Source organism: Opisthorchis viverrini (genome assembly GCF_000715545.1).
Source record: "Opisthorchis viverrini unplaced genomic scaffold opera_v5_17, whole genome shotgun sequence".
NCBI lineage: Eukaryota > Metazoa > Platyhelminthes > Trematoda > Opisthorchiida > Opisthorchiidae > Opisthorchis > Opisthorchis viverrini.
Genome location: NW_008751673.1, coordinates 1,546,201 through 1,607,474, shown reverse-complemented (window position 1 = coordinate 1,607,474; position 61,274 = coordinate 1,546,201). Strand labels below are relative to the sequence as shown.

General features: G+C 45.1%; 2 protein-coding genes across 2 annotated transcripts; both read left to right on the top strand.

Annotated features, from left to right (window-relative positions):
- Positions 1-21,282: 21,282 nt before the first annotated feature.
- Positions 21,283-42,659, top strand: T265_12818 (hypothetical protein; the record flags this gene model as incomplete). The annotated part of the gene is made up of 13 exons (XM_009165679.1): positions 21,283-21,373; positions 23,171-23,266; positions 27,991-28,269; positions 28,307-28,448; positions 28,484-28,570; positions 30,118-30,162; positions 32,648-32,692; positions 33,850-33,907; positions 33,946-34,080; positions 38,836-38,985; positions 39,182-39,264; positions 41,785-41,900; positions 42,365-42,659. Coding segments are annotated over 13 exons (1,620 nt in total), but the record flags the coding sequence as incomplete, so codon positions are not given.
- Positions 42,660-47,972: 5,313 nt separating this feature from the next.
- On the top strand, positions 47,973-48,455 carry T265_01575 (hypothetical protein; the record flags this gene model as incomplete). The annotated part of the gene is made up of 2 exons (XM_009165634.1): positions 47,973-48,116; positions 48,243-48,455. 2 exons carry the CDS (start codon positions 47,973-47,975, stop codon positions 48,453-48,455), a joined length of 357 nt encoding a protein of 118 aa, XP_009163898.1.
- Positions 48,456-61,274: the final 12,819 nt, after the last annotated feature.

Here is a 61,274-nt window from a genome sequence, read left to right as displayed (position 1 = left end):
TTCATCGTTTTGCTCCGCGGAGGAGGTATGCCCTGAGTCAAGGGCATCCTGCTGAGCACTCAGTGCATCCGGAAAAGTTTCTAGAACATTTTTAACTGAAAATGAACTTACTGCACTGCCGATACACTTCGCACGTGCACGACTTGAGTGGACAGTTCGGTAAAGTACCCTTCAGTAAGTTGGCATAAAGAGTGCTGGTTGTGCACGAGGGCCAAAGTACTGAATCGGGCGGTACGAACCACGATTCATGCACTATGCCAACAGAGTTGTCCGCAAATATGAGCACAGCGTACATGACTGAAAAACAACTTCCAAATACGACATTTAACAGCAGAATATCCACATGCAAACGGAAGCTTTGATGGAATAACATAACACCAACACAAATATGTATATATATTTTACGAACTAATGAGTAAAATAAGCAATGAATGCATACATGCGTTGAGCGACAGTGGTGAGATTACTGACTAATCGATGAGGGTATGCAAAATGGAGAAGTATATACGAGTGTCTGTACGGGAAAAACCTAAGCGTTTACAAGATATTTGGTCGACCGATGCAAACAGCCGAGTGTGTTGCAAGTCGAAGCGTTGAAAAACTAAAACGTCCGTCGAAATCAATATGTGAGTGTAAAACGGGAGAACAGTTTTGAATTTCTGGTACGCAATAGTATCTTTAGAAAAGTCTACAATGACAGCTGGCTGACCATCAAGCAAAATGCAGTTGTCGGAAAAGTTTTTCGAAAAAACGACATCTCTATGAATAAACCTGCGACATCCGGCGGTGGCAAACCAACATCATCCAAAAATACCTTCCTTTCGACAGCATCCACTCCCACACCCTCGGACAGTCGGCGGTAAAGTTGAACGGTCGGTGGTTTTGGACCATGTTTGTAATGCTTCAAATGACCCAGCTCCGATTCATAGGGAAAACAGGAAAAACGATCCAAGCAACGAAACATATGTTTCGTCTATCATTCAACGTCGTTTCCACTACTTGGAAGAGAGTTATTGTCTAAAAAACCAGTGAACGATAAACGTCCGGCGGCTACAGGTCTATCATTATCACTAGCGTAACGTGCAAGTTGATGGAACGCATTTCAAAGCGGGCCATCCCAAATCATAGCAACAACAACAACTTGATATCCAACAACACAAATTCGAACCAAGCTCTTCTTGCATAAAGAACATGCTCATACTGATAGGCAACTCAACATAAGCTAAGGATGAAGGACTTAACAAATCCCGCGTTTTTCGATTTCTCAAAGGTATTCGGTCGAATCCCATATGTCCCGCTGTTCCACAGACTCCAGTCCTACTGGATTCACGGGAGAACTTTAGGTTTGACTAAGACGCTTTTTTCAGATACAACATTCGGTGTGAGGTTGATCCGGCCTACACCTCTTCGTCACCGGTCTCCATTGGAGTTCCTCAGGGCTTCGTTTCGGAACCACCTCTGTTTCTGATCTGCGTCAACAACCTTCCAGATGTTCTTTCAGGTCCACGACTACTTTTTACAGACGAGCTGAAATCCCAGGGTTCAAATGCCATGGCCTTCCAAGTGTGATGCTACACAGCAGTGGTGGTTGGGCTGGCACCTACCTCCGGGTGTCGAGGATGCGTCCATGTGTCATTGGGAGAAGACTCCGCGACCGCCTTTACAGTGCATGGTGGGAATGGACCAGTTGTTACGAGGACGGATACCATAAAGGGTTAAGGTTTCTAGCTCCATCCAAACAAGTCCTTATCATTGCATCATGAAAAGTTTGCTTCAAAGGTATTTGCCATCCTACGGACGATTCGGCGAGCCATCCATCGTATTACCTACACTGAATTCCTTACACTCTATGGGACCTACGTCATACCGCTTCTTGATTACGTCAGCTTAGTTGACTACCCAGGACGCCAGTAGGACGTAACCCTCGTTGAGAGCGTTTAAAGACCTGTTACGACAATGGTTGTTGGCCTTAGATTCGTCGATTATGAAATGCGTCTCGCAGTGCTTAATCTATTTCCCCTGGAGTATCGTCGCTTCTGAGGTGACCTAATACCTACATATGCCCTGGTTGAACCGGGTGTGGCCCACAGGTTTTCCTCCGTTGACCTAACCAACACGCGGCGGGTACATAATAAGACGATTTTGAAGCTCAGGACGCATACTTTTATTAGGCGATAGTCTCTCACCTCGAGGAGTTGGTGTGTGGGATAAACTTCCCCTGGCAGTTTATCACGCTGTACGCAGTTCAACTCAATTCTGGAAGCCTTTTATTTGATTCCTGGCCAGATAACCGCCGCGTGCTGAGACACTTACACAAGTGGCTGGCGTGCGAAACGTAGACTAGAAGGCTGAATTCCATCGCGCTTTGTGTAACGTGGTCAAGCTCTCCCAAACTTACAAGTAACTTCATGGAAGCGAGAGCCCAGGCCATGCAAACCGCTATAAAGTGTGATTGGGTATAAGTGCACGCAGGAGGAGGAGGGGATTTTTGTCCTTCTTGGGGGATTGAGAACTATGGCGCAATGTTCCGCTCAAACATTGCAAAATAACCATTCGAACGGTCTCTGTAAGAGGACATTCTTTCGACCGTTTTGTGTCCAGGAGCGAGAAAGTGCAGTCCTAAAACTGTTGTCAAAAAAAGGAAAATAGGGGGAAGCTTGTTTTGCACGTCCCCTTAGAGGTGTCCTTACGTGTCGATGTTGAAGGTGTCCTTGATTTTGCTTCTCTTTTACTCATTCTTTTGCCGTCGCTATGATGATACGCAAGTCGGCTCAAATTACTGTGTACGAAAATGGACCCAGCCAAGATAATATCGGATGGGAATAACCTAGCTGGAGTTTCTCGGGCAGCTTCAAGCATTGTGGAATTCGCTCGGGAAGCGGAAATGCCCTCCGGATCGGGTATTATGAAGTGCCAGGATAACGGCAGGCGCGTTGTGGATGGTCACTGGTTTTAAGCAACCGCTCTATTTTGCATTACAATGATGTTCATTTCCTGCTGGTTGGTGGCTGTGATAATCATGATTGATGCTCTATTCATTATCCACTTGTTCTAATATTGTAAGTGCTTTACACATACATCAACTTGAACACTGCTTGTTATTCTGTGCTGAGTTCTGAATTTCTAGCTCGTTTGGTTATACCGATATATGAGCTGAACTCAATTACTTCATTGACACCTTAAGAATCCGCAACCCCAAATGCGGTGACATGGCTCATCCTGGATGCCGCCAATCGGCCGGTGACTCTAGTAGTTATACCTTTTTCTGGACCAACTTTGAGCGCGACTCAGCTGCCTGGGTAGACCTCTTTCTGGGCAATGAATGCATTGTACTAGTTGAAACGGCCTTCCTTCAATTCATCTTCTTTTACCTTTGTTTCTTGTGATTGATGAAGTATGTCTTGCTGCTCATGCAAGTCGCATAACAGTCCTTTATTCACGGATATACACAATTTAACACATCGGAGGAATTCTGTTCGAAATATCAAAATTAAAAGTGGTGCCTAGTGTGCGTCAGCATTGTTTCAGGTTTTTAAATAGAATACCTGAATTCAGCGTGCCAGAGAGCCTTCCAGACTATCTAACACGCAAATTAATCCTCGTCTTCTCCCCCAAATCTCAAAAATTTGCTGCAGCTTTTGCAGCGCAGGTCTACTGAACCCATGTATTTTCCTCGGCTCTCCTAAACTAAGCCCATCAATAGTACAGAGGAGTTACAGACCAGTACGCAAAAGCAGCAGCAACCCAACATATTGGCCTTCCGGAAGAAACCAAGACAGACCCCAAGAAGCCGCCGTCCTCCAACAGTTGTTTCTAAAATAATCTCTAAGTTCTTGATTAAGCTGACTTCATATGCTTACTCGGACTAACTTGGAACGCGAAAACACTAGATGACCTGCATGACCAATCTATCAAATTAGGTAGCTGGACACAATCCCGTCCAGCACAGCAGTCCAAAAACTTCCTAATCCACCATTTCCAAACCTCGTGAGATGGAGCTATGAATGTAATTCGACAAAATGTTTGTTCGGAGCGGACGATGATAATATGTACATTCAGAAAATAGACTTCATGTTTAAAAAGTCGCAGCTGCGTAACCCGATTTATGTGGGCATCTTTGCTGTGGGTGCTGTTAGGTGCTGTGGCCGGGCGAAGTTTAAGTAAGGTAGGATTCGCAACTCGGTCAACTTTTCCACTCCACATTTTGTGAATCGCTGCGAAAATACGACCCTCCCATTCGGAGTGTGCAGATTGTGCGAATGATCCACGCAACTTTTGACTGCAAATCGCCCGACGGATACAGGAGTTCTACGCTCATCCTGGCTGCTTGTTCCCCATGTAATTCTTCGCCGCTGGCTATTTGCACACCCAAATTTAGTCCGTCTAAACTACAGGGTTTTCAAAGTTGTGGCTTTAATGTGTAGTTAGTCTAATAAATTTGCACCTTCCAGTGACATTTTGCACGTAGCATTTTGTTTAAGTAGGCGAAATTTCAGGGTCATACACCACCGCCGATTTGCATTTCTTGGCCAGTTTACGCGACATACACCACGGAATCGCACTTTAGCATATTTTGGCGTTCTTCGGTGTTTCGGAAGAATAAAATAGCATCCAGAGAGTAGTTAATGCAAATTCCACCGTAGAAGATTGATCGTAGACGTTTGATTGCCTTATACTCCTCAGATTTAGCAAATGGGATGATTTTGTTCAGCGAACCTGCTCACAACACATTTTCCTCATGGATCTCATATTACGTTAAGTGCAATAAAGTTAGACAACAACATGAACTGCGCAGTGGTAGTGTGAGGGCCATTTGCTGATGACCCCTTTTCCAGACGTGCATAACTAGCTTGTCGATAATACAGCGTCACGAGATAGCTCCGGGCGTCATTCCCATTATGACTATGCCGTTCTATAGGTGGTGACTACTATAAAGAGGTCGTCATGATGATGGTAGCCCTTGTCACTCACATGGACTACTTATCATAAATGCTGTGTCCGTGTCTATGTGCGACGCCGATTATGGGGCCCTTCTTATGCGCAGCACCCCAATCCAGTGAGCAACGACGAGCCCTTGTACTCGTATCTCTATTCGTTTCACTCATCTCGAATACTTGTTGATTCCGCCTGCGAATCAACGGTGACCAGCGGTAACTTTCCTTGTTTTCTGACTACTCATGAGTAACGTGACTTGCATCTGTTTATTATGACACCGTTTCGTTTCTTTGCTCGTTTTCCCCCTGTTTCGTCCCGGCTTAGGGTCTGCTTATGCCTCAGTAACTGATGTCAATACTTAATTTGCCCGTCCGTCATTGCTTGCAAGTTCGTCTGGATTGCACCTATTCACGAGCGTCCACTCCGACCGAAAAGCGCGCCGACCGGGTATCGAACCCAGAGTCTGCGGACAGCAGGCGAACGCGTCACCGACTACACCAACCGGACGTCCAACATGGCTGTTTATTTTGTATTACCTATTTATCGCACCTGGCAGATAGCCCTTGCTGAGCTTTGTTTTAAACGGACGAAACCGCGCAATCTGACCTGTCACAAGACACGAGCGGCTGCGTCGACGCCGACCGAAAGACAGTCCTTCGCATCCCGAACCCACTGACTCTTGCGCCGTTACGGCCAACTCACACCGTCAGACTGCCCCGATACAAATCCGTGCTGTGACAGTGACTGCTTCCCGCTCCTGCAGATTGCGTCATTGTTGATTGTACGTTTTCTTAATTCATGATGCTTACTAATCCGTTTTTCTGTAGAACCAGTTCCTGTCAGTCTTCAATATATCATCTAATGCCCCACGTCTGTCTGCTGCTATAGACTACTGACTACGAACTGCGTATAATGTAATAGTCGCAATCGTCCTGTGAGATCCTTAACCGTCCGGATCTTACACGTGTTGTGACTGCTAGGCCCGCGTCTATGTGCAACGTTGATAACGAGAATGCACCTATGCAGAGTAAAATAATCCGGTGGCCAGTGACGGTCTTTCATACCCTTAACTATACGGGAAGGCCCTTATCTTTGCTACCTACAGTAAACATCGGTCCAATATATATGCCAACCGGTAAAAGCAAGGACCCAACCATGTGTGATAGCCTCATCTAACAGTCTGTTATACTGACAACTGTACTCAAGGTCACCTAACTTGGCTGTTGATCTTTTCTATTGAGTCTGTGTCCTTGTGCATACGTAACTAATCTAATGGCGAACGACTAACCTCATACACACAACTGTAATAATAATAATAATATTTATTCTCAACTAGTGGGTAGCATACCGTCGGGCATGATCATAGTATTACAGTCAGAATAAAGGCATGACTGGTGGGGTTTGTGATTAGTGGGAAAAGGGAAAGTGACGTAAACAGTAAACATTAATGGATTAGAGTTTATCACACCTGAGGTGGCATGGGTAGGAATCCAAATTTACAAGGTCTCTTTATGTCCTATGGAGAGCATATCAGATGGCACGAGATCTGAACGTTGAGGTTTAAAAGTGGCGGGCAAAGAAAACAATACAAGTGAGGGCATACCAAAGAACTTCCTGACTGAAACGTGACAGAAACAGAAAAACCTTCAAACGAAAGGAGGTGTACGGCCGGAATAATGGATATGGAGAGGCAGCAGGGCTGCCACGACATGGCAGGCCGGTTTGAACTAAAGTCCGGAACCGTCACTAGGGCTTCATGTCCTTGGATTATGGCGGATGGCCACGGAAAGTTATGTGGGGGCGGTGTAGTGGGGTAAAAACGTATTACGGACAAACGGTAGCAGGAAACGCAGAATTACAGTGTGCATTGAAGCGACTCACTAGTGTTGCAGATGAAGCAGGGTCGAGTGTAAAAGTTTCTTGGGAAACGAGTTCACGCAATTGAGCAATAATTGACCCATTTGGTGAGGAGTACGAGTAAAAGCCGTCGAGATTTTACATCTGGCAGAAGGTTCTGCAGACTGAAATGAACGCCTTCCGGTGGTGGTCGGGGACAAATGAAGGTTTATTGTGGTTGTCGGTATTGGAACCAGTGAGCGAGAGGGTCTGGATAAAGTAAGAGGGGAACAATTGCGGGTATGCTATCAAACCGGGTATTCCTGCGCCGTACCATCACTGCACTGAATTACCTCGGTTTCTGGACAGCCCCGTGATGGACGTCGTGAATTAGGTTGTTAGGCTGAGATGTGCAGTCTTGTTGTTGTTGTTTTCCATTTTATTTTCAAGTCGGGATCCCTCCCTTCGTGATGCACAAATCGGGTGGAGTTGATAACAGCCAAACAGTCCATAGCGCGCATTACCACGGGTCGAAGCTTGGGGAGAAGATGAAATGAGATGAGATCAATAAGGCCTGGAGAGTTATAGGGGTTATCAGACAGGGTATAGTCCTTTATTAGGGAAAAAATGAACGTCTACCACAGTTATGGAAGGACATCAGGTGAATGAACAAGACAGGATAAGGATGAATCTGTACTCAGTAGTGTAGTCATCAGAGTCAAGCTAAGATTGCCAATATAACTATACTACCTGAAACAGTGTTCAACACCGACCTTTACTGCCCTGCCTGCCTGCTACCTAAACACCAAGCTAGTATCTATGCGGGCCTATAGAAGCCAAGTTCCAACTATGCGTGACATCTTAATTTAACGACCAACGGTGGCCAGTCATACTCGTAACTGCAGTCGATATCGCCATCCTTGGCAGATTATCGTAATTGCAAGTCCTGTGTTTATGTGCAACGCTGAGTATAAAGCTTCAACTAGGCCCAGTAGCCCAGTTTAACGGCCAACGACGACCCGTCATACTAATGACTATACTCGATGTCACCTACCGAGGCTACTTATAGTAACTGCCAGGCCCATACATATCCCTGAATTTGACTATAATGTCCCAAGTATATATAATGGACTAATCCAACGACCAACGGCGGTCCTTCATATCCATACGTCGTTCACATGCCAACACCCCATGCCTGAAAATTACACAACCACCATTAAAAGATCATGTCTATCTTTATTGGTTGCATCGGTACAAACGTAATGTGTGCTCAATCCAGTTCTCAGTTTTCCACTTGATAGTGTTTCTGAAAAAAATATGTAATCGACTACGACTCGTACACATCTTCCGCGATATCGTTTAAAACATAATTAAACAAAGTTATAGATAAATCCTCTTGTCCAAAATTGCCAGTCGGTGTCCGCGCTGAGCCTGGAGACTCGCTTTCATAAAGGTAAACTCACTATTTGCTCAATCAGTCCAGTTAGTGATAACGAGGGAGCCTTGCGTACATTGATGATTCAATAACGGGATTCGGTGATCATACGAGGGAAGCTCTAGTGAGTGAGCAGCGACCTGGTGTCAAATCCGTTCGTCTAGGGCACTAAATCTCAAATTCACTCTATTTCAGCTCATCAATACCAATAAAATGCAGTTTAATAAAATCGTCATCCCGGTCTTCCCCACCGAAACTCGCAATCACCACTTACTCAAATTAGCAAACGCGACCCGAGCAATACAGGTTCGCGCACTGACCTCATCTGTCGCACCACAATCGGAACCAATACAACTTCACATATATGTAGAACACTGCACCACGCTGCCTCTCCAACCGGATCAGAAAAATACCTGCGATTTACATAAGCTTTGTGACAGAAACAGAAAAACCTTCAAACGAAAGGAGGTGTACGGCCGGAATAATGGATATGGAGAGGCAGCAGGGCTGCCACGACATGGCAGGCCGGTTTGAACTAAAGTCCGGAACCGTCACTAGGGCTTCATGTCCTTGGATTATGGCGGATGGCCACGGAAAGTTATGTGGGGGCGGTGTAGTGGGGTAAAAACGTATTACGGACAAACGGTAGCAGGAAACGCAGAATTACAGTGTGCATTGAAGCGACTCACTAGTGTTGCAGATGAAGCAGGGTCGAGTGTAAAAGTTTCTTGGGAAACGAGTTCACGCAATTGAGCAATAATTGACCCATTTGGTGAGGAGTACGAGTAAAAGCCGTCGAGATTTTACATCTGGCAGAAGGTTCTGCAGACTGAAATGAACGCCTTCCGGTGGTGGTCGGGGACAAATGAAGGTTTATTGTGGTTGTCGGTATTGGAACCAGTGAGCGAGAGGGTCTGGATAAAGTAAGAGGGGAACAATTGCGGGTATGCTATCAAACCGGGTATTCCTGCGCCGTACCATCACTGCACTGAATTACCTCGGTTTCTGGACAGCCCCGTGATGGACGTCGTGAATTAGGTTGTTAGGCTGAGATGTGCAGTCTTGTTGTTGTTGTTTTCCATTTTATTTTCAAGTCGGGATCCCTCCCTTCGTGATGCACAAATCGGGTGGAGTTGATAACAGCCAAACAGTCCATAGCGCGCATTACCACGGGTCGAAGCTTGGGGAGAAGATGAAATGAGATGAGATCAATAAGGCCTGGAGAGTTATAGGGGTTATCAGACAGGGTATAGTCCTTTATTAGGGAAAAAATGAACGTCTACCACAGTTATGGAAGGACATCAGGTGAATGAACAAGACAGGATAAGGATGAATCTGTACTCAGTAGTGTAGTCATCAGAGTCAAGCTAAGATTGCCAATATAACTATACTACCTGAAACAGTGTTCAACACCGACCTTTACTGCCCTGCCTGCCTGCTACCTAAACACCAAGCTAGTATCTATGCGGGCCTATAGAAGCCAAGTTCCAACTATGCGTGACATCTTAATTTAACGACCAACGGTGGCCAGTCATACTCGTAACTGCAGTCGATATCGCCATCCTTGGCAGATTATCGTAATTGCAAGACCTGTGTTTATGTGCAACGCTGAGTATAAAGCTTCAACTAGGCCCAGTAGCCCAGTTTAACGGCCAACGACGACCCGTCATACTAATGACTATACTCGATGTCACCTACCGAGGCTACTTATAGTAACTGCCAGGCCCATACATATCCCTGAATTTGACTATAATGTCCCAAGTATATATAATGGACTAATCCAACGACCAACGGCGGTCCTTCATATCCATACGTCGTTCACATGCCAACACCCCATGCCTGAAAATTACACAACCACCATTAAAAGATCATGTCTATCTTTATTGGTTGCATCGGTACAAACGTAATGTGTGCTCAATCCAGTTCTCAGTTTTCCACTTGATAGTGTTTCTGAAAAAAATATGTAATCGACTACGACTCGTACACATCTTCCGCGATATCGTTTAAAACATAATTAAACAAAGTTATAGATAAATCCTCTTGTCCAAAATTGCCAGTCGGTGTCCGCGCTGAGCCTGGAGACTCGTTTCATAAAGGGTAAACTCACTATTTGCTCAATCAGTCCAGTTAGTGATAACGAGGGAGCCTTGCGTACATTGATGATTCAATAACGGGATTCGGTGATCATACGAGGGAAGCTCTAGTGAGTGAGCAGCGACCTGGTGTCAAATCCGTTCGTCTAGGGCACTAAATCCCAAATTCACTCTATTTCAGCTCATCAATACCAATAAAATGCAGTTTAATAAAATCGTCATCCCGGTCTTCCCCACCGAAACTCGCAATCACCACTTACTCAAATTAGCAAACGCGACCCGAGCAATACAGGTTCGCGCACTGACCTCATCTGTCGCACCACAATCGGAACCAATACAACTTCACATATATGTAGAACACTGCACCACGCTGCCTCTCCAACCGGATCAGAAAAATACCTGCGATTTACATAAGCTTTGTTCTACGTCTGAGGATTCCCTCGGCCAACCAAAATGACCCCTTCCCCACAGAATTGCACATACAAGCCAAATAGTCTCATAAATGATGCCCGTTACGGGGCTGTCCAGAAACCGAAGTATTTCAGTGCAATGATGGCATGGCACTGCTATACCCAGTTTGATAGCACGCCCGCAACTACGCATTGCCCTCTCTTGACTTAACCCTATACCTCACTTGTTCCATTACATGTAACTACGAACAAACTCACGTTTTATTCTGACCGTAGTCTTCTGATTATGCCACCTGTTGGAATAAACATCATGATTACGTGACACTGTGGGTACAACGAACACACCAACTGACATAATTATTATAATCACTGATAGAAGAGCAAGAGATGCTGACAGAGACTCACCAAATACACATGATATGATGCCTCAGACACAACTGGTTTTGCAAGTTTCCACCCTTTTCTTTCGGCTGTGACATTTACATTCAGTATATATAATGGACTAATCCAACGACCAACGGCGGTCCTTCATATCCATACGTCGTTCACATGCCAACACCCCATGCCTGAAAATTACACAACCACCATTAAAAGATCATGTCTATCTTTATTGGTTGCATCGGTACAAACGTAATGTGTGCTCAATCCAGTTCTCAGTTTTCCACTTGATAGTGTTTCTGAAAAAAATATGTAATCGACTACGACTCGTACACATCTTCCGCGATATCGTTTAAAACATAATTAAACAAAGTTATAGATAAATCCTCTTGTCCAAAATTGCCAGTCGGTGTCCGCGCTGAGCCTGGAGACTCGCTTTCATAAAGGTAAACTCACTATTTGCTCAATCAGTCCAGTTAGTGATAACGAGGGAGCCTTGCGTACATTGATGATTCAATAACGGGATTCGGTGATCATACGAGGGAAGGTCTAGTGAGTGAGCAGCGACCTGGTGTCAAATCCGTTCGTCTAGGGCACTAAATCCCAAATTCACTCTATTTCAGCTCATCAATACCAATAAAATGCAGTTTAATAAAATCGTCATCCCGGTCTTCCCCACCGAAACTCGCAATCACCACTTACTCAAATTAGCAAACGCGACCCGAGCAATACAGGTTCGCGCACTGACCTCATCTGTCGCACCACAATCGGAACCAATACAACTTCACATATATGTAGAACACTGCACCACGCTGCCTCTCCAACCGGATCAGAAAAATACCTGCGATTTACATAAGCTTTGTTCTACGTCTGAGGATTCCCTCGGCCAACCAAAATGACCCCTTCCCCACAGAATTGCACATACAAGCCAAATAGTCTCATAAATGATGCCCGTTACGGGGCTGTCCAGAAACCGAAGTATTTCAGTGCAATGATGGCATGGCACTGCTATACCCAGTTTGATAGCACGCCCGCAACTACGCATTGCCCTCTCTTGACTTAACCCTATACCTCACTTGTTCCATTACATGTAACTACGAACAAACTCACGTTTTATTCTGACCGTAGTCTTCTGATTATGCCACCTGTTGGAATAAACATCATGATTACGTGACACTGTGGGTACAACGAACACACCAACTGACATAATTATTATAATCACTGATAGAAGAGCAAGAGATGCTGACAGAGACTCACCAAATACACATGATATGATGCCTCAGACACAACTGGTTTTGCAAGTTTCCACCCTTTTCTTTCGGCTGTGACATTTACATTCTGAATTCAACTTATCGTACAAACACGCAGCAACACTAGATATCTCTGATCTCATGTCTCTGCAAGCTCTCAGCTACCTTAATTACGTACAATCTAGTCAATGGCAGTCCCTTATAATCCCATATGCTAACTCCAGTTCTCATCGATCGCATACCTGAGTATCGAATATCGCTTTTAAACCGGGCAGTAACGGACTAGTGAAACAGTTAGGAATTGTGATAATTTTTGACTGCCTGATATTTCGGGAGGTATTTTAACTCATATCAAAGTGCTTTCTAGCACACCTTCCGGACATTTATCCTATTTTGAGTCCCAAATATAGGCATGGCTGTCTTATTACCTCGCTTGAATGACAGCAATGAACCATCACGAAGCCTCGATAGACCCAGGATTATCGCATCTACAATGACAACCATAAGCGGCTCATCCAAGATGTTTATGTACGGGGCTGTCGACGAACCAAAGTACGGCGTCGCGATGAGGGTAACCCGACTACCATACCTAGCCTGATGGCTTACACGTAGTTCATTATAACTCTGATATAATTTTACCATTTATTTTTCGAGAGCATGCAAGTGAATGCAAGCGGCTAATGTGAAAGGGTAACAGGAGAAGGTGATAAACATAGAAACGTCTCATTCGAATTCATGCCACCAAAAGTTCCAGTCAGATAAACTGATTCCCAACGTAAGTAAAATTTCTGATATGGAAACACGCGTCTAAAGACCAAGAACCGAAGAAAGGACAATGTTAAATGTTCTTCAAGACGCGGTAAGCACCAGCGCGATGAAGATCCACACATCAGGCACAAGACTAGACCTGTTCAGTCCATTTAATGTGTGTTAGGGCTTGAAAGCAGTGGCCATCTTAAAGTGCCGTCTGCTTTTTTTCGCTCACAAAGCCAGTAGTGCACCCAACGGCATTATTAGTGTCATGGTATATCGGTGAAATCAAGCATGCCCCAAGCCAGATCAAACGTATACTATCACACACAAGAAAACAAAATCTTACTAGCTGTGAATAATTCCTTGGCTTCGTTCGGGACGCTTGCCACAACCACAGCAAAATTTTCACCCCCAGGTCGCGAATGGCCTCCCCAATTTGAGTTTGCGACGTCTACGTCGTTCTGCGATTATTTCCAAATCCAGTACGTAAGAAAACACGTGAAAAACGAGCTTTTCCACAAAATTCTCCGCCGTTTGTAAAGTGTCGATGCCCCCAGCTACCGGCAGCCACTGTAGTTTGGGGCGTCAGGAAGTCAGCGGTATTCGACGTTCGAGGGGATGTAGCGACGGCACATGTCGGTTCTGAAACGTGCAGATATAGTTTGGTGTTACGGAACCCACACGACACACACAACACACAATCACACAGGTCGGGTGACACAGAAAAGAACACCGGAGCGTGGCAAAAACACAGATGTATTAAACCGAAACCGAAACCGGAAGACGGGGGTAAAAGTCTGGTGAAGGTCAATCAGGGGGCTGTACAAGAGGGTTACTCTTTCCTGCCCGGTGCTCGTGGTGGTTCGTCCGTGGTAACTGCAACAGAGAGGGAGAGGGAGAGGCGCGTGTAAGGTCATGTAAGAGACGTGCAAGCAGATACAGTCGAGTTTCAAATGCGTTACACCACGCCCTTAGCCGACTCTGAGTTTGTTTAAACAACTTCTAATAAAACTGCGGGTGTGTGGAGAACCTAAGGGCCCGGATTACTACCATCAAATGCTAAAACATTATGTTAACGTTTTTCGTTTTCGAACCGCCGTTTCAGAGACATTTTGGGTGTGCGTCTAGGTCGCGGCGTGATTCTTCTAGCACTCTATCGACTATTCACACTTGGCGCCTCGTCTTTGTGTCGCACATCACTACTCATGTATAGCTACTCAGTATTCGCACAGTGAAATTGATTTTCCAGGATTTGGCGATTCATAGTGCAGAATCTGTATAATGTATAAAGTGAATCATCGTAAACATTATGTATGAGTGACTTGGATAACTGAACTAATCATCAAACTAAGACTATTGTCCAATCTATTAAGTTATCCCGAATCGCGGGAAATGGTAAGTCGCTTACGATGGACGAAACTGCAAGCCAGCGGCTAGACGCACAATGTATTTTTCTGCAAAACGCCTGCGGACGAAATAAAAACTTTAACCTCAAAATGTTGCGATCGATGAACCCGAAGGACTTTCTAGCATAACTCGGAACCTGTAATGAAAAACTCTGTCAGTTGCCAGTCAACGTTCACGATGTTTAGCAAATAATTAGCGTGCACCACTGGCAACAAGTAATCATCGGCCAAAAGTTGTTTGCACGAATGCGCCTGCGCATAAGTTGCATCTCCAAAGGCCATTTAGATTCTAGAATGTTGAGGAAGTCTGTTCCGGTGGAAAAATACCTGAAAGTTACGTTCATTGTATGTGAGTCAACCTTTTCCACAATTCGCGATTTTTTTCATCCGTTAAGGTATTCAAAGTCGGCGGTGTTTATTCACCTGCAGATTTAGTTCACTTAAACAAATCGCCATAGTAAAGGATTTTCAATAATACAGGAGCATGTACCTTATACATAGACATTCTACACTATGAAGTGGCAAGTCTGAAAATGCCGTAGATTTCGAGAAATCAATCTCATTGTGCGAATAGCCAGCGGCAAACTGCAAGATAGTTTTGTGGCTGAGTTAATTGGCTGGAAACTCTAAAAACTAAACGGGCATTGTGGATACAGAATAAGCGTCATGCTACCCATGTAGATAATTCTTGCTCGATAATCGCATTTGCGAGCAACAGTTGTGGAAGCCGCATTTGCTTTTGCCAGAAGAATCATGCAAGTTTGTCATTAAACAGCTGGGTTTTCCATTATAATTTGAGAAATATGCCGGGACGATCATGATGTTGATCATGGCAAACGGCTGAATGAACCTAGCTGACTCGTATGATTGAAATGGGACTTGGGATCCACCATTCCAAATCAACCAGTAGCATGAAAACTACGTCAGTCATGGCGGACAGCCTAATCAACCGGCCGACACGCGACCATCCATCTCTGCCGAAAAATATCGAAGCTCCAGTTTGGACAAGGAGAAAAGTTGGGTTTTATTGGTCAGTTTTATTAATTCGTTTGTCCTTTCTTTCTTGGGTATACGGTGGTTGAGTATATATTATATGTTCCCCACCGGCCTTAAACCAGTACACTGATAAATTTACTGTTAGCATTGTTAGGGTATGAGAAATATTAGGATCGCTAGAATTGTTTTGTCTTGAATCAAATACCCCCATATGCACCATCGTGTTTCGCGCTCGCTGCAGCCTAATAACTCGCGCTATGATATGGAGACATCGGTGATCCATAGTCATCAGTTGGCTACCCCCTGATGGGGAGTACTAGGTCTCACAATCATAAAATGACATCACCACTACAGTTGCCGGGTATAATGATCCTTCAGCTTCCATTAAATTCATCCTGACGCCGCAAGTGACGCAAGTTGGATGACGTATTCCCCGCCATCGCCCCTGCACACTGGCTCCATTTGCAATGAAACAATCACCATTCCTGCAGCTGCAAGGGTACACGAACCGGTCATGAAACTGAAGTTCCTAATTCTGAATTTCAGATACATGGAAGGCAGGAAACGCTGAAGACTGCAATTTTGACTTGGGAATGCGCTCCCAAGAACGTGATACCTTCAATATCCTATTGAAAAACTTTGCGCTGATACGCAGGCGTCAAACAGCAAAGCTATATCGTCCACATAATCCAAGTCTATTATTCTCCCCCGGACGTGGTTTCCATACCAAGATCCATCTTCTACTAGAGTGTGCATTCCTCATAACCTGTATGGTAGAGTTTGCCTCAGCTGACGGTCCTGACGAACTCCATTGGTTTTCAGAGGGACTTTAGGCGGCTTATTGTAGACCACAACATGATCGGAAGTATGGAAATGCAGGAAAGGATGCTCACAAATTTAAGGGAATATCTCTGAGAAAGGACGCTTACAGGGATTAACCTACCCACGGGGTCGAAGGCTCCGTTAAAGCAAAGGGCTGTGCGAATATTGGTCGGTGGTATGTATGACGCTGCTCGACCACTTAAAGTGATGGAAATGCCATCAATATATGCTTTGTCAGTTTAGAATCCTGCGTGCTTTTATAATTATTTCATAAACCCAGTAGGGTTCAGACACAAAGGCCATGGCTAAAAATGAGCAGGCAAATGAGAGACATGTCGCAGGATGTCAGCTAAACTGATAAACAATTGTGGTGAGGGTATTGTTCTCGGCTAGCTTCTCGTTCTGAACCTTCCAAGCCAGCGATCACGTCAAAAAATATCCACTAAAGGTGCACAAGGTACATTAACGCCTAAAACGAAGTCAGGAATACCCGTATGGAGCTTCATATATATATAGCGCAAGTGGCAACGACTTTCTGGAAATTATGACGCGTTCTGGGTGCGTAATTAGCAACTAGCACTCGGCCAACAATGGGCCATGATTGATTGTTGGGTTGAGACTTTCAACCAATCAGATCTCGGCTTGGTTTCTGGCCAATCTTGCGTGGAGTAGGCTTCTCGGCCGCAGCAGCCCCTGACTACGAGCGTTGAGCAGCGTCCGTGTGGAATTCCACCTTACAAAAACATCGATGGCCCGCATTGACGCTCATCTTGATTGCTTGGGATGTCTCTGATATTGTTTTTGGTTAGTTCGCGGTATGCCTGTGGGTCAGTATATTCTCAGTTCCATTTTTCCCATCTCTCTAATTCCTTGTTTTACCACACCTTTCTATCTGTAGAGAGGTCATCCGTTAGTTGTCCTTCACTCAATCGCCTGACGAGTTTTACTATGAGCCCAGAGGACCAGAGCGCCTCGCCTTTAAGATTGATGTTAATGGCATCCGTCTACCTACCGGAAAGCGCTATGTAGTTGCAGTTTACTAATCCCATTTACCACTAAGGTCATCCGCGGAGACCGCTCTCAGTGCATTACATATTATGCTCTGGTGCTTATTCTCAACGTATGACAATTTTTCTACTGCTAAATGTTGAGCTCATCTCTGGGTCCGGGAAATTCTGTGGGTTGGGACACCAGCGTTTTGCGTGTCAGCTACAGAAATACGATCTACGTCGGTAATTTCGTCTCATAAAGCATATCTGAGAGGCCGGAAAAGTACTTATCTTTGGGATGTAAAGTCCTTGAAGGGGTTGAGACTTCGAGAAATATTTATGGTTCCGCGTTGTGCAATTAAGCGAGGACATGTTTGGTTGAGAGAATCAGTGGGAAAATTCTCCGCTTGCCAGCCACTTTTACTTTTACGTAATAACATAACTTTTACATAATAACATATCTACACGTAACACGGTACTACGCATCCTTTCATAAAAAAATAGTTCAGCTGTGGTACCATTTCTGTGCCTAACAACTGTGCGGCAAAAACAAACACGAGGGCTGGGGGACTGACGGCTGCTCAGATAACATAACTTTTACATAATAACATATCTACACGTAACACGGTACTACGCATCCTTTCATAAAAAAATAGTTCAGCTGTGGTACCATTTCTGTGCCTAACAACTGTGCGGCAAAAACAAACACGAGGGCTGGGGTACTGACAGGCTGCTCAGGCCTAGACAGGAGAAGTCGACAGGCAGAGGTTGGGTTTGAATAACGGACCTGTCGGTCAGTAAACTGTCGCTTTAACCAATGAGCCGTCTCGCCCCTCGCCACTCAGCGCTTATCCCGTTAGTGTTTAAGCTAGCGAATTTTCTAGACGTGGTATGACGTTCTCAGGTGCAAACTAATTGTGTGCTACTTGGAAAGTTCTGGATCTGGTATTTGGCGAAGAAACCGTTACGCAGTGCGTCCAGGTGAAAGATGAAAATAATGCTCGCTCTCTTATGATAATAGCTTATTGTTACTTTCATTCACATCGTCCTCCGCCGAGCGTCCACTTAGTTCCAATTCAGTTTTTCATCTCGCAAACCGTTCACCAAAGTGTGATGGTTCTCTCTGCTACAACTTTTTGCCGAGGATGAAGTAAATTAGGGGATGAGAGCCACGCGTCCGAGTTGATGACCAATTTCTTTGATTGGCCACTAATGGATCCGTTTTCCACTATGACAGGAGATGAGGGCCACTCAGTGAAGACAACCTTGGTTAAAGAGCCCCACTGGTTGCGTGACAGCTATATCCGTAAGTATTACTAAGCACTGGTTTGTCTTGCTCCGTGATCCCCATCCGGGAGGCGGCATTTGCCAACGTGACTGAGTTTTTTGGTAACAACCACCCCTGAATTATCTCCGTCCAGTACAAGCTGTGCGAAGAGGGTTGTACCAGGCGAACGGCTGTTTAACATACGGAGTATATGACCTAACCATCGTAAATTACGGGATGTAACCAGTTGGTGTGAACTCCCGCAGAAAATCACCAGGCGTAGTTCAGCAAGTTGTTGCCTGTCTCCATTTTCACAACAGCCTTCGCCTATATGATGATGTTCGGTTACGGATGTTTAGGCATACAGAAAAGGTGGTTATCAAACGAACCTGATGTTGGATCGCGGTTGTCTCAAGCCTTCCTTGACAGTTTTGTTTCAGCAAAAAGTAAGATACATTTTTGAAATCAGATTTGAATATAGATCATTTCGTACATTCAGGACACAGCGGCTTTTTTTACGGTGCCCAGCTTTATCCTTTGCCTGACTGCGGACCTCAACCTTTGAATTCTGCGTGAATTTTCAATTGACAGGAGCACGGCGTGGGCTGCATCGTTATCCAGAAATGTTATTTTTCCCGTATTTGGGTCTAATTACTCATCCAGTTTGCGTATCTGTCTTCCCAAGGCTGAGATGGACCAAGTGGTTAGAGCGCGAATTCACTGGCCGGAAGATTCGTGGTTCGAACCCGACCTCTGCTTCTCGACTTCCCCTCTCTAGGCTTGGGGCAACCTAACAGTATCCCAGCCCTCGTGCCTCATTCGTGTGGCATGGCAGCTAGGCACTGAAAGGGTGCTAGAGCTGGATGATTTCCCAAGGCTCACTCACTCACTCGCACTAGATGTCGGCCTCTTCAGGACTAACATTCGAATTAATTTTGTTATTCGTGTTCAAAATGACTAAAACAGATAAACAGTACTGCGTGTCAGAAAGACAGTCGTCAATATACAACATAGCTTCAAGGCTTTCTTCGCGTAAACCGCGAAAAAGTCATTCTGATCAACATCGATCCCCACTGGTGTGCAACCGTTGCCTAATCCAGGAACGTGTCTTCCGCGTTATGGGGCGGCCTCATTTCAGAATGTGCCTTATCATTCGGACAATCGGTTAATGCATATCGATTCCGGGAATCACAAAATGCGTCCATGGTCAGCAACGAATTCAGCACACCGACGTTTTCCACAACCCCCGGGATCTGATTAATAAAGTGAACGTGGTTGTTGTGATAAGTTTGCGTTCAACTTTATACCAGGAAGTTATCAGAAGTTATCTGCCTCCTAGGTCATAAGGTTTCCAGAGGTATCATATGGACCGACCCTGAACATATGCGTCAGTTACCTCCCCCGCGTACTACCACGGAAATGTGCGTCATTTTTATGTCCGCACATTACTCCCATTGGGTGTCTTTGTTCTCCGATGAAGTTAACAAACCGATAGAGAATAATGCGTCCCCCTACCTGCTGATGTCAATTTAGCCTGCGAGAACCTGAAGAACAAATAGGGAAGTGTTGTGCCAAATACAATGGTCTATAGCTAACCTATGGTTGCTACGGATTCTTCGTTTTGCTACAACCGCGGTGGCCGAATTCGTCAGGAAATGGTGGTGCTATCTTTTCGGAAGGTTTTTCAAGTAGGTCACCGATCAGCGTCCGGTCACCTTCATCTATGGCGTTGTACAGAAAAGTAAAGTTAAAATTGGTAAAAATACAGCGCTGGAGGATTGAGGTACCCGAGTACATGAGTGATGTTATGTATAGACTTGGCAAGGACAGTCATGTCACCGAGATTTGCGTGACGTGTGCTTCTGTGGGAAGCAACGGTCAACACGATAGAACCAACTCTCTTTTATTTGTTTCAAGTGCACTCAATCTTTTGATTGTTCACCTTCGTACGAACGATAGTTCTCATGCAGCCAGTCGAGTTCCGTACATGAAGCACTGTCACGCTAAGAAGCACCCGATTTCCCGGGACATCAAAAACACGATCCTGTACCTTGGGGACACGTAACTCTCGATTTTAGTCCAATCGGTCTTCGATGGATCTGCAAAAATGCAACGTCATTTTCTGTAGGCCATTAGCTGAACGAAACATTGGCTTTGTAACACTAGAGAGCCTCATTTAGCCTTGTGTCGGATAGAAACAGAAGCCAGGGCTTTGTACAACGGTTCTTATAAACATCTTCGATTTGTATGATTCTGCATGTTTTATTTTGGCTCATTGTTAGTGAGCTGTGTTTCTCTTCGACGTATGTTCTCTATCAACCCGGAGAAATCTGGACAGGCCAGTTTCATGTTCCTGTTTGAGGGGACGCTCACTTGAGGGAATCAGTGCACAAGGGTGATTCGCCTTCATCTCAAATACGACTTCATAGTCTCCATGCAAAATTCGCGCTGGAACTGCAACTCAGTCCACCAACTATGGTATTCGCCCCTAATTTCGGACCACATTCGCACATCTTTTCCCCTTTCAAGACAGTTTTCATATACTCTTTCCAACATTACAACCCATCAGACCGTCTATTTTAAACGCTGCTACTGCGCAATGTAGAGTTGGATTACTTTATTTTGCATACCAGGCCTATTCCCAAACCCACTGCCCGTATCCAACGCCACACTGCCTCATCGGTTGTGTACTAACTCCGCAAGGAAGGTGCAATGATTTCAGATGATATTCCCGATTTGGTTGGACTCGATGACGAACCCCCCACAAAAAAGGTTCCGGTAACAATCCTTACTGGCTTTCTTGGTACGTCCTATGTCTGCATGTTTTTCTATTTGCATGTTGCAAGTGATTATTTTCAGGTAGAACTCACCTGTTCACTGCATTTCAATTTATCACATGCACCGTGTAACACAGGCACGTTAATTCCAACTGCTACAGCTTCCATCACCGGCAAGTGAGAGATTGTGAGAGAGCCAAGTCTTGGAGGCAGTGGCATGTCCAGTTAGTTCGGGAACTGGGTTGCTACTCACTGAAGGCAATAGCTTTACTGTACATGCACCACTGACTGCGCGACTAGACCATTTCTGCCAGTGTTATTAGCCATTAGTGAGTTGAGTCTTGGGGTCTCCATCCAGTGAGAGCAGTTGTCGACCCGACTAATTTTACTGGTTAGGGTTTTCAAACTTCGTTGCTAGGTTGTTTACTGTCCACCTCGGTTGCTTACACTCAGCACATGGCTGGGTGAGAAGGACTCTGTGAGACATACGGTCTTGTGACATCTGGAGCACATGTCCGAACCAGCACAACCAATGAAGCGTGACCAATTCCTCCAGCGTGGGAAAGTTCCTTCTTCCCGGGACTATCGGGCGAACCTTAGCACTACTAATCCGATGTTTCCACCAAGCCAGAACAATGCTTTGTAGACACCGATGGACAAAGTTTGACATCTTTCGTATGTCCTGTGTGTGTAGTAATGGTCTATAGCTAACCTATGGTTGCTACGGATTCTTCGTTTTGCTACAACCGCGGTGGCCGAATTCGTCAGGAAATGGTGGTGCTATCTTTTCGGAAGGTTTTTCAAGTAGGTCACCGATCAGCGTCCGGTCACCTTCATCTATGGCGTTGTACAGAAAAGTAAAGTTAAAATTGGTAAAAATACAGCGCTGGAGGATTGAGGTACCCGAGTACATGAGTGATGTTATGTATAGACTTGGCAAGGACAGTCATGTCACCGAGATTTGCGTGACGTGTGCTTCTGTGGGAAGCAACGGTCAACACGATAGAACCAACTCTCTTTTATTTGTTTCAAGTGCACTCAATCTTTTGATTGTTCACCTTCGTACGAACGATAGTTCTCATGCAGCCAGTCGAGTTCCGTACATGAAGCACTGTCACGCTAAGAAGCACCCGATTTCCCGGGACATCAAAAACACGATCCTGTACCTTGGGGACACGTAACTCTCGATTTTAGTCCAATCGGTCTTCGATGGATCTGCAAAAATGCAACGTCATTTTCTGTAGGCCATTAGCTGAACGAAACATTGGCTTTGTAACACTAGAGAGCCTCATTTAGCCTTGTGTCGGATAGAAACAGAAGCCAGGGCTTTGTACAACGGTTCTTATAAACATCTTCGATTTGTATGATTCTGCATGTTTTATTTTGGCTCATTGTTAGTGAGCTGTGTTTCTCTTCGACGTATGTTCTCTATCAACCCGGAGAAATCTGGACAGGCCAGTTTCATGTTCCTGTTTGAGGGGACGCTCACTTGAGGGAATCAGTGCACAAGGGTGATTCGCCTTCATCTCAAATACGACTTCATAGTCTCCATGCAAAATTCGCGCTGGAACTGCAACTCAGTCCACCAACTATGGTATTCGCCCCTAATTTCGGACCACATTCGCACATCTTTTCCCCTTTCAAGACAGTTTTCATATACTCTTTCCAACATTACAACCCATCAGACCGTCTATTTTAAACGCTGCTACTGCGCAATGTAGAGTTGGATTACTTTATTTTGCATACCAGGCCTATTCCCAAACCCACTGCCCGTATCCAACGCCACACTGCCTCATCGGTTGTGTACTAACTCCGCAAGGAAGGTGCAATGATTTCAGATGATATTCCCGATTTGGTTGGACTCGATGACGAACCCCCCACAAAAAAGGTTCCGGTAACAATCCTTACTGGCTTTCTTGGTACGTCCTATGTCTGCATGTTTTTCTATTTGCATGTTGCAAGTGATTATTTTCAGGTAGAACTCACCTGTTCACTGCATTTCAATTTATCACATGCACCGTGTAACACAGGCACGTTAATTCCAACTGCTACAGCTTCCATCACCGGCAAGTGAGAGATTGTGAGAGAGCCAAGTCTTGGAGGCAGTGGCATGTCCAGTTAGTTCGGGAACTGGGTTGCTACTCACTGAAGGCAATAGCTTTACTGTACATGCACCACTGACTGCGCGACTAGACCATTTCTGCCAGTGTTATTAGCCATTAGTGAGTTGAGTCTTGGGGTCTCCATCCAGTGAGAGCAGTTGTCGACCCGACTAATTTTACTGGTTAGGGTTTTCAAACTTCGTTGCTAGGTTGTTTACTGTCCACCTCGGTTGCTTACACTCAGCACATGGCTGGGTGAGAAGGACTCTGTGAGACATACGGTCTTGTGACATCTGGAGCACATGTCCGAACCAGCACAACCAATGAAGCGTGACCAATTCCTCCAGCGTGGGAAAGTTCCTTCTTCCCGGGACTATCGGGCGAACCTTAGCACTACTAATCCGATGTTTCCACCAAGCCAGAACAATGCTTTGTAGACACCGATAAGTTTGGTTTGACATCTTTCGTATGTCCTGTGTGTGTAGTGGCCACGTTTCTGGTCCATAAAGCAGTATGTATCGCCCTGTCGTAGTGTAATCTCTGCGCTTGTCAGACAAACTGATGTCACATCGGTATCAGATGTGTCGGAAGTAGGTGAAAGCTACCCTGGCCTTCCCGATTCGAGAAGTAATCTCATTTCCAACCAGTTCACCAGAACTACAACTGCCCAGGTAAACAAATTTATCTACTATTTCGATTGGTTCGTCTCTTAGCACGAGGTTTGGATCTGATCCCACCCAATCTTGTTATAGCACTATACACTTTTCAGGTGTGAAGCGCATGCCCAACCGTGCGGCGGAATTATATAGGTTATTTAAAATAGCATTTTTTGATGGATATGAACCAAGGAGAGCAATATTGTCCGCATACTCAGTGTGTGTGAGCAAATCTCCCGGATGCATCTCGACTCCTGAGGTTTCAGAGGCAAGTAGGCAAATCTCAAGCAGCACATCAATAACAAAGTTGAAGAGAAAAATCAAGAGATGACAGCCTTGTCTCACACCACTGGACATGGTGAACTCGGGCGGGAGCTTGCCGTATACTCATACCCGTTACATGAGTTCGCATACAATGACCTCGTAAGGGATATCTTTGATCGCCAAACTCCGCCAAAGTTCCTGACGATCGATAGAGTCAAAGGCAGATTTCACATTAAGAAGAATGACCAACGTGGGACATTTAAAGAAGTTGCGTTGTTCAGGCATTTGTTTCAAGGTAAAGCTATAGTCGATGCATCCTCGGCCACGGCGAAACCCAGTCCGATTCTCACGAACCTGTCTCTCTCGATAATAAACTAACCTGCGCAAAATGATGCCAGAATGCGCCTTGGATGCGACGGATACCAGAATGATGCCACAATTGTATTTGCATGACGTTCTTGGGCCTTTTTGGAGACTGGGATGATGGTCGAACAGGTACATTCGACTGGTACTCTGTTTTCCTTTCAAATATTCTGCAGTACGGTTTTCAGACTTTTTACCAGTAGCTCGCCACCTTTGAGGGGTGCGGGATGTAGACCATCCCGGCGAGGTGCCTTGTCGCCCTTAGGGATTGATATCTCATGCTGGACCTCTGTTGCTGGTGGCGGGTTGGCATCGGTGTTCCATTCAGACCTGCTGAGTTCTTCCAGTGTTGAATGAGACCAGCTGAACTGTTCTTTGAAGTGCTCACCCCATCGCTCAGGGCTGAGGGAATGAACCATCGTTCCGTCTCTTCCGCATTTCGTTAGATGAAACTTGGCTTCTTTGGCCGGCTGATCAAAGCAGCTGAAATAGGACGGGGCTGTTGCTTACAGTAAAATTTTCTCCATCTCCAGGGTCTTCAAAATCCACGAGCGTTCTCTGTCATTCGTCAGCCTCTTGATTATTCGGTGTTCAAAGGATCTGTTTGCGCCATTACAGTCGCTATTTTCTGGTATGGCAGCAGTAGTAGCTGCTGATCCCGATGATATACGGTCTTCATTTAATCGAGTCACATGGATTGTACAGATAGATATGAAGGCTGAGAGCATAGCCTTTTTAACTCTCTTCCATGCAACCTCCAAACAATCTTTGTCACCTTCATGGCTGTGTGTTTCCAGTAGCTTTCCCACCAGACCAACTCGATACTCCTGAGCTACTGAAACTTGTCGAGGTTGATGATTGGACCTGCTTTGCTTTGGCACGTGTAATGCGGAGAGAAAGAGAAGTGAAAACAGGGTTCGTGCAAAGGCATGATAGCAGTCAAGTCGCATACCCAAGAAAGAACGACAATTTTTGATTGAGGACTTCCATCGCTAACTGATAGATGCATTTTCCAATTGGGTCCATGACTGCCTTGCGGTTGGTATCCTCTAAAGCAATGTGGGTGTCTGCGTTGGAAGTGTATATTGGTCAGGAACCGATGATGGTCAGCACACAATTGGAGCGGTCTATTCCCATTATCCGTACGCTGAGTATCGACTCCAAATCTGCCACCTAATTGTGCTTCTTCGTGACTTAATCGTCCAACTTGGGCATTCATAGCACCCGTCCTTCCGACTGAAACCGTTGTGTCAGATCTTGATCAAAACCCGTCCTCAGTCTCAGAACTGCTGGTTGTCAGGGATTGTGCTGATATGACGAATAAACACTGTTAAGCGCATCGACCTGCATTGATCTTACTTGGGCCAGACAACCCCGCAGCTCCAAGACGGTGGTTTACTGGGTTCCAATCCAGTAAGGCGATTTGAGCCTTGGAGATGAGTGCAACTTCCACACCGTAAATATCGCGAACCATTGCTTCAGAATCACCTGAGCTCGTCCTAAACGACTTGAGGTGCATGACCGAATTGTGGTCCTGTATACACGTGTCGGAGACGAAAATTCATAGGAGGTAAAGCGGAGTTTCAACACGAGAGATTTGTTGTACAATTTGACGTAGAGTATGGACAATGAAGGCTGCAACATGGATCAGGTCTCTTGAGGTTAGTAATTGACTAGGCCATGGTTTAAACAGGTAACGATGGCTGGGGTTGATCGCTACTTCTCGGTTGCCCAAGCCGAAGAAGAGATAGCCCATCTTGAGCCCTTGACTCAAAAGTCTGAACCCCGAGACAGCGGTTAAGGTTTCCTTTGCTGAACCACTTGGCTGCAGGGGGCTGGCCTGGTCCGGGGACGCCTGGGGTAAAGCATTACCGTCCCACTCCTAATGCGGCCGCGTACAGCTGGTGCCTTTTGATCAGCACTAGACTCTTTAGTTGGGAGATCAGAGCGTGCGGTTTTTAAGGCCAACCTTTTCTGACCCATATCTCCTCGGTGGAAGACGGTGTATGGTGGTAAGCCGAATTCTTTGCCGTTTATGCCTATTCCAATTGTGCGTCTGAGTCCTGGGGACGTAGGGGTTTCGTATATTCATGCACTTCTGTCTTCTGTTCTATTCTGTACGTTTCAGAGCGTTTGACTCAATGGGCGTATATGTCAATGTAGCACTGTGTCTGATGGGGACGGAAATGATGTTTATAATGACTGTGATGATGTTGGTGATATTGAAGAGGAATATCCAGTGTAGTTTTCGAGAGCTTAGTACACTGATTTTGTATCGTTATCGATTAGGAGAGCATTTCTATAACTCTTGTGCTTTTTTCTGCTTGCATGGCATTTGGGCACCGAAAGGGTGCTACAGCTAAGTGGTTTCAATTTTTTCTTACTGACAGTAGGCTTGCACACCTTTAAACTACTGTTGGCCTTTAGCTATGTATCACTGCTTGTACGAAGATAAGACTCGCACACCGGTTCTGTTCAATTGGTCCAGCTAACTGCCAGATGTTGCGCAATTCGAATCCTGTAGACTGTAAATAGCCAGTCGCCACGTAAAATCGTGGTCACTTTAGGGAATGCCGTGACTGATACTGCAGCTTGACTTGAAGCCGGTAGAAAACGTTTTCAGCTTGAACCCAACTCAAACGCATCAAATGTAGTATAATTTATTGTTGGGATGAAGACCTTTTTCCGTTTTCATAGTCATTTGAGCAGTTTCGCAGCAGTCCAACGGCATCAGAAGTTCACTAGTGAGTAATCATATATGCAACTTGTTACAAAAGACCACTGTTTCTTGGTCGCACCCAGGTACGTTCTCAGTAGCTGTTGGTTACTTTCAATTCGCGGTTGTTTTTACTCATTTCCCCCCAAAGGAATCGTACATTTTCCATCCTCTAATTCTCAACTAAAGGGGCATTTCGACAGATGTTAGTAATGCGGATGTTCTTCGCGAATGTTTTAATACCTGTTTCAGAAAGCTCGACGTGACTGAGATCTGGTGTAATTTTGTCCTAAGCGATAATACGACATTTGGGTGGGCAGTGCCTTTTAAGTGATCACTGACAATGGCGGGATTTTTCATTTTTATCGTCGTTAAAATTCATCCGTTAAAATTCATACGTTAATCTATTCTGAAGGTTTGTGCTTTTAAAGAAGTAAGGTCATAAGGCAGTTAGTGGTAACAGTTGATGTTTGTGGTTTCTGTGTGTCACTGTTACTCACTAATGAGTTGCTTGGACCCTATCTCACCCGTTCATATTGTAGGTGCAGGAAAGACGACCTTGCTGAATTACATTCTCACTCGGTCACATGGAAAGCGTATAGCGGTAATTCTGAATGACTTCGGTGAAGGGTCAGCCCTTGAGTCAAGCGTTGCAGTCAAACAACAGACAGGCGACATGTTTGAAGAATGGCTTGAACTCCGAAATGGATGCCTCTGCTGTTCTCTAAAAGACCCCGGTGTGAAGGCGATTGAAAACCTGATGAAACGTCGAGGGGACTTTGATTACGTGCTGATCGAAACAACTGGTCTGGCGGACCCAGGTACATGCTTTGAATGACAACACATCCATTTCTGCAGGCCCTATTGCTTCTATCTTTTGGCTTGACGAGAGTCTCTGCAGTAAACTCTTCCTGGACGGAATAGTCACTGTTTTGGACGGGAAATATTGCCTCTCCCAAATGACAAGCGATACTACTGGTCAAGTGAACGATTGCGAAAGGTTCGTTCGGTTTTGTTTGTGCACTGTCTCAATAGGCAGATAGCACTGGCAGATGTTTTGATCCTGAACAAGGTGGATTTGATTTCCGATCACCACAGGAATAAGGTGCTCGATCGGGTGCGGTAAGTGGACTCACTTTAGTTTGAGTTCAGGTAATATTTTGTAGTCAAAATATTCTATTCTGATAGATTATAGGAAAAGAATAATAGTGGATAAATACAGTACTCAAGGTTAGCCTACCTTAATCAGCAAGTCAATCCCCATGTATGTAAATTGGAACCAAACACTCATTAAATAAGTTGTCCAACTCAGACAGTCTGACTACATTTTTCGGTTCGGTCAAGCCATGGTGAGGGTACTTTCCCACTTCAAATCGTGTAACAGTATTTTCATAACTTTTAGGTCTTTTGTGACAGTTAGCCTGATAAACGTATACAGCTATCTAAGGTCTCCTTATATTGCTTTGAGAGGATAACAGTCTCTAACCACGGTCGAGCGCAACTGGCTGAAATCGACCGGTTTCCATTTTTGGATCCCGTTGCTGCTACGTGAACTTGTCTCTTTGGTAGACGCAGGTGCTCGTCGAAAACTTGGGGCTATCGAGTATTACTTTCCTATTCAATAAGTACTGCCACAACGCTCGTTCTTTAACTTTCTCAATATAAACGAAATTCGGTTCAGATAATAGATGATCGTCCACCTCTAACACCCTTTCGGTGCTCAGATGCCATACCACCCAAAGGAAGGACTTTGGTTTGGATACTGCCAGGTTGCCCAAGCCTAGACAGGAGAAGTCGAGAGGCAGAGGTCAGATCAATAAATCCGCCCTCCAACCACTGAGCCATGTCCTTCAGAGATACGGATTTTGACTCAAATTGAAATGGTCTCAAATCGGTCGTCATTTAATCTCGGTAGCCAGCCAACGACCAATGTAGAGTTTAGAAAAACTTCATGAAACATATTTCTTCCGTGCTATACTTGAAGTAAGGTGCTAAGGTAGGTTGAAGTTCGGTTAACTGCAGCTGAGTAGTCTTAATGCTAATTCTTCGGTGCACTCTTGTTTCTGCAGATCGCATTTTACAAGGTTTAATTTACGTTTAAAGCATTTGGGACTAAAACGCCATAGAATATTTTCGACTCCATTTATGTGGTTTCAAATCTATCACATATCATATACGGTTTGTGTTTTGACAAATTATCGCATAGTCTTCTTAGTTTCAATGTCCGGTGTGCTAGGCGAATGTTGTTCACAATCGTTCGCACACTGGTTGTGTTCATCATCCTGTCCCAATTCTCTTACCTAATCGCGGATTTGAAACTCACCAGTCTTCCTGACCTAATAACCATCTTTAAACACTCATCTGCGGTATCAATTGGATTCTCCACAGGCACATATCCAGTGCAAGTTTTCAAAGGTAATATTTGGCGAAAATTGTGCCCCCGGATTCACACCTCAAATTGTGTGAAAGTTCTGTACATTCCTGCCAATCACTCACCATTATGCCAGTGGGCTCCAGTACCTCGTGCTGTGAATAAGCCATTGTATCGTACATTCAGCCAATTCGGATACCTGTATGCGTGCCCCACTCCATATTGCAGTTTTCATCTTCGTATTCAAGAAGACCATCGACTGTCACTTGATTTTGTTGATTTCGTTTTGCGTTCACAGAACAATCAATTCAGCAGCTCGACTACTGCAAACAACCTACTCACAGTAAGTCCCTATATTCCTAAACCCGCATTATTTGCCAAAACTCCACACAAACCGTTCACCATTGCTGCAACCGCAACATCGGTAAGCTTAAGGAAGCTTAAGGACATGCTTATATAGAAGTGATACACTACTCATAAGGTTGCTGAAAATTCTTCGACAACCCACGACCGGCCCCGTTCTCCTTGGGGCTCACCAGATAAGCCCCTAGTTTCTGTCAGTCTACTACTAGAACCCAAATTGCACGAAATTAGCGAAATACACTCATTTGAAAACAAATTTGGTTTTGCGGGGAACTCACCTGGAACCCAGCAACCCAAGCAACTGACTGTGCAGCTTAGAAACATCATAAACGAGAGATTCAGCTGGGTTCCAGGTGAGTCCCTCACAAAACCAAATGAGTGTATTTCGCTAAAGGCATGCTTGTCCAACTCGCTAATCAATCACTCCAATCCGACAGACTCCACTTTCGCGTCATGCCGCCTACCCGAGTTTCTCTATTGGTGGTTATATTCCATCATAACACGCAACAGATACTGTGAAAAGTCAGTTGTCCACCTGCGCTTTTGAGCCTGAGGACCTCATGCATGCATTTCCCGATTAATTCTTCGAGCCTAGCTTGGATATGTAGACACCTTGGCTATCTTCGCTGCCGAGTCTATAGAGCCTGAATATTTTGAAGATAAATCTCTCTTTGGAACGTTGTCTTTGTAAGGTTGTTCGTTTCCAGTTATGTTTTGTGACTATTCGTGTAGAACGGGCGTAGGCATCGACCTACCATCCGCCCACTAGCTCAGTTTTACCGGCAGTTCGGACAGCTCCACAGACGCTGGTGTTGTTCAACTTCCACGTTTAGTACGATTGGTTGTGTTCTGACTTTCAACATTCCGGCTTAGCAATCAGCTTTGATACCAACGCAGTTGCTAAAATACAACTAGTCAGCACAGCAAGGAATCGCACAACAAACTAGTCTGAGACAATCGAATAAAGGATATGGTAAACAGGCCTTAGTATTCTTTAAGCCTGTAGTTCAAACTTGACAACTGTTTGGCGTCGCAGGTCGACGGATGCACGTTCGAGTCTCTATAATGGACGTGCAACTCATTCTAACATTAGAATCACTAATAAAGAGTTGATCCTTCTACAACATGGTGATCAAATCTGTCCGCTTGTCTGGACAGAAATTCTCCTCGAATAGGCTATTAACATCAGCTAATCAAGCCTCCTTCCATGTGCCCTATAAAAGGTCTACCATGACCATTCTTACGTAATTCTCTCAACGCTCAGTGTTCTTTGCCTTTCTGTTTCCCACCGGTTAGCTGCGGTAATGTAAAAGTCAAGTTAATTTGTTTAGCGATGCACTGTAAACGGACTTCCTTGCGCTGAATTGGAGGACAAATCGAAGCTTCCGATGCGACCTCGCGCGTAATAATATCCTTTTTGGGTCACCCACATTCAAACACATGACTACAATGTGTCTGGCGTTTTCCTTTTCGGTATTTCTGGTGTCGCACAACTTGGAATAAAAACCGGATCTCTGTTTCACGGGAAATTGAGGGTCATTCAGATGAGTGGAAAACGATAGTCGGTTAGGGCTACTCTATTTTTTTTTCTGAAATCAGGAAAACGCGATCCTTGAACGCCAACAGGAACGGTGACATAAGCAAGGGAGGCGCTGTGGTTAGTGTTGTTTCAAGGAAGCGGTCGTTCTTTAACCTTTCCGGCAATTTTTTGTGGTTGCGGTTGCGCTGGCTGAAACGAATGGATTTGTCGCTGCTGACAGGAGTCAGGTATTTGGAACACCATTAACCAACAATTTCTGACACAGTACCTCTCGAAAAGCGCACCTTATAAAGCGTTTGTATCCATTCGGGACGGAAGAATATCACTTGATAAAAATGTATATATAAATATATAAATATAAATGGCAGTATATTTGTGGCAGAGTAAATGACAGCCATTGTGCACACAGGTCTGCACAAATCTGTCAGTAACTCAGCCGTCTTGGCTCTTCGGATCACTTAGCAACTGTGCACAGGTGAAGTATCATTACTGAGCTCTGTCTTATTTTTATTGGTAGTATCACTCGCCTGTCTCGCTGGTCAACAGGTGAATCTGCATCAACGACGAAAGCCATTGTCAGTGTGACACCTCGTTTTTGGGGAGTGGAGTTGAGCAGCCATTTTTAGGGCCTGACGGTTTACGGGTTATGGTTATGGGAGGTGTACTCCAAGGAGAATAGCGATAAATGCCAAGGTTCCTCTCACGGAAAGACTTTCTTGTCGCTCACCTTGATCGATTTTGGCGGGTACTGTGGTGCTTGTATTCAATGTCTTGTAGATTCATGCTGGAAGGAACGCGCTGAATCACAAAACAGGTCTCGTTTATGGTGGTTCCTCGGCATCAGTGTACAGTTCATGGATGATCGCCTGTGAATCGCATTTGCCATTGTGTTTGCGGTATTCCTCCCTCTTGCTCTGTTTTTTAGAGTGAACTTGGATGATATCCTCGACCTCAATATATATTCTGCAACGTAAGTTTTCTTCAACAATGTTTTGCGGTCCATTAGATGACTTGAAATTTGCGACCCCAGCCCACTGGTTTTGCAAAACGAATGAAGTTTCCGAATGCTGAATGTATCATATTTGAAAGTGTTTCCTTGAATTGGCAAGTCTGTTCGGGTTGACCAATAACGTATATATGCAGCTGTTTTAATCTGTTGTTATTGTCTGTGTATCTTGCAGATGGCTGGTAGTGTTACAAAGCTGCACCTCCCGTTGTTATAAGATCGTTCGGCCTAGCTTCCATGCTACCCGAAGGAAGCACGAGGGCTGGGATACTGCCAGGTTGCTTAAGCTTAAACAGGGAAAGTCCAGAGGCAGAGGTCGGGTTCGAACCACGGACCTTCTGGTCAGTAAATTAGCGCTGTAACCACTCGTCCGTTGTTATAAAATGATGACCATAGCGTTTTCTGGTGTTAATCTTGTCTGGCATGTGCTTTTTACTAGCTCGTTAAAATTAAGGTTAAGATTCCAACCTTGCCGACCAACGGTCGATAACAGACACTTCTGCGTGGATTTTGTAACCTGGTATTCGATGGATCGTTTTCATCACAAGTTATGTCTATCCAACATTTTCATCATCAGCTAGGAACAGGTCCCATGCGTGTTTGCTGAGAACGCCTTGTTCTTGAAATAATCATCACATTGAGGTGGTTGTTTGTTAATTAGACTTCATGCTATAGACATTGGCTCCACCTACTACAGCTTCGCATACTATCCGTGCGACCTTGATCAGAACTTCACATGCATTTCGAAAAACATCCCTCGATGCTGAACACCTGTTTTTCAGGAATACGTTATTGATGCAATGTGCTTTATTTCTTCTGCTGGTTGGGCTGCAAAGAGCCGTAACCACATCGATTTTATTTTAATATCGTGATCAGTAGTATGACCCAGTAGTTAGAGCACAAGTTTACTGACCCAAAGGTCCGTGGTTCGAACCCGGCCTCTGCATCTCGTTTTTTTTCTGGGCGTGGAAAACTTGGCAGTATTCCAGCCCTCATGCTCCCCTCGGGTGGCGTGGCAGCTAGGCACCGAAATGGGGTTACAGCTGAACAGTTATTATTTTTATAGTACAACCTTCATTTTTTAAATCACGACTGACACCTTTTCCGCAAACTCATTTCAGTCCGAAACCAGGAAATTTCGAAGTTCAAAAGATTGAAAACGGTTCGCATTTGGATCAGGTATCTACCTCTGACTCTATGTACTCTAGTGTTTCTAGAGAATATCCACAGTTACGATTGAACTCAGTGAGAAGGTACTACGACGTCTGTTTGAGGGCTTCGTCGAATCCTTGCTTTGGGAAAAGCGAATTTCTTCCGGAAATGGTGAACCTATTGTGGTTATGCGGCTTAAGGTACAGTTTGGTTAACCACATTCTAGTCGTCTTACACAAAACTTGTGTGCTGTATCCGTTTATTACCGGTTATATATTCGTTTCCCAAAGGCAGTAGTTACCAAGTTCATGGTACTGCACTTATCGAGTAGTGTTTTAGTGGAAAATTTATATCACTAATTGTGGAACTTACCGAAACACTTACTGCTCAATAATGTACAAGCTGGCCATGGGTACCCGCTAAAGGACAGGCAAGCCAATTAATATTGCCTCGAATGTTGTGCAGTTTACCGTCACTTGGCATTTATCGGTTCTTACGGTGGAATATCTCAAACTCAGTTCAAGAATGGGTTTTAAAAGTGAGATGCAAAACACCAGACCCTCCAAACAGACGCTAGAGGAACAAAAGCAACGTTCTCCGCCAGCTGTGACTGGATGTGGAATATCTTAGGAGAAGCCGGAGGTCATATTTTAGTCGTCACCGTACAGCTGATTGCTGCATGAACTGCTAAACACCATGGGCATTTTTTGAGTCACTTGTAATAATCCAGACCTAACGGCTTTTAATTAATGTGATGGTCGTGTTGGATAAGTCCCCACTCGTTAGTATGTCAAAACAAGTGATTCCGGGACAGTGTTTGCACAAACTCCACAAGACCGTCTCCATGCTACCGATGTGCATACTGCAGCTGTTTAGCCACTTATTTTCCACTTCCCCATATACTGACAGATTTTTGTAATAAGGTGATAGTGGATGCTATAACTGATGACTGACTAACATGGTTCTCAGGCAATTTTCGCTACAAAAGATCCCATCTTGATAACAAATAGGTCTATAGCACCCGCGTTTTATCTCTTGCGGTTTGGTTCGTCCATATAGTTGCGTGAGCAACCTTATTTCAGGGTTTTCATATGAATTTCATCCGCTAAAAAGAATCAAGTGCGGGTTACACTGATTTCTGATCCACTGGTGAAGTTCTGGTTTGGCAGGTCAACGCCATGTTCCCTGCTGACTTTTTCAGAACCTGCAGGTGCAAATATACAACATGCGACGCGTTAAGTTTGTTGGTTGTTGTTATCTTCACATTGTGCTAGAAGATTGCTCTTTTTGACTATTCTATACGGTGCCTGTTGATCAGCTTCGTTCCAGTTACCCAGCTGATACAGTTTGTGCGGGTTTACTGAGGATACCAGAAAGGTGCGAGTTTAACACTGTATCTATTCACTGGGCACCGCCATTTGAATACAATCCTATTCGATTCCACAATGACCAAGGATATATATCGACAGGATAGCCAATTGTGAGTCAAACTCAACGTCGTTCTTTATAGGGCTGCCCGGTGGGTTTGGGCCAGTAGAAGTCCTATTTATTCAACGTTTTTAGTTAAATGCTTCATTGTGGTCAGGAATGGGTTCTACGGGCATTGGTCACGTCCGGTGGCGCCTTCGCAGTGATCCACAAGACATGCTATCAACTCAGCTTCTACCCCAGAACCCCGCTGCCTTTATTTGGCTGTTTCTGCCGTCATTAGGATATTATGATCCGTTACCAAACTACTCGAGGTGGCTCAGTGGTTGAGACGTGATCAGAAAGTCCGTAGATCGAACCAAACCTCGCCATCGTGACTGTTCCTCTCAAGGCTTTGGCAACCTGGTGACATGTCAGCCTTCTGGCTCATTTTGGGTGGCGTGGTAGGTAGGCACCGACATGGTGTCACAGCTGAATCATTATTATTGCTTTACAGTAACCGAACTGCTGATTCGGGTCCTGATTACCTCCGATAGGTTTTCCCGGACATCATTAGGCCACAGAATAATGGTAACTGTTGTCAATCAATTTCTATGTTTATAAATTAGAACATAATTTATGCTCCGAACCATTACCTTTGGTTGACAACGTTCCAAAAATACTTGCGTCGTCCCGTGACTTGGAGAAACCCTCACCTTGCTGAGTACGATCAAGCAACATCCTCACACAAAATTGTCTGCACCTGTACGTGATTTGTTGGATGGATAGCTATGAAGCGCTTGCCGTACTAGTAATCTTTTCAGGATTTGCGGTACTGAATGGAAAGCGAATTCCAGACATCAAACTAATCACTTGTTTCCCGCATCACCATCCACGCACAAGATCAATGTCCTCAATTTAGACGTTCATGTAAAACCGGGGGAAGTTGTTCGTAATGGACCCCGGGGTGAATGCATTTTGTAGATTGCGCGGTGACTAGTTGACCTCCAAATATTCCAGGAAGTTAGACAAAAGGGGGATCCTAGAAATGGGCGCTTGCTGTTAGGATACTAGCTGAATCCAGACATCTAAGTAGTTTCCTGAGAATATATTTATAGTACGTTACTGCGAAAAGATGAACGTTTATAAATACTCGTTCGGCGGTACATATAATGAAGAAATATCGAGATACTGTTTGATTGAGAATAAGAGTGGCGGACACTGTTGTGGGAATGTTGAGCATTTCGGAGTTGGGTAATGAAGGATGGGTGAGTAAGGTTTAGGGTAGTGAAATGCCAGATTCCTGAAGTATTGACCCTTGATAAAAGCGATCTTAGGCCACCACGGAATAGCATAGGACCAAAGTTACGGTTGGCCGGGCTTGGAAGGATCTTCGTAGAAGCCTTGCAAGACTTCCGAACACACACTCAGTTAGGGTGAGTGGAAGGGTAGCGATTTATTCATGCAAAGGCATGCGAACAGGCACGATTAAATTGCTCGAGAACAGAACGTGTGCCGCATTCCGAAAATTGGGGACCAAAGACTTGAATGTCATTGGCAGAGACTTCTGCGAATTTCTCTTTAGACATTGATAGATCGGTTTCGGTAATCGACCTTTTGGCGAAAAAATGTGCGCAGACTCTTGATCGTGGTTGTACAGTTTGTGACAAAGTGCCTCGACATTCTCGAATGGAGATCATAAGGGCAAACGACAATGACCTCAGCTGTGCTTACTATCCTTTGCCTTATGCCCGCGTATCCAGGCCCTCGACCTACAATTCGGAGGGCCTTGTTTTGAATCATGAGTAAGCTTAATGGTTGGGTGGGCTGCTTCTAAAGTTTGAACCCCTTTCTAGGTTGCAAGATGAATATATCGACGCACCAGCATACACCTTGGCATGGTCATTCGGACATCTGCCCTAGGTACATTGCGCCTGTCCGCACAAATCACGATTGATCATAAATCGCGCATTCGTAGTCTTCCAGAGCATTTGTTTTAATCGAATTATTCGGGGGATAACCTGAAAAGGTTAGGGATGTGAAAGTAAAGTAGGTGCATAAATTTCCACTTGTCTGTGAACCCGAATCATACGATAAGTTTGGAATCTGAGGTTTCTAGTAAGGTGAGAAGAGAGTTTCAGAGGTGAGGTTGGTTCGAGAAAGGCTCCAGGTTCGTGGCTAATCGACTTCATATTCCGGGGAATAAAAAGGAGAACTCAAAAATTGAAGATCATCATCATTGGCATAAACACCAGATCAGAACACTGTTACTTCACTTCCATAGTTGGGAAAAGCAATTGGTTGTTGGAAAAACTGCCTCGTGACCGGCTTGATTGTTGGCGGTTGAGGAAGTAAGCCGTTCAGGGTTACTGATTTGAAGTCACCAACAATAAGGGGTTCGGCAGTGAATTCTGCCTGTCCACAAGTGAAATTCAACAAATAAAACATCCAAACCCAATTTTCCTTTGGGAGAGGAGGTAGTAGCTCTATTCGCTCATCCGCATGAAACTTAATTTTAATCCAAAAAACTGAATTGAAAGGATCAAGTGGATGACGGTTGTCGAAACTGTTCACTTCCAAACCCCGTCCAAAACTGTCGAAATAGCAAATAATTCGGGTATCGGACGTGAGTCAGCTCGCCATTTCCGTAGACTTGTCCTGATTGGAAACAAAAGGAAGAGGATGAAGATGGAAGATGATTGAATGTATTAACATTATTGTTTAGACTGTGTTTTGGAACACAAGATCGAGAAGAGTTACGAGAGCGAATATTCGTTGTACGTTGTATTATCATTTTTTGGTATTGACTTTGGCGGGGCCAAACGTTTAAGGTTTCTGTAGGTTAGATGATGGTATCCCCGCAAACCGCTGAATACACCACCTACCACTGGTCTCGATACGCTTGTCTCCTCCATATTGCCGAAATTTCCAGTTGCTTGACATGACTGTAGAAGACCACTCTGTGAAACTTGATATACCGATTATAACTCGTCCTCTCGGAAATAGGTACGGCAACTGAATTTTAATAACCAGTGTGCCACGAATAACCTGTTGAAAACTGATTTGAAGAAAAAGTAGTGCTTTATATCCAGTCACACTCGACACCGGTGTTAAGTTCGCACATTATTCTGGTCGATAGTTTTCGTCTTTTCCAGCAGCCGGTTTACGGTTGTTGGCTCTTTGCCAGTTCACCAGTTCGTATTCAGCTGAAATCAGATTCATTTTGGTCTGTAGTGGTTAAATCCTTTCAATGAATTATCCGTTTTTCCCTCTTCTGTCCACTTAATAAAATGCAACAACCGAAGACTATCAGTGGAACGCAAACGCACTGCTGAATGTGAAGGTCGGGTTAGGCAGGCCTTTGTTCACCGTGGGTTTCACTGTTCCTTTGAGACTCACTGCTTCAGCAAGTCAAATTTACACGAAAATCGTGCAATTCGCCTTCCTAACATAATTTCATGATTCAGATGCAGTTCTGTTTGATTATAGGTATAGTACTACAAAAGGAGTAAAATCTTTCCCTTATTTTCTCCCGTTTTACTTCTTAGGGTTTCGTCCGCTTTGCTGGTGATGAACACGTTTACATACTACAGGGAGTCAATGAACTGTATGACTTAAATCCGGTGCCTCCAGAGCACACAACTTCCTTTCCTCCCGTTGGACTTCGCCTAGTATTCATTGGTAATGTTCTCATACTTGTGCACTGATACAGTTTATCTTCTTTTTAGGCCGCAATCTATGTGCCGATAGTTTGCGTCACGCTGTACAGGAATGTATCGGTTCATGAATACATAGTTCATCTGCTACTCTGTGTTCGTTTTTTCTTCAAGTGCCACATGGAAGTTTGAGATAGAGGGTAGGTGGTCAAGAAAAAGTGTGTGGCGATTATGGCAGGCGAAGCGGATCTGCCGCTCAACAGTGTTTGAAAGGCTAGCTTCCGTATATTTATTTTGTGCGGAACCGAATGTGGTGATTATGTAAGCCCTTAATGTCCATGTAGACCAAAGGGAATTGGGGTGGTTTGTGCACTCGGGTAGCAGAAGCTTCAAGGTCAGGAGTTCTTCATGTTCTGTTCATCCATCTATGTTTATTGGTATCACCGCACAAAATAATATGGTCTAGTAGTTTGACGAATGCATCAAGTGTGTTTTTCCGGAGGTCAGGTTCCAACCGGAATCCAGACACAGCATTTGGATTAATATCATGCCTTTTTGTAGGAATGAAGACAAGTTATCCTCTGTCTGTAGTATTTAAGCGGATTTGTTACACAAAGGCGCGCCATGCACTAGCCGGCAGGATATTCGAAGTATCGACATATGTCTCCAGTCTGCAAACAAGGTCGATGGGAACTGGGTAGCTCACTACCAGTTCGACCTTTTCGAGACCCATCAGGTATGCCTAGTCTCCGGTTTTCTGTCACGCCTTTTATCTAATTGTGCATATGCTGCGACGTACACCAATTTCCAAATCAGTGTGATGCTCATTAGAAGCTCAGCTGCAATTTACCAGAGCAAATTGTTTGTATTCTCCGACTGATTGTTATTCAAAGGCAGCTCCACGTCTCTATTAACGTCCGCGACGTCCAATCCTGTTGGGTAACCATGAACGATAGCTTCGGGGGGGGGGTGACTTTAAGTTGCATGGCCGGTTCCACTAGAAAACAAATGATTCGGCAATAGGAAGACAATCTTTTGTAAGCAACATGTAACACCACTCTATCCACAACCCGTTTCGTAACGCCCCTGTACTCCAAAAGGATTTCGTTTTTCGACACTATATGGAGTGAGTGTCTTCAGGTTACATGTACAGGTAGATTTGCCCTACTCCGAATCCGTCATCGTCGAACGGAATCGCTTAGGGTCTAAACTGGCGCACCCTGTCTGCGTCGAGTGTAACCACAGCGATAGCATGCAAGAGGTTGTCTTTTTCAATAAATTTGGTGAATGTATTTAAGGGTAGGGAACCAAAAGTTCGTAGTTTCATATCGGTCGGCAAGTTGGCTGCTCGGATTCTCATAGACTGACTAAAACATCAGCAACTCCTTCCCTCAGGTTGATACAAAATCTGGATTTCGCCTGAAACACAATATGGAGAAACGTAAAACAGGTCTTCGGAGGCACTGGTGGATTCACAGTGGAGAACCTCAACAGTTAAGACCCAGTAAACAAGCTATTGCGTACTTCTAGTACAACAACTAACCGACGTCACCGTACCTTAGCCAATGTCAGCTGATCGATGCAAGTGGTTTTGTGGTACATAAAGCCTGTGGGTACGTGGGAGATAGCTTGAAATCGTTCTGCTCGTTTGTGCTCTGGCACTATGGTAGTTCTAGAGGTGGTGTGAACCGCTACGGAGCCGGCTACTTGGCAGATAGAAGACGAGTGGGTGTGAACCATCTTGATATAGTTACAAAATGTGGAATGCTCCCCCCGGGGACGGTGGCGAAATTCGAGTATCCAACAGCGTACACAGTGATCTCCAAAATAGGTGTATAGTCTAGAGTGACCGCAGTGTCACAGCCTACTTTGTGATCAGATCCGTGTGGAAAAAAACCAAACCTTCAAAAAAGAATTTCGGAAGACTATGTCCGAACACTTTTTCTGAGAAATCAGAGGAAGTCTACGCCATTTGGCACGGAGTTTGATTAATATTTAGCTGTGGTAATTCATGGCGCACAAAATCAGAAGTAAGCCATGCTGGTTGCTTCGTTCGCAAATTCCTGATGCTGTCCAGTAAGTTTTACAAGAGAATTTTTCATACTGGCTGCTCCCAGTACAGAAGGTCGCTAGTAGTGTGGACACAACACGACCTGGCCAGACTTTTCAAATGAACACTAAGTGTTATGAAGTGAATCTTCTAGTACAGCTTGGTTGTGTCGTTGTTGATCCGGCTGATAGACCTAGATAATCTGGCAACCATATCGTCAGTACTGATATCTTCCTACACCGTAGGTGTGATGAAATGATGGAGCTCCCCTGAGAACGTCACCACACACTGCTTTTATACTGCTGGCTACTGCCAATGTACTGGCCACGTCATTGTCGACAGTAATTTTTAAATGCTTTTTTCTGAGAGCACATTCGTAGATCATGTCCCAGTTAGCCTATTGTCGGATCGGACCGATTAAGGTAGAATAGAGTGGTCAGATCAACCTTCCATGTATCATGCCGCCATTTAGTTCACTGAGTTTTACCGATCACTCAGACAATGCAACCACGCGTTGACACAGATGACTGCGTGGATGGCGATCCGCCTGTGATTGGCTCACGTTTGACCAACGATATGGAACGTTTGATAAATCTTCCAGCAGTGAATTGCCGCATTACTTCCATTCGTCATCATCGACAGCATTATATCTGTGTTCATCACTTATGCTTTGCTACCGTGCAGCCATGATATATTTGCACTCCTTATTTTAGGGGGAAAGAATTGAGGTGGACAAAGGTGGGACGTTGTGCTATTCTACTGAAGTAATTCCTAGGTGTCTAGACCTCCAGATACTCGTCTACACTGGAAACTGACAACAAAAACGCCATTGACATCGATTGCCAGCCGTATGTTGCAGCATCCCCAACTGGCTACCGTGGAGATCGCGTGGTCACCATCCTGGAGGGTGAGTTACCGTTACAGCACCCAGACTTTTCATGACAGCCTTCATATCCCTCTTCCAAGCCAACGGTTGGCCACCCTTCTGGTTATGCCGCTCAGGATTGATCACGGGAAGCAGCACTATCCTCGGAAAACGATGGTTTGGCATGTGCAATGCATACGCTAGCCAACGCTGTTTATTGTGCTGGGCACATTCATCACTGGAGGTCCGCGATGCACAAGCGAACACTCGCTTTCTAACTGCCTGATTACTGATTCGCTGATACCAACCTTATGAGCTATAGTTCTGAGACAGCCGTCGTCGAAGACCTGCAGATTTTTCAGTTTGGCTGACCGAACAGGCCAGGTCTCGCAACCACATAACAGAACTGCCCATTTTCAGGCGTGGTTCACACGTATCTTGGGATTCAGGGATGTTCATCTGACGCCATAGGTGTCAAATTATCAAATGAGACCCGAGGCTTTCAGCTTCGAAAACTGACCTCTGTCACACCACAGTCGAAGTTGGTACAACTTTCAATATACGTAAAACGCTCCACAACTTCGAGTGCCTCTTCTGGGTTGTAAGCGGTGAGTTCAGTTACTGTATTTGTGCGAGCATGAATTTTCACTCTGCGGGTGCACAGCACACGCAACAGGACAGGTTGCCTTTTGTCAGGTCATCCAAAAGCCTCCGCCCCTTCTCCTTTTTGGAGAGGAGATATCGTCTGCATATTCCAGCTCAGCAGATATTTGAACACCGGGGATGTGAATACCCTCCAGCGTTCGTCCCATTGTTTCACTGATCACGAAATTAAATAGAAATGGAGAGAGTTGGCACCCTTGACGGACACCGGTTTGTGTACGGAATATTTTGGATGGTTCTCTGTATACTCTCACAAGCCTGAGTCTCATAATTCAAACAGCCTAATGCGTACACAAACTTCCTCTCGAGGCAATTGTGTTAAGGATGCAACACACGTTACGAGCCGTTTTTTATACAGGCACTGTCTCCGACTCTACACTTGTCTAGGATAGTGTCTTTGAAAAGGTGGGCCTTCTGCGGGCTTCGAGCACGTTACATTTCCTTGAGCCATGGGACGCCGATAAGCAACCAGGATGTGCGCAATTCATGTGCGTCGGTGTGTGCAAAAACGTAAGGTATAGTGCGGAGCTACAGGGAACGCTCAGCGTCTATTTCACTCAGTCCATTCTGTAAATCCTCGACTAGCTGCCTTGAGTACACACGGCGAAGATCATACTCAAAACGCATCTTGAATAAATGTGGATGTCTTGATCTCCCAACTGAGTTCATCAAACAGTAACGTTTGTCTTTTTCGACCGCTTTTCTCGGGCACTCCAGCTGCACCATTGGTCTAATTGTTTAACCTGGAATCAACTTCTGGCTCCTGACGTTCCCTCAAGTGCAGACAAGCTCCTTTCCTAGATGTGTTCTCATCCAAATTACTGAAGCGGCTGTGTAGAGGTTGGGTCCTCTTTGATATACCATAATGGGTGGAGCAGGAAGCCAAGGGGCCGTTACAGAGTTGTACTACCGTTCAGCAAGACAACATATTTTGAGAGTTTGATTCTCCCGGACAACCAGGGTTAATTGTAAATGGTGGCAATCTTAACAACGGGTTCAGTCAATGCAACTGACATATCTTGATCAGTCTCTTTTTTGTCCTCACAGATCTACTGCGCTACCTGAGACTTATCGCTTTGTGACGAAAGCTGAGGGATTGGCTTGGGGGCAGCAAACGAAAAATGTGATATTGTTCAAGCCCATACCACTTCTAAGGTGGCTGTATACGTACATACCCTATAATTTTGCTACTTTCGAGGTTCCAGCGTGTAGTCAGTTGTATTCGCCAGTTGCTTAAGCATCTGTTTAGCAGAAAACGCCTCTGAAGTTCGAACGTATCGGGCATAATTATAGTTCATGGCTTGTTGACGTGGTAAAGTTTTCAAGATGTTTCGCGAAGACAGCGCGAAAAAGGCTTATCCGCTGTGCCCCTTTTGTTCGACGTTACGTTCATGAAAACAGCCAGGCGAACACTGTGAAATAGTCTACCCTCAGTTTATCTTATTCTCCTCATCCAGCATGTTGTCTATCTGGAAAATGCAGATGAGGTTTTTTGCTTTTCAAAGAACAGGGCGCACGTTTCGGGGGCAGATCTGTCCTATTCTCTCTACCCGGTGAATATGGTCACCATTCTGTAACACTGTTTTTTATTTGAGGGAAAACAGTGGCAGCCGTGGGGATTTTCGAACTTCTTCGGGATTGTTTGGCTCCGAATGAGAATGAGGGGTGAGGCTAATGTAAGACTCTGCAGGACTCGAGCAACTTTTAACAAATTGTGACACCCATGGCAAAAAGAGGCGTATCTACAAGCACTGAGGGACATGTTAAACGTGTTGCCGTGCTGGTTGTTGTGCTGTAGATCTAAGAGACATCCTCTGTCAGGAGAGAAACCGAGGAGTCCCTGCGAAATTGATAAGATTTGATCCCGGGCTACAGCACATGTATTCTAATTTCTGCCAGACAGATGGAAACTGAGTGAAAAATTGCGTTTAAATAACTTCATCTTAGGTTTGGCCCATCGTATGCCGTCGTTAATTTTTCTCGTCTCGTGCATTCAGTTCCATCAACTGCAAGAGAAGTCCCGTTTTCTGCCTAGTCTGGGTGATGCAATCAGCCACTTGTTCGGTATTTGAAGTGACTGATAACGAAAAGGTAGGACACAATCTGTGGACCGACGCCCTTTTCCTTGCTTCCTTGAAACAGTCTGCGTAAGTGTCCGAAGAGTTCAACAGTGAAGGGTTACCTTCCATAGGACACAGACAAGCCCACTTATTTCTCGCCGATCTTTATTTCGTAGTCTGGCTGCTGAGGATTATGCGACGCCCTGTGCATTCGTGCTCATACAAAACATTGCCAATGCAGTGTACCTTACTTATGAAAAGCGCTGTGACAGATCAGTGCCCGGGCAGCGCATGTTTATACATCGCAACGTTGAGAATACCACTAGCTCTGCGGCCTCCTTAGTTTTCATTCTTCATTTCGCTGGTTGCTTATTTTTGCTCATGTTTTTTTTAATGACGGGTTAAAATAATGCCAGAAATAACCTTTTTCGCCGGATCACCAGTGTGCTTTATATTCGCCCTTGGTCATCGCCACCATCAACGGCATGACATCAATGTTCAGCACCCATGCTCCACTGCTGTATAACCATGATTTATTTGAAAGTCTTATTGTGAAGAAAAGGAAAGAAACGCTTCCGGGCACTCATTCAGGCAACCTGGATAAAAATTGGTAATAAAAACTCTACTGACATCGGTTGGCAGCTATAACTTGTACTTGTTCAGTCAGGCGCAGTAGAAATCACGCTGTTCCCATCCTGGAAGGCGAGTAGCACCGATGGCGCCCAAGCGTTTCGTAATCTTCCCCAGGCCACGATTTGGCTGTATCCCTTCTTCCGCAACTTTGAGTTGGACTTCAAAAACAGCCCTCTCTTGGGCAAACGATGGTTCGCCATAAGCAATGCATCCCAACCAACACAGCTTCCGGTGATGAGCAAATTCTTTATTGGAAGCACCTTTGGTTATGGCTAATGCTCCATGATACCCATTTTTGGCTAAATATGGGGTCAAAATACCTTGGTATTAGGTCATTTCTCATTCTGAATCTCGCAAATTATATCGGTCCCATTTTGGCCGAACATATCCGCACACATCGTGATACCTTCTGATACATTATAGGGCCGCGAGATTAGCAGCACTGGAGTAATTTTCAGCGTCCCACTTATTCTACCGTCCGAATATTGGTTAGCTATGGTGATCCTTGGTCACAAAATACTATTTTCTGCAAAACCTTTGTGGGTCTAATAAAGTCTTTACACAAATGTTTGATTTAGCCGTGTGCGTGCTCAGACCAAGAATTACCTCGATCTAGCTCCAGTTTATCGTGATTTGTTTTAATGAATCTCTCTTCTTAATTGCTGGCGCACAATGGACTTTGAACTTGCTGTGCCATGGCTTCGGAAGTGGCGCCAGATATGTTTTCTGAGATTTCAAGGGCTATTGGCTTTTCAACCGTCATGATATTTGAGAAGGCGTTATAGGAATATTTGACGGATAACCGTGTGGTATTTGTGCGTGCACTCAGTAAATGAAGCAACAAGGCTGTTTGCGTCACGAATAGATGCAACAGGTGGTCTGCAATACATGGAAACCCGAGGAATCCGAAAAAGCACGACGTAGACTCTAAAAAGTTTAATAACTTAATTCAGCTGCGGAATTACTCGCAAATTTCGTCCAAGTTAAACTACTCACGTTTGATCGCAATTCGCCATATCTTATTACTTCAGGCACTTTCTCCCATTCAGTGGTTATTGATGGCCTTGGAGGTTCGCAGACCTAAACAAATTATCCATACAAATAATTCGCGAAACCGTTCATTAGACCGACGTTTTTCACCATAAATTGGTGATCTTTACTCCTCGCAGTTTTCGAGAAATCAATTCCATTCTGCGAATACTGAGCGGCCTTTGTGTGACATCCGTCGGTATCTCTCATCGATTTGCCGTTCTCGCTGCGCTTTCTTAGCACTTGCGCCAATTCGTGCAGCGTTTGGACGTAACTTGTCATAAATTAAGGTTTGTGTTCCTTCCATGCACACACCTTGGACGTACTATACCGCGTCTCGTCGATAAATTTCAGCAGTTCAGAAATCTTGGTTTGCGATTTCGCGCGTCAATCACTTGTGCATTCTAAGACGCGTCACGCATTCTACACTACTCAAATGTAACTTTCTGGTGGCTGCCCGGTTAAGATGTATGAACTCAGAAGCAAATGTATAGGTAATACCAACATTATATCTTTCCCCTTTAGAAATGCCTGTGAATCGTTCCGTGCCCGCTATATCCCAGGCGATCCGTACTTCTGGCCCCCCTTCTGTCTTCGCATGTCTAGTAAGGCTGGTAGCAGTAAGTCCACCACGATCTCTGTTCAATAACTTGCCGCTACTTTTGAGAAAACGTTTTAGAAGAAAGAGAAACAGAAAGTTTACAAGAACTATTAATTAATATGAATGTTTGAATCAAAACGAAAGGCACTAGCCAATTTACGTTACCAAAACTACTCATTGGAAGATGAACCAGCGCGGGAGAGTGCCACCATCAAACAGTGAACAGGGAAACGCTTGTTCGTAAAAACTGCTTGCAATCGCTTACAGCAGCTGTGGCTTATCCGAAGACATAAACGGATGATGGGATCAACCCCACCATCTCACGACCTTCCGGGCCCATTCACGAGCATCAGACTTTCTTGAATCACGTCCAAAATGCTGTTAATTCTGATTATCACCGGTGTACCAAATCCACTTTAAGTGAGAGAGAAGAGTGTTGGGACAATGAAAGAACGCCGTTAAATCCATTCGGTTGCATCAGCTTTGGTCTATCACGTTTCAGTCGTGGTAAAACTACCACTACACTGGCTGAACTCGCAGGGGACAACAGAAATGGCGTGGCACATGGATTAGTGCGTACCACTTGTCGTGGTGGCCATATGGGCTCTACGGCTAGAGGTGGTGTGTGGCCCAAACTGAACCACCTGCCATCAGCGAGTCGCCGACCATATAACGTGTCTGTGGCCTTGAAACGGTCCTACGGCAACCCTCGAGAGGAAAAATATGGCCCTCGGTTCGATCGGTGCGACGATTGCCATGTTGGTAAACGAGGGACACCCAAAATGGGGAAATCCAGTCGAAGAATCTCATTTAGGATGCCCTGGCACCACACAGGGAACACTGGTCGTTTGGCAACGGACAGGCGCTCTTTGGAAAATATGAGGTTGATATACCGAAAACCGTATTTAGTGTCGCAACCCAAAGATTTCGTAAGTCGCAACACAATTCTCCTTGTTTGGACGTTGCTATCGTTTTTTAAATATGCGACTCAACGTGATGCGACTTCTTCCTAATGCATAGCTCGTTTAAGCTGGGAATTTCAACTGATTATCACGTTTCTCCTAGTAAAACTGACTCTTTGATCCTTGTCCTCCGCAGAATTCTGATTAACCTTACACCGCCAGGGCAATGCAGGTGACATGTTCGCAAGTGGCCGAAGTATATAAAGTGTCCATCACGTGGCAGACGACCTCAGCGGCATTTATGAAGCTTCATTCAGGTGGAACATATTTTATGGTTGCGCGTGGTGCCAAAATTGACCCCTTGGCTACCGTCGGTCCATGGTCTCGAGGCATAGACGGAGCCAATCCACACTTTGACCTTCCAACCTTGGGTAACACTGAATTCCGAGCTTTCAGGGGATATAGTAGAATAGATTTCACTTGATACACTGAACAGAACCACTTCAAGGAGATCAGATATTATCGCTCTGTGGATAATTACGCTTCCGAGTTTACCGAAAATAATGAGCGTCTGGTAACAACTGATCGCTCAGAAGTTGCTGCCTTCTTCATTTTACACCCTTCGTGCTTGATTCACAGTAACGATGAGCCGGTAAAGAGTACATATCATAATTCTTCCATGTTCCAGATCCTCCGCTCATCAGAATAGGACCCAGGTTGGAGTGACGCTAGCTATAGATGTAACGGAGGGTTAAACATCTGTGGTGGATGCCAGTATGAATTACGGCACGAGGTCCGACATGGAGTTTAGCCTGTGATCAACGTTCGATTCTAATACACTCAGAGTTAATGCGCGGTATCTGGTCAAAGGTGGTTGCATAAGCCGCCGCACCTAGATCGGACGTGTGCGTCAGAACGTAGAGCGCAAGAGCTCAGATGAATCAGTTGCCACAGATATACGGAATGCATGCATGCTATGAGCGGTGGGTTTACCATAGGCTCTCATTCACTGTAGAAGACATGAAGGACTGCGAGAGGCGACTGTGGCCAGAGTCGAATAGTACCATTTTTTGTTTTTCATTGTTCCTGGCGTCCAGCGCGGAGGAGGTAGATAAGGAAAATCCATTCAGTATTTGGTGAGGAAGTGTACCTCATTTTCCATTGTCAAACCCTCCCCTTTCTCAAACAACTGTTTTCTGTGTCTGCTCACCTGTTTGATATTTGCCATGGATCTCTCACGGACTTTCAACGCCTAACATGTCGAACCACTTTTGATGAACTTCTCATGCTTACTTTTTGACCACGTGCGTCACCGCTAGCTCGCAGGTCTGTCGGTAGGTCACACCGGTTTGTCGTTCTTCCCGGGCTACCCTTGCATTTGCACCAACCCGTACAACAATTAGGTGGAAATCTTTATAATTTGGGGTTCACGTCCCTTTTCTGGTCGTATTTTGTACATGCAGCACCGTATTTTATTGATAAATCTCACTGCCTCACATCTGGGTTGTGATTTGGAGCGTCACTCAGTTGGGATTCCTGGGTCGCTCCACATATTCTACAAGTAATCGGTTTCTCATCTCGTTGAAGGCGCAGCAAAACCGGTCTACGGTGACACTGCAGACTGCACACTGTGGGCAACGAAACGGATGCTGAGATGTCAGGAGTAACGGGGCATTGCAGTGTTGTGGCGTCAGTCAGTGACATGTGGGATCGTGAACAAGTGAAAAATGGAACCTTTTTGATGTGAACGCGACGGACTTGACTGCTGTTTGCTTGATCAGCAACTGAACGGCTTGGTTCGTGGCCTGTTCTGCAGGAAACGGTGAGTGTGTTCTAGGGTTAGTACACATTAAGTCCGGGAGGATAACATCAGTTAGCACTAAATTGCGGTTACGATTACTCGGTGGTTCCTATTTTGAGGAAATGCGAGTGGTTTTGGTACCTAGAGGACAAAGTAGCTAAAAAGGCCAGAAATGGGTTGAATTAAAGAATAAGCATTCGTATAGAAGTCGAGATGAGACTGGATGAGGGTGAAGAAAGACGTAATTTTGAAGGGATACAGCTTATCATGGCAAAGAAATCTAGTTGCAGTTGGCGCATGGCCTTGTATATGATGTGTGAGGTGGCAGCCAAGAAGCGGAATGGCTGAAGTGTGAGAGAGCCTTAGCCATACTTTAAAAAAGTTCTGGAATAATATCCATCTTTTGATGGCTTGTCAGAAAATGTTCCGTTTTGTAGCCCGATACTTTGAAAACCCCAAAGCGTAGACTGTTCTCCGAACGACATGAATACGGGCTGCCCTATTTTTGTCTTCCAACTCCCTTTATGTGCGGCGCATCACTTCCAATTGACTCATATTCGAGGCGGAGCTAAGCGAACACCTGGATGCACTAACTATCGGAACAGACATGGGACTAATTTGGTTGCTCCGGGATTAGTTTTATTGAATATATGCGGACAGTCGTGAGCAGAAAACCGAGATTTCCTCAAACCTCTACTTTGCTTGTCGGTTTTGCGGGCACTTTTGGAGCACATAGTCGGAAATGAAGAAAGCTGTTCAACATCTGCCTACTAAACAACTAATAAGGAGAGCTGCTGATCACCTCTGTGATGCTAGGTTATTGAGTCTATCAGAAAAAATACAAAAATAAGGTCTCTCATAGATTCAAACTAGATTATTAGAATCAGCTATGGCCAATAAGCTAACAAATCGGTTACAATTACATCGAGGTTGGATTATTGTGACGTGGGAATATTCAAGTACTGACTGGCGAGTGTGAAAGCATTGGCAGCGGCCAATACTGCTCTCTACCCTTGTAACTTAATGTGAACAGGAATCCGCTTACAGGTAAATGTTGGTGTCATTAGTTTCGGAGTAGTAGTCCAGGGAGAGAGGTCTCTTCAAACGGATGAACAAATTTGGAGTGAATGGATTTGGAGTGAACGAAAATTTGATTCATAAAGTAGAATTCCCATCTGCTGCGAACGGTTTTCCATCCATTGCTGACTGTACACAAGCACACAGTATTTGGGCGCAAAAGATCGAAATTTATTAACTTTGGTGTATTTGGATAAGGCGGTCACAGACTAAAGGGTAAAGAACAGCGAACAGCTGGTGAGGATAAAATATGTAGACCAGAGAACAATTCAGTGTAGCTGGAAGTTCTTGTAGCTCCCTTTTGAGCACTCCCCAACAGTCACATCATTCTTTGGCTACGAAATCTGCACCAAACTAAGTTCACCTAAAGGATATGAGATAAAATTTGTGTAACTGAAATTAAAGCTGATGGGAACCGACTGATAGGAGGGAACAGCGGACATATTAACCATTTTTATTGCAATTGTAGAATGAAAATGAGAGATAGAAATAGAGCTTTGTAGAAGTCTAAACACCCACAAACTTGGAAACTCTTATATAATGAACGGGCTCAGGTTGGCTTTGTTGAGGAGCTCCAGTACACAGACTTCAAAAAAGGAAACTCTAATACCTCTTCTCCTTTGTGGACAGAAATAAATCTCCCTGTGTTTATACTGAACAGACCTTAATGACCGTCGGTTCAATATTTGCGGGTCGCCGCAGCAAATCGGCCGTAAGATGTTTGTGAACGGATGGGAGGATGGATGATCAGGGGAACTAATCAAGCACCCAAGGAAGACCTTCAAAAGACTCCGTTGCGGAACTTCAGAAGGTATGGTTGGAACTGGGAAGCCCAGTTGGTTTGAAAGAGGAGGGCACCGATGACCAGAAGTTCTTTTCGAACAATAACACTATGCACCTAAGCAAAGCCCAAAAACTGAATTTTTCCTCTCTACTCGGTAAAGTTTTAGCGCGTGTGAGACATCCAGACGCATGATGAAATGAAAAAGCAATACACAAGCACGTCAAGATTAGAAGGGAAGAACTAACGAATTTTGATCGGATTTTACCCCGAAACTCGGCAATATTGAAAACTAAGGGGCATTTTTCACTTCCTACGAGCTTTCCATAAGGTGGAAAATATACCACTTATTGTTGTGAGGCCTTGTCAACGCGCATTTTACTACACACTTGATAGTTTCTGGCTTGCGACTCTGGGGGTAATCGTTCAACGCTGCAATGAACAGACATGTGCTGCTGGTCAAAAGTGTGATTATATTTCTCTTTCACGGGATTTAGAGCTATTTATGCTTCAATCAAAGAAACGAAATGGCATGGTCGAGTGTTGACTGATTCCTCGAGAATAAACTTCCTGGATTAAAGACTCGCTTGTCAAGCGAATTGAGTTTCCTTACTGTGATGCCTCGGTCGCGAAATTCGTCAATTTTCAACGGATATTATTCTAAGCCAGTGGTACCGCTTAAGGTTGAAGTGCAAGCAAGGAGGCACAACTTTTTCATCCCTATTGGGAGCCATTAGCAGTGCCCATTTAACAAAACTATAGATAGCTTTGAGCTCGTATCCACCAGGTTAATAACTAAACATTCACTGGCTAGGCATAAATGCGGAGGAGCAAATTTGGCAATGACTCCCGATTAGTCCGTCGAAATATTCGGTCCCGTTCAACCAGGACTTGGAGATTTTTGTTCTACAAGAAATGACTGCGCGCTACCAGATATTATGGAAGCAAGTGATTTGAGTGTTTACTAAGTGACTACTCGGAATGATTTTTGGAACGGAATTTCATTTGCCACCACCCAGACATACGTATCCCGCCATATCGTGACTTCGCAAGACCACAATTTTTAATAATGCTTCATACCATCACCAAGATTTACGACAGATTTTGCAGTCACAGAGGACGTACAGCTGATACCTACCTGCTGCGTTGATGGGCCGAGGAGACTGCCCAAACAAACTGAGATCAAAATACCTGATGCTACTGTTTTTAGTGCACCGGTACCCTCGAAGCCACCCACTGAGGTATGCATACGGTTGGGTAAAACGAGGACGGGACATGAGGGAGTGGTACTTTTACCAGGAGATAGCAAAACCAAGGAGACTTTCAAAACACCGGAAAAGGGGAATACCAACACAACGGTTCCTCGCACATCGGATGAAGTACGTTTGGAATTCGATGACGTGCTATGGAAGAGCCGCGTCCATCCACATACCTCACGAGAAAAACTGACGCCAAGTGGGCATTCTCCCAGTTATGTCAGTTCAGGTTATCGTCTCTCGTGATCCAGGTTACTTTATATTACCACGAAGTTCGGGGCCCGTTGTTCTTTGAAGAATGGATGCAGAGTTATGCAAATCTTTGGCCCGTTAATCTCTCCTACTGTTTGTGCGATTCATATGAGGCGTGCCACAATGGGTGAGTTATCTGATAGAGAGGATGAGCAGATGTTTTCCAACCACTCCGAGATTTTCAACTACGGTCATGTTTTCGGGGATTTCGGGGTGACTTCAGCATGCGACACTACCGCCCATAGGATCGCGCCTAGAATCTCCGGAAGCCTCGACAGAGGCGTTCAACCCCACTAACCCAGAAGTTCTGTTTAGATCAGCTGTCGTGAAAAAACGCCCGCCAACACCCGCCGCTTCACAAGGAGTGTATGCGCTGTTTCATGGCAGCTTCTACTCACAACATTCCAGTCGATTTGTGGGATCCCCAAAGTTGACTGTGCATCACACATGGTCCAAGTATCTGGAATAAATTATAGCCGGAAATTGCCTCGATTCAGCCAGTAAACCGGCAAGCCAGCCGTTGAATTAATGTGACCGTTATCAAGATGCATTAACTACTAGGCAGCTGGCATCTAGTTCCAGTCAAATGTTACCAGAATTGATGTTGCAGATTTACACAGCTAATTAAAATAAGTGCAGCAGAATATCGTTAGCCAAGGATGAACAGCATGCCACTAGCCTAGATTGCTCAAAGTTTACCAGAAAGATCAGACCTAGCGCGCGTGTCTCAGGTGCTTGTAGATGTTCGGAGGCTAGGCTGCCGAATCACCCAAAAAGAAACGCGGAACCTAAATCACCGCACTGAGAGAAGGACGCAGTCATTCTGGGAAGGGACAGAATGTTGAAAGCTGCTGGACTCCCGACAGTTGCGCATGTTTTCGGCAAATGATTTACCATTCTTCGGGAGCTCTGCATTCGGAGTGGTACTGCCGCTCTGAAATTAGTTGAAAAATAAGGCACCGTTTTGCTTTGTTTTCAAAGGCGCCTTATGCCTTAGTGGATGGTACCAAATTGATTCCATTGCGTACTTCGCTTATAGGGTGGGCAGAAATCTTTCAGTAGAGCGATGCTGTTATATGGCCTTCGAAGTAAAACTTGATATTTTTTGAAATCAAAAAGATGTTTTTGCCCATTGTCACTGAATAATAAATTCCATTGACCGCGAGTGACATCTTAAGTCCAAAAGGGCGAACACACTGAATGACTGTGCTCTTCATTTAACAGGTGTATACAGGCTCATTCTGGCAAAACTCCAGATGGACTGTAAGCGCCCAAGCGTAACACTCTGAAGATTCAGAAATACACATATTTGAATACACTAAGTGGCCCTCTGGGTACACAGACAACATATCGTTTGACAATTTCCGAACAGATCACCTAACATTCAAACGAAAATGGTTCCGATCCGACATTTATGATTCCTTTTTGAAGCTGAAAAACCGTACATGAATTTACTCTTCCATTGGTTCCATTGCCACTGGTTCAATAGATATCACTGTTAAAGTTAGTCACATTCTTAGCGAAATCCACTCATTTGCCAACAGATCGGGTTTTGTGATGGACTCACCTGGAGCCCAGCTGAATCATTCGTTTGTGATGTTTCCGGTCAGCTGAATATCCTGCATCAGACCGGCACATATTCCAGTTGCTACAATATCGAGATATCACGGTAAATGTACATACGAGTTATGGTGACGATCTATGGTGACGGAACGTTTGCAAGCCAATTGCCAAGCTCGGCGAACAGATCAACAGCCACCTGATCAACAACCAATAAACTCACTCGAGCTACCAATATTTCGACATATTCGTAATGCACTGCTTATAAGGTTGTTGGAAATATTCGAAATTTTTGAAATCTGGTATTCTGTCGGCATCTCGATCAGGGCGACTTTCCCTCCACTTCGAGGGAAACAATTGTCTCACCAGGCCAAAAAATCCGGTAACAACTAGTCACCTGGCGGCTACAGGCTATTTGGCCTGACAAGCCCACCATATACTGCCTCAAAGTGATGGAAAGCATTTCGAGGCCGGTCGTTCCAGGCTACTCAGAGCCAACAATTTGATGTCGCCGGCTCAAACAGTTGTAGCCACAAGCCCTCTTTTTTGGTGGACATCCTTATAGAGGACATTCAAATGAGAGCATAGCACAAGCAGAAGATGACCTAGTCATCGGCTATCATGTCTTTTTTATTTACCAAAAGCAGTCCATAAAGTTGTACCTGTTCCATTGTACCCTAAACGCAAGGTACATGGGATCACTAGAGAAATTCCATGCTGGATTAAGGCTCTCCTCTCGAGTAGAAAGTTGGGGAAAAGACCGTTGTACTTACTCTTTTTCTATACCGGCCTGCATTAGAATTTCCTATGGGTCTAGCATACCTCCACTCTTCTTTCTTGTCTGCGCCAAGGACCTTTTCGATGTTCACAGATGCCCCTATATTATTTTTCGGACTATCTAAACTCTGCTTCCAACTCCAGCTCCCTTCTGTTGGCTGTCAACGCCACAAAGCAACAGTCATTTGATTGACACGTTCTTGTAAACGACAAAAACGGTGTCCACTTGTCATTCTTGGAGAGAAACCACCTTTTTCATGGACAGCGGATTTGGCCTGGGTATGCCACACAGCCAGGCACAAAAAATGTTCGGATGTATGATACTCTTCAAATGTGTCATTGTGGGGTCAAAAGATATTTATTGTCTTTTCTATGATTCGGCACAGTTTTCTCCATATTGCTCACACGAGTTCCGGATAGTCTAGGAGCTCACGTAAACTGCTTCCAGAATAGACCTAAGAAAAGATATCATGCCTTCTTGCACCCTGTTCGGACAGAGATTATGCGATAGGTATTTCGCTCACGACCCATTATTATACTTTGTGGACTTGGTTGATTCTCAGAATTAGAGCACATGCTGTCATCAGGCGAGATTTTCTCTCACTCTGGTAGCCGGCGCGCTGCATTAACTTCCTGCGGGTGTCATCCGCGCTTCGTTCGGTCACCTATTATCTCGATACCCTCAGCCTACGATTCAAGCACTAAGAACTCAAATGGGGGTGTAACACATGTTTTACTCGTGTCTCTTGAGTGAATTAAAGATGTTTAGTGAAAAAATCAAAGTTGACCTGGTAAGCCCCTGCGAAACTTTGATAATGTGAATCAAGCCATGAATCCATTATTTAGTTTCGAGAGATGACCACTACAAACAGTGCAACTGGCGACAAGGTGATATCAGGAGTACCATGTAAGGGGGGCTCGACACACATGCCATTCAACCCGAATCGCTCGCAGAAAATAACTTCGCATCGTAGCGGTAGTGAGACTCCTGCGCTTGAACTGAATCGAGTGAAGTGTGGTTTAAATGCAGCAGAATTGACCGTGATGGCTAACCCAATTTCGAACGACGGCCATGTCCACGGGCGCCTACTCGGCTCTTATGGTTCGTTTTCTATCTGGTGTCGTGTGTTTGACTCACTGTGTGTACTTAATTTTCTGCCGAAAAAATTGCCATTGCTCCTTACCAAATGGTGTTTCTTTTCCTGGTTTCAGTCAAGTAAACGCAAAGTAAGTCTACGCATGTATCTGATGTTAGCCGTATTGCTTAGACTTCCTCGTTTCACGTTGTTAATCGCACATTCACTTAAGTTGATTTGTTACTGTGGTTGTTGAATAGGCTTCACAGCTCTTTCCTCCGGCAACAATGGCTTCCAGTTTTAGCATTGATCAGTAACATTTGCTTGTTCACTGTGTGTGGCCACCAAACCTGCTGTCTTTTGAGCTCATTTTGGGCGCGCAGCCTTCACAGTTTGTGAATTTCTCCCTGCATTACTCAACTATCACTCCTGGTCATAGAGCTGGTACTTTTTCGGTGCTCTCAGAATTATGACAAATCAGCGAAGATAAAATAGTTGGCCTGCCGGAAACAGGAGCAAGTTTCTCGTTGCTAATGCCCCAGTAATGGGTTTGCTTCTTATGTCAGGTCGAGTTGCTGAAATTTTATTTTATGTGCAGTCTCGATGGGATCCTTACTCTGGTATTTATGGATTCCAAAAGCACCTTGGATCCATTTACGGATCTGTTCTCCATAGCACGGTTGTTGAGTAAGGAAAGTCTCGTAAATTGGTCAATATCTCCGTGTTAACAGACTTACTTTTGTCTGAGGGTACACGAGGGTTCTCTAAGAACCTCCATGCACAAAGTTGTGTCGGAAATATGCAGCAAATTCCCGTCCTTATTTAACATTCTGGTTGGCGAGCATATTAAGCGAACACTGGAAATCTCAAATTCCTGATGACGAAGACCTCATCGATCTGGGCTATACAGACGGCATCATTCTCGTCTCCGAGGCCAAGGTACGAATGTTTCTAAATTAACGAACAAGGTTTGGCTTGCTCTCAGTGGGGCGAGATGGCCCAAGTGGTTAGAGTGCGAGTTTACTGACGGAAGGTCTGTGGTTCGAACCCGACCTCTGCCTCTCGACTTCCCCTGTCATGGCTTGGACAACCTGGAAGTATACCAGCCCTCGTGCAACCTTCGGGTGGCATGGCAGTTAGGCATTGAAAGGATGCTACAGCTAAACGATTTTTTTATTTTCTGTGTAAGTTCGTGTTTCTGTACATGCAACCACTGAACAGACCACCTGCAATCCAAGAACACTCGAGGTTTGGGATAATTATGCACATTTTGGACATTGGGTAGGTTAGGGTGGTGGTGTGTTGTTGCTGATTTCTTTGTGGTTTGACCGAATCACGTTTGCCATTTGGCTTCACTTGTGGCGTCGAAGTGTTATGCCACTGGGTATGAAGGGGTGTGTGTACCAAGTTACGTTAGGTCTGCAATGTATGAATGCGAGATAGCCTTTGCGGATAAATGATTTGAGTCGTCTTCAGATAGTAAACCAAGAATGTCCCAGAAGTGTTGCTGGTTTTTCGTGGCGTCAACGAATTCGTAATAAGATAATTAGAAGACATGTATTTCGGTGTGTAGTAGGTACTTCAGTCGCGTTAGTAGAGCACCAATGCTCTCATCTGGTGTTTCTGTCAATGACGGGGATGTCATCATTAGCGGAAAACATCCTGCACTGTGAGCTACAGTGGCCGGACCGCGTGGTACGCATGCGGAGAGCAGTCAGAATTCCGACCGGGAAGGGGCTTCGTCTACCACATCTTCATACTCACCTACACATGGATGTAGGCGCCGTACAGTCGTGATGTTCCTATAGATTCCGTTAATCGCTGATTTCTAAGAATCATAGTCGGAATCGACTAAAACCATGGAATTAACAGTGAGGTTATCAGGAGACAGGTCTTAAGTGAAACAGGGACACTTCCTTCAAACTTGACCATGTGTTACGCATATCGAGTTATTGCCTACCGAGACGACCTCTTTTCCTGCCTAATTAGGAAACTAATTGGAAATAATTGGAAACTAAGAATAAGACAGAATGGGACAGAACTAGGAAGGGAAGCATGCTGCTGAAGGTACGGGTGCCGTTGGTGATGTTCGCCGTCCAGGGTCCATGTGCCTTCGCTGTGGTTGACTTGAGACACCGAACTATATGGTGGCTAACCGGTGTCAGTGGCGTTCATGCTGTCAGTTTCTATCCAGATTACCTGTGTCAGTGCTGTAGGTGTAAGCACTTCGAATGTTTGTTGTAACCCACGCACGGCACCTGAAGGTGCCCTCGAACCAACTAGTCTTTTCAAGCGTTTATTTGAGGATCTCTCGCAGCGCTACGAAGCCATATTCGCCTACGCGCTTTGGCGGTGCACAAAGCGAGGGGCGAGCGGCGCAACCACCCCAATGCCAGATCGGTTTTCAGCCGAAGAACCCCGTACCTTATGCAATCTCACTAATTGTGAACCAGGAACTCGACCGGTTGCTGAACGCCGGCCGACCAGCTACTCGGCATGGGCCGCACCGATTGTGATGTTGAAGAATACTAACGGAACCATTCGCTTAGATGCAGATTTTTCCACGGGTCTCAGTGCTGTACTGGATACCCATCAGTACCCTCTGTATCTTGCAGACGAATAGTTCGCGAAATTGAAGGACGTAGGTATTTTTCGAAGATTGATTTGGCCAAGGTTCACCTCCCGGTTAAAGTCGCCTTCCAGGTCCACTGAACAAGCTGCCCACCAAGGGTTACAAGTGGACATGTTCAGAAGGATAACAACGCGCCTTTAGATCTGCCATATCTATACTGAGTTCCGATTTCCCTGTCACCCACTACAATCCAGGAAACTGTTGCGGCGTCGGATGCTTCAGACTATAGCATTGGCTCAGTGATTTCGCGTGTATTCCCGGACAGCAGCCAGGAAACCATTGCACATGCGGCCAGACCCTGACACCAGCCGAACGCAGCTACGATCAGAAGGAAGCTTTGACGATCGTGGTTGCCCTGGAAAGGTTCCACAAAATGCTTAATACTGTCAGTTCAGTTTGCTGACAAGCTGTTTGGCTCGAAGAAGGGGATTTCGGTGTATATCGTCTTCAGCGATGGACCACTCTGCCTATGGGATACGACCTCAAGATTAAGTATCAATCCACCACCAGCCTTGGAGAAGCCGGCGCACTCTCGCGTTGTTTGGTGTAAGCAGACCAGAACTGGAGGGCACTGTAGTCTCAAGCTTTGGAGCCGGAGGTGAATCGCTTAGTGTCGGAGCAGTTCGCACTCCCAGCAACTACTGACAGTATGCCAAGCTGTCCACTGAGACCATGTGCTGCAGCAGTTCATCAAGTACTACCGCAGTCGATGGCCGTGTACCCGTAAGACGAGTTGAGAGCTTAATCCAACCGGCGTGCCACATTGTCACTAGTCGACAGATAGCATTAATTTTCAGGACGCATTGTCATTCCGAAGGAGCTACAGCCAACATTACTGAATTAATTTCAGTAAGGGCACCCGAGAACAAAGAGGATTAAGGCTCTTGCAAAGAGTCACGTGTGCTGGCTTTTAATAGATTCGCCGACCGAGATGGTCTCCAAATCTTACCCGCAGTGTGGTGAGACAGCTAAGTTACCCTTGGACATGTACCTACAGTGATGGCCGCAGCCTACCGAGCCTTGCTCTCGTCTTCCCATCGAATATGCGGATCCACAGTTTTTGATCGTAGTTGACGCATGTGGCCGGATATCCTTTTAGTGAACAGTCCTACCACTACCACTCAGTCGCTTTGGAGCGCCAGAGACTGTTGAATCTGACAGTGCAGTCAGTTGGCATCATCGACGTTCGCAGAGTTTTGTCAGGAGTATGAAGCAACTCACGTCCGCTCACAGCTGTTCCATCCACAGTTGAACGGCCAGGCAGAATGCTTCGTTGGCATCCTGAAGAGTGCAATTCGGAAGTCCAATGATGGGAATGACGGGAAATTTTGCAAAGGTTCCTGATACGAGAGAAGCTTCGGACATCGCATGACGCTATCCGGTCAAAGAGAAGGCAACTGTGTCATCGCGATAACCAGTTCAACTTCCATCATTTCGCAACCACACTTTCCTTCAGCGAAGGCCAGATAGTGTTGGTCCGCGACTATAGCAACTGGCACCCTAAGTGGATCCCAGGACACACGATGAAGTGCTCCACGAGATTCAAGTTGGCCAATCCAGGTGAATCCCGCAAACAAATGCGGATATCCTGCCTACCGGACCGAGTGGGTTTAATCTGGAGATGTTTCTGGACACTCGTGATATCGGCATCATTTCGGAGGCCCAGACCGAGCATGCAGTTTGACCACGACGCTGAACCGACAAGATCTGCAGGTCAGTGAGGCCACTGCAAATACCCACAACCCCCCCCCCCCCGACTTCGAAGCTATATATTCTATCTCTGGCGTGGTGAGCTCGAGATGGCTTAGTGGTTAGAGCGTGAATTAGTTGGCCGGAAGATCTGTCGTTCGAATTCAACCTCTGCATCTCGACCGTTCCTGTCTAGACTTGGGCAACCTGGCAGTATCTCACTCCTCGTGCTTCTTTCGGATAACATGGCAGCTAGGCACCAAAGATTCATCACCATCATCATCATCATCATCGACAGCATGACATCAGTGTTCAACACCAATGCTTCACTGCCGTACAACCATGACTCATTTGAAAGCCTTATTGTAAAGAAAAGAATAAAGGTGGATGGGTGAGGGACTTAGTGCTACCTTCACACAATCATTCCGAGGTGCCTACACCTCCAGACATCCACTCAAGCAATCTGGACAGAAACTGACAACAAGAACGCCACTGACATCGGTTGGCAGCCATATCTTGTAGTGTCTCCAACCAGGCACAGTGAGGATCACGCGGTCCCCATCCTGGAAGGCGAGTAGCACCGACAGCACCCAAGCGTTTCGTGATCTCCTTCATACTCCTCTGCCA